The sequence below is a fragment of the Micromys minutus genome, assembly GCF_963924665.1.
Source record: "Micromys minutus genome assembly, chromosome: 13".
Taxonomy (NCBI): Eukaryota; Metazoa; Chordata; class Mammalia; order Rodentia; family Muridae; genus Micromys; species Micromys minutus.
In genome coordinates, this window is record NC_137982.1 from 31,134,659 (window position 1) to 31,206,747 (window position 72,089).

Below are 72,089 nucleotides of genomic sequence, written 5' to 3' on the forward strand. Positions count from 1 at the left end.
CCTGCCACCCACTGGAGCGTGGACAACATTCTAGGAGCCACACCCCAACAGTGACTCTTCCCCCGAAGCCCTCAACTATCAATTTTCATTTGGTGCTGGAGCCTTGAAATCCCTGTCCCATGAAGAAATATTGATGTCCCTGATCATGTATAGGTATCCACAGCTGTGCTGGCCCTATAAGGGCACCAACACCTTGAGGTCCACAGACATTGTGTAACAGCACTTTCCTTGGTTATGTAGCTCTTACAATTTTCCCATTCCATCTTTTTTCAATTTCATTATTATTATTATTATTATTATTATTATTATTATTATTATTATTATTATTATTATTATTATTATCTATTTGTCATGTATGTGTGGACATGCACATTCCATGGCACTTGTATGGAAATCAGAGTATCACTTGTGGAAATCTGCTTTTGTCTTCTACTGTGTAGGTTTCAGGGTTAAATTCAGGTCATCAAGCTGACGAGCAAGCACCCTTACCTTCTGAGTCATGCTGGTGGTCCCACCCTAGGTTTCTACAACACAAACACAGCAAGCTTATCATTCTTGAATGTTCTGCTCCTGTCAGTGAAGCCTGCAAACTCAAATCCTTCTGTTATTTGGGATTGTTGGTTCTGTGGCCAGGCATTACACTTCACATGACTCAAGAAAGGGGACAAATGCTCAACCAACAGAACTCTGTCTTTCCCTGTCTTGATGTAGTACCAGTATCCAGGGTGAATGGAACAAGAGAGGATTTGTGCTTGGGGAAAGTCTGAATTAATTCCAGCAGGGTTTTTCTACATCACCCTCCTTGAGCTGTCCAAGCACCTGGAAAGCAAACAGATACCAGGAGAGCTTGACTGGTTCTTATGGGTCCATTTGTGCACTAGCCATGTGATCTAGCAAGCCCACTGCTACAACGTATGTTATAGGAAAATCCATGAGACACAAAACACATGCACAACTATTTTGAAACCTTTCTTTTATTCATAATCACCATAAACAAAGCTCCTATGTGTGCAGGTGGGTTTGTTTATTTTGTTTTGTTTTGTCTGGGTTTTTTTTTTTTTCACCATGTAATGAGTTAAACAGTGATAAACCCAAACAGAATACTATTGGGCTACCATAAAAGGACTCTAGGGCTGTCTCTCCGACTCTGGCTTTCCAGGACCACTTCCAGTTCTAAAGCTGTGACTACTCAAGGCCTTACCGCTAACAGTATAGTATTCACATACTACAACTACACCTTTCCATATGCTTTCAATAATCTCTAGAGTTCTAAGAATACATAATATGTAAGTACTATATAAATTGTTGTCATGATGCTTTGTTTGGGGAGTGGTGAAAAGAAAGAAAAGTCCCTATGCGTTCAGCACAGATGCATTCATTGCAGACCTCGATGCCTAATACACAATAACAACCAAGTCGGTTTTCTTTAGTATATGGAGATTTAACTGCAGCCTTTTATGTGCTAAACAAATGCTCTGCCACTGAAATACATCCCACAAGTCTTTTTCTAATTAAGATTATTCTTTTTTTTCTTTCTTTCTTTCTTTTTTTTTTTTTTTTTTTTTTTTTTTTTTTTTTTGGACAGAGTCTCGATAACTTGTGTAGGTTGGCCTTGAATTTGTAACTGTCTCACTCCAGCTTCCTGAGTACCTGGGATTATAAGCAAGCACAATCATTAACCTGTGGCTGGTAGATGCAGAACCTGTGGATACTGAGAGCTTTGTTGAAAAATGCATAGCTTGGGCAGTGAGCCTGGTAAGAGAAACCAAAAACCAAAGGTAACAGATTGTTGAGGATTCTGTGTATATGACTTTCCAGAAAGCAGAAATCAAGTGTCACAAATACAAATGACTAGTAACTGGCAATTATAGAGAGGAACAAGAGAATGTGTTTCCAGCCAAAGGAATCTCTCTCATATCTGGAATATAATGGTTGTTACGGTTACCTAGGTAACATTATTGGGGTGAGGTTGGAGGGAAGTGTTTTGTTGGTTGTGTGTTCTTGAGTTCATATGCACACACATATCTGAGCATGGTCATGCACTACCCCATGTATATACGCGCACACATATCTGAGTATGGTCATGCACTACCCCATGTATAACTAGGGGACAATTTACGAGAAGTGCTCTGCATTTACTGCGTGGATCCCTGGAAACAAAGTCAGGTCATTCTGCTTGATGGCAAATGTCTTACCTGCTGAGTCAACTTGGAAGCTCCTTCTTTGTAACTTGATAGTGATTCAAGCTTTTTTCGGAGATAAAAAAAAAATAAAAATAAACAATATACCTTGTTCTGAGTTTCAAAACTCTTCCCAAAATGGAGTCCACAAAACCATCACTTTTCAATCTGTATAACTACAATTAGACCCTCTCCTTCTTATCCTTGCCTTTTGCCATTCTTCCTTTCCATAAACATGGGCACTTTGTGTTGAGTTCTGGGCTGTTTCTTTGATCCTTTATGTTTTTAGTTTTCTATGGGCTTCATTTTGTTTACACAGGGTCTCAGCTATGTAGCCTTGGTTGGCCTGTAACTCATTCTATAGACCAGACTAGCTTTAGATTCACAGAGACACACCTACCTCTACCTTGCCTCTACCCTGCCTCTGCCCTGCTTCTGCATTTGACTCCAAAGTGCTGGACTAAAATCTATCACCATGCCCCACCAAGACAAAGGACTTAGTAGAACTACTCCTAGCCAATGTAGACAAACTGTTAGGCTTTTGTTGTTGATGATGTTTTGGGGGTTTTGTTTGTTTTGTATTGTTGTTGTTTTTATATTGGACTCAAGTGTAATTTGATTGAACTTGATATATTTTAAGAATAGAAAGTAATTTCATGTCACAGGTCTTGCTCTATGGCCTAAAATCAGCTTATAATGGCAATGCTTCCAATGACCAGAGATCGAATATTAGGGTTGTCTCACTGACTATGCAGGCTTAGCTTCAGATGCACACATTCTAGTCACAGTACATATCCTCGGTGCTGAGCCATTCACAAGAGGATCCTGTCTCTTGCCCCAGAGATAGCACTGTCATCTTCAGACTTCAGTTTCTGAGTGACGTCACAAAGCCTGCAAAACTGCAAACTGATTCCTAAGTCCAGCATGGGGAAATATAAAGCCAATAAATCAGAAGAGACCCCATACAAAAGAAGCATTTTTATCAGCATGTATGCATGCAATTTCTCTGAGCAAAAGTTACAATTAGCAGAAAAGAAGAAAGCAGGGGCAACATGGATGTTTGTGCAAGCAACTATTCAGTCCAGGGAGGCTTTGCCAGCTGTCTGCCTCTGAGAAATCCAGAGCCATGGCTGTCTGATTGCAGAGCTGGGAAGCGAGTCAGAACCCAAGCTCATTGCCATAGGAACACAAACCTCTGCATTTTCCTTTTCCTCAGAAAACTGTACATGAGAACTGCTAATAACTTTCACATTTCTTGGCTTTATAAGAGAAAAAAAAATCTTATAGCTTGGCAATGTTCCCCAAGCTTAGAGCATGATGGAGTTTTTCAGAATGTTCTTGCAGGCTAGATCATTCTTATTCATTAAAAAGAAGAAAGAAAAAGGCTGATATAGATTTTCATCTTCAGTGGAAATAAAAAACCTCATTGAGTGATTTTTCAAATAAAGGAAGGAAGAAGAACATCCTGCAGCCACATCTACAACTTGCCCTTCGAAATGTCTAATCACACCATCACTGGTGGTCTGGCTTTCTTTATCACATCCAGGTAGTCTGTCTCTATGAAGTTGGTCAAGTACATTATTTTTTGTGCAGCAAATACATGTTACCATGTGCCTTGTATCACACCAGAATTTACAGTAGGCATTGAAGATGAAAGTAGAGTTCTCTTCAAAGAATTGTGTCCGGCAAGGGAGACGGTCTGTTCACGAAGACAGCCAACCTAACATACCATGAGAGGAACACAGTCAGAAAAGCACCAGCCACAGACACAAGAATCCATTAGCCCCATAGGAAAGGGTATAGGGGAGGAAGCAAAGCTTCCCTGGGTTCTGCACTGACCAAGCTAGAGAAGACCAGCTGGCAAGTCAGAGATAGGACAGTTTACCACAGGTAAGAATGCACTATATTCAGTTTAAACCAAGTGAATCACAGATTTAGCCAACAACCTGGTGGATAGTCATTCTGAGGAGAAGACAATGGGCTCTAGTGGGATATCTCTGCATGAGCTAGCACAATCATCAAGCTGTCTTGTCTATGTTAATGTAGGCAAAACAACACAGTAAAACCTATTTCTCACAGGCTCTCAGCAACTGCTATGAAACTCTTTTCTTGGTGGTATTTGAAATGAAAGTGATCATGATTATAAAAACAGATCATTTCTAAATTTGTAGAGGCATGTCATATGTAAAACAAAAATTATTAGCAATTATACTAATTATTACTTATCAAAAATTTAAGTATATTCACAGTTCTGTTGTTGTTGCTGCTGAGGCAGGGTCTCCCTGTGTAGACCTGGCTGTCCTGGAATTCACTATATTCACTAATCCTGGCTGACCTCAAGTTCACAGAGATCCCCCTGCCTCTACCTCCCAAATGCTAGGATTAAAGGTGTGTACCCTCATGTCTGGCCCTACTGACAGACTTTGACTTTTGTGAGTTTCTCTTTTCTCCCACTGAATGTGATGATCTTTTACAAAATAATAAATAAATTTTTGGTTAAAATGTTTTCTGGGCTTTTTTTTCCCTACATTTGGGATTTCTTTTCAGTTAGAGCTTTTGTTAACCTGTCACTTTAAACAAATTGGTATCAAATGTTTCTGTCCTCAGTAGCTAATAAATTAGGGAAGTACAAAAGACTTCTGATAAAGCCACCTACAAATCCTTAATGTGGCTGTGTCCAAACTACAGGGATGGATAGATAGCTGTCATTTGAAAACAATAGATACCTTGGAAATAATAAATGCTACATAAAAAAATAGTAAAGCCACTATCTGAATTACTCCTCTAAATTACAAGTTAATAAGTGAACATAGATTTGTCTCATACTACAAAGCAGCATCTAGGAAGTGAAAAAGCCAATATGACAATTCTCACCAGCTAATGGCAGCGGGTTCATAATAAAAGGCTTAAGTGTGGTCAGGCTCCTTTCTAAGAAATGCCTCCTCCTTGAGCTTCAGGGAAGCTTCAGACGATTTGATACCAAAGAAGTGGGGGAAAACTGTGAGTCGGTGATTCAATTACCTAATTATTATTAAACTTGCTAGAAAGAATTAGTCCCACTCTCCCTCATAATGATGGGGCTAAAATGGCAGAAGATAGAAGCAATTCCAGGATTTTCATTATGTTCCGTGCTGAACAATAGCTGGTATGTCTCTGCTTATGAATTAATATATTGCTTATAAATGCCCCTGTCCTGCAGGGATGAATACTACCTCAATTTAAGCAAATGCTCCATTGAAGTGAGAGAAATTTGCCAAGTTATGGTTTTTTTTTAAGAATGTTTATTAGATTACTCTTATTACGTACCCTTGAATAGTATGCCATTGTTTTTAATATTAACAGTATCTAGATAAAATTGCATGTACCTGTGCATTACGACGTCTGGAAGTTTGTTGCCTTTGTAAAAGGTTTTGCTTTTTGGTTCTCAAATGATTGCAGAGTGGTAGCTAATATATTCATGTCAGCGCTACTTTGATGATTTCGTCTAAGGCAATGTTGAAACTAAAGGATGCTTTCATTCTGCTTCTGTGCAGGTTTCACACGGAGAATGCAGCTGTTCACTCAGGGCCTCGGCCCACCAAAAAGAATCAGCAGAGCACATTGATCACCCTCCCCTCTCTATGCTCAGACTAGAAAGATGTGCCTACTTCAACTGGGCCACGGTGCTAGGAACACACAATGGCATACTTACAGACCGATAGATTTTTTTAAGAAGTGCCAATTTCTCCATTAGTAGCACAAACCCCTTTGGCAGAAAACAAATCAAGGTAACACTAATAAATAGGCTTTTTAAAGTACCTATCAGTTTGTTCAATTCGGTGAAAATAATAAGTAAAATATTAACTATTTGTTCCTAGTGAAACAACTGGCGGCTTGTCAAACAAGCCGAACAATGCTTCCGTTTTTAAATTGTCCACATGGCTGAGTTCCCGTGACACAGGATATACATCTTATATTAGTTGCAATCCATGAGTGGCAATGTAGCATCGATAGCAAAACTATGTTTTTGTATTTTTAAATTAGAAATTGATGTGCAGGCTGAAAAGGTATAACCAACTAATTCTGTTTCCCTCATTGAAATTCTTCAGTTTTATCTAGACCAATTGAACAAATAACGGTGTTCTGTTTGGTTTGGTCTGTTTTCCTTCTGGCTTTCTTGTAGAAAATTCAGCACAGGTGTTTCCTCTGACTTGGATGAATTCACTTTGCGTTCTCGTAATTCTTTGTGCATGACTCTCGATTCCCTCACTCGGTTGCTTCATGCACTCCTATCTCCCTCCACACTCTGTGCCTTCCTTGAGGACAAGAACAAGCAAATCTTTCTTGACTTTACGTCCCCAGAGCCTAGGACTGTGTCTGGAACATAGTATTTGTTCAATAAATATTTGGTAAGTGAATAAAATAACCAACTCCATGGGAGATAAAGTTCAACGTAATGTGAATTAATATTAACAACTTGTCCTTTGCTTTTGCCTTCATCCTTTCCAACACCTCTCCCATTGCCTTCTCTGGCTCTCTTCTGTCTTCTTCCCTCCCAAAATGTTGTGTGTGATTAACTGCTACCTAGAGTTGGTAAGGAACAGCATGATCGGGGTCTAGTACACAGCGCACAGTATAGTGTATCCTCAATCAACAATTTCTAACTATTTCAACTACATTCTCATTATCTATTTTGTTTACCTACACAAGCACATGCCATAGCATGTGTGAAAAGGTCAAAGGGCAACTTACAGTAGCTGATTTCTCCCTTACCGCCATGAGGATCCTGGAGATAAAACTTGGGTCATCGGGCTTGGCAGCCGGTACCTTTTACCTGGCAAAACACCTCAGTGACCCAATAACTAAGATTTATTAAGGTTTCAGAACTAAGAAAATGGAGGAAGTCACAGGGAGAGAAGGGTATTGTAATAGTTCTAAAAAGAAACACTTTGAAGATGCCACGTTGCCAGCTTTATCATTTGCCCTTCGCTCTTGGTTCTCTGTGTTCACCAGGCTACTCTGACTCCTCATTTGGGAGATGGATGGGACATAATGAATACGCAAGTATTGACATTGACAAAGACGTTTCTGAAAGCCAGGCATGACAAAGCAAAGCCAAGGCCAGCTTGGTCTGCAAACCCAGACTCTACCTCAAACAGAAAGAAGAGAGTGTGCCTGGATATTGTGTGCACCTCAGAATGTCCTCAGAGTTATCAGTTCTTGTAATTGTCTAAAGATAAAAAGTGGTTTAAATGACAGGGTCACATCAAGAAGACTCAAGCTTGGTCCTTCAGATTGCAACCCATTTCTCAGATGAGTTAAATAAGCATGGGTCTTCTCTGCTTGACCCTCAGTGTGTAGGTAATCGTCTCTAACCAACGATTCTCAAAGCCGCAGAGTATAGGAAGACTCGAACCTATACCTTCCCACTCACTTCAGAAGGAGACAAACTAAACAGCATGTGGAATCTGCATTCTGGGTACAGTTGAAATCAACTAGTGTCTGAATATTTGTTAAATTCAATAAATGTCTGCATATTTGTTTCCTACAAGTTTGCTAAATATTCACATGCAAGAATCAAGTTAATCAATGCACAAAACAAAGGTCCCACTTCAGAGAGACCTTCGGTGTAATTAGGAAAGCGGGAAGGTTAGAATGCTAGCTCCTTATAGATGTCAAGTCCTCTTCTTTGCAAACCGAACAATCAGAAAAAAGCGAACTGTCTGCTGCAGAACACCAAAGAAGCCTTCTGTGTCTTATGATTGTCTAGGCTAACCTGGATAGTACTAATACAGCTCTTTGGTTGCTTTACATACATGTTTTTGCTACAAGCTACCATTGTTTTTATTTAAAAGTTTACAATTAAAAATGCATGTAATTATAATGAAATTCATAAATTATAACTCACAAGACTGCCAACAATTCTGAAAATCATCTACCCCACCTCAGTTCTGTTGTCTGTGCCCGGCTGTTTCTGCGGTGGGGGTGGTGAAAGCTGAGCACTGAGGGCAGAGCGTGCGGTAGACAGTCAGTGGAGTTCTCCATCCTGTTAATGCTGCGACGTGTCAATGGGGCATCAAAAAAGACGGATTTTGAACATAATCAAAATTACTATCTTCTAGTTATATTGCTTGGTAGACAAGGTTTTTATTTTTCTCAGCCTCGGATCTTTATTCAAGGAAAAATAAGATTTGCCTGGAATGGTCGTTTTAAAGAGAAAAAAAAAATCAAGTTAATCTTTGTGATGTAGTAGTTAATTACTTTTTATTTTCTTTCCTATTTTTTTTAAATAAAAGAACTCTTAGCTGTGTAAAAATGTGAAAACCCGATGCTAGCCTTTATACAACATCAGCTGCTGTCTCTAAAGTCAAACCAAGTTCACAAACAACTGCATCCATGGTAACTCTTGATAGAACCTCAAGGGTCTTAAAATACAACTCAGAATTCTACCAGCTTCAGTTTCCAAAAGAAGTCACAACAAGCCTCAAGAATGCAGGCCCGATGGGAGAGCTGTGTCTTCCATTTTATTCATGATGGTCTAGCCAATGGCTAGAAGACTACCTACCCATCATCTCACAAGAGGGCATGAAAAATTAAAAAAGAAAAAAAAAACTTCTGATTGTCCCAAAGGATGGCGAGACTTTATTTAAAAAGAAAATTACAGAATATTGGCCAATGTATTTATATACAGTCATACAAAACCTGTAATAGTGGAGCAAAGGAAGAGGGTACCAGAGAGGGCTCAGAGGAGAATGGTATTTGCTGTCAAACCTTTGTTCAATAACCAAAAGCCATGTGGTGGAAAGAGAGAACCAGGATATATACACCACGCAAAAAAAAAAAAAAAAAAAAAAAAAAAAAAAAGATGAAAGTTCGGCAGCCAGTATTCACTGGATACCTGTTGCTGTCCAGAGCTCCACTGACCTTGGGTTTATTCCTCCCAGGCAGGGGGCTGTGCCGATTCTCACCAAAGTCAAGGCCATGAGGGAAGGACCGAGTTCCCCAACAGAATAAACCTGCTGCTGTGACCAAACTTCAAAGAGACTTAACTCACAATTCCGTGGCTATTTACTCTACTGTATCCTCTCAGACTTCCAAAATAGAAAAAGTCTGGCAGGCCCAAACGCAGAGGTAGAGTGTGAGAACGGAGGAGCCGATGACAGCCTCACCAACACGGAACAGGAAAGTCTTACAAATTAACGAGTCTAGGAAAGTCTTCCTGAAACGGAACGGTGAGCCAGGCCTGGGCTACGCAGCAGCTCCGGGCCTGCCTTGGCTCCACAGTGAGACTCCTCTAAAAAGGCAAGTATAAAAAGGGAAGGGATGTAAGAGTGAACAGGCACGCAACATGGAAACCCTATTGGTCTTTTTAGCATATTATTGTAACTACAATGTATCTAATAGCTCTACATGGAGCAGGGAAAAAGAAATTCCTGTTGGAATTTTCAGAAGACCTAGAATGTGCGTTTTCATGGTCCCCAGTTCATTTCAGTTGCTGCTACGTAACTCAATGTTCACAATTCCAGAGCGCCCCTGCTGGTTCAGTAAGTGAACGACTGTGCGGGATGAGAAACTCAGCTAGAGGCCACGCACTCTGGCAGCCTCCAGCGAGCCTCTCGTGGCTGTGGAAGAAATGCTGAGTAAGCTCGTGGCTGTGGCACCGGTTGGGAGATCAAAGTTTCACCTGAACAAGTTGGAGAAAGTCACATGGAGCCCCAGGGAGGAAAAGGGGCTAAATGGAACTAAATTAAAGTTTATTAGATTGATCAGAGCGCACGCTAATCAGTGATCTGCTGCTCAAGTCACACTGTCTACGCTGATTGAAAGAGTCAAGTCTGAGAGCTGCAAATGAGTTTTAGGCACTCGATGTATTATCCACAGAACATATTTGGGCAGGTCCAAATCAAATCAAACTATGTCAAGCTAATGTCTAAATCCTACTAATAGAAAGTAACAGAGATCCTAATGTGTGACCAAAAGTCGGTTCAGAACATCCACTCTGGTGGGGGAAAGAAATTTTGCATACAAAGAGGCCACACCAAAAGTTGGTTTGCTGATTGTCACCAGGTCAAGACTTAAGGGAGATCAGAAACGAGAAAAGTTAAGCTGAAACAAAGAACACGGAGAATCGGGAATTAAGATAGCACATCTAATTGGACATATCTAATCAAAGGCCAACATTCATTTTTAATTTAAGGACCGTTCTTAGGGCTGGGGAGATGGCTTAGTCAATAAGCCATAGAAGCCTGAGGACCTAAGTTCAGTCCCCTGAGCTCACTTAAAAGCAAGGCATGGCAGTGCATATTTTGTAATCCCAGCACCAAGGAGACAGAGACAGGGTGACCCTGGCTGCTTGCTGGCCACCCAGTCTAGCAGATCCATTGAGCTCCAATGGGAGAGACTCTGTCTCAAAAAAATAATGCAGGGAGGGGCCATGAGTGAACTATGCCAGAAACATAGATGAATAGACTCGGATCTTTCCTCGGTGTCAAAATTTATCAAGTAACAATAAACTCACCAATGTCCAGCAGTTTCTTTAACAGCAGTTTTCAATATAATCCCTTCTGCCGTAATTTGGCCAAGGTGAGTAAAGATTTTCTTATATCAATCTTAATTATTAATACAAACTATCATATCACACATAATACACTGTAAACGGATCTAATTATCTATATGCATGCATGTGGTTTACAGAAATAATATGAATGAAGACCTGTAACAGAGTTCAAAAGATTTTGGAAGTGGGGCGAGGCAGTGTGTATCAAACCAAGCTCATGCTGGGAGGGAGCGTCTGCTTGGTGGCTGGGGTCAGGACTTAAGAGCAAAGTTATTCCAGCTGTGAAGTGAAAAAAAAAAACTGAACAATCCACAGCAGGAAAGAGCAGGCCAAGTCCAGATGTGCAAGCAGCTGGATGGGCGTGCTGTCAAGTAGGCCACATCTACAGCAGGAGAGTTAGCACAGTTGAAGCTCCAAGGTAAGTAGGGAGTCCTCTGTTAGTCTCTGAGGAACACACCCAGCATCCCAGGACAGGTTGGCATGGGTCTCTGGCCATTTGTACTGCTAGAGTTGTTAGATGTCCATCACTTTATGGGATACAGTCTGGTAGGTCTAGGTTCTTAGACTTGTTTTCCCTGATAGGATGATGTGTTAATACACCCATATATCCCCACAGTCTCAGTTCCCTCTGATAAACTTAAAGGGTGGCTCTTTTTCTACATTGGAATAAATCACTGATCAGTGAGTGTATCCTGGATGGTAGTGTCTGAGAAATGGTGTGTCTAGCCTCTGTGTTTCTACCCTAAGGCGGTAGCCATCCCCTTTCTTCAAATCATGTTAAAAAGAAAAAACTGACTGTGAACTTGAGAGATGGCTGTGAATTAAGAATACTGATGGCTCTTCCAGAGGACTTGGTTTCAAATCCCAGCATCCATATGACAGCTAAAACCCATCAGTAACTCCTGTCCCCGCTGATTACAGCTTCAGAGGGCAATTCGTGAATGAATACACACATACAAACAGATAAAACACTCACACACATAAAATAAACACATAAATGAGTCTTGGTTTTTGTTGTAGTTCTTGTTGTTGTAGGTGGTAGTGGTTGGTTGGTTTCTTTAGCTTGTTTGGTTGTCTGGTTACTTGGCCTTTTGATTTTTCTCAAAACGTTTCTCTGTGTGTGTAGTTTTGTCTGTCCTGGAGCTTGATCTGTGTGGGTCATGCTGGTCTCACACTCAGAGATCAATCCACCTGCCTCTACCTTCCAAATGCTGGGATCAAAGATGTGTGCCACCACTTCCCAGTGTTCTGTTTTCTGTGTTGACAGTAAGATAGAATCTACTAAGTATTTCATAACCCAAAAGAAAAAAGAAAAACCACACATGGTCTTACACAATATGGAGTGACCACAGCTTGATGTCAACAAGAACAACTCAGGAAGATATTTGACACCAACTTGTGGCTTACAAACACATGTGCAGGTACACAGGGAGAAACAGTTCTGACAGTTCCGGGGTTTGAAGGGTGATTCTTTAGCCCATATCTCTCTTGAGTTGTGGGCTTTTTTTATTAGATAATCTCTGTATTTACATTTGAAATGTTATCCCTTCACCCACCCTGCTCCCATCCCCCTCCCCCTCCACTTCTCTTCATGAAGATTGGCTCACTCCTAACCACCCTCTCCACCCCAGTGCCTTGGCATTCCCCCACATTGGAAAAACACACCCTCCCTGGACCAAAGCCTTGTCCCACCATCTTTCCTGAAATATGCACCACTACCCAGCCAGCCAGGGTCTGTGAGAGCTTCTTTAGATGCTCTGTTGTCTCATTTCCAGCATCTTATGTCTCTCTGTGAAATACTTTCCTGTTGACTAGCTTGCTTCTGGCCCTACATCAGACCATATTCTTGGCCTTGTGGGTCTTTTCCATTCATTTTCTTGCAGACTTGCCATACATAGGGTTGGTTTCTTTTTCTTCCTTTAAAGCAAAACCGTAAAGCCGGGCATGGTGGTGCAAGTCTTTAATCCCAACACCTGAGAGTCAGAGACAGGATGATCTATGAGAGTTTAAGGCTAACCTTGTCTATATACTAAGCTTTAGAGTATTCAAGATCATGTAGAAAGACCCTGACTTGATAGAAGGAGGAGGAGAAAAAAAAGGAAGAGAAGAAAGAGGAAAACAAAGAGGAAGAGGAATGTGAAAAGGAGGAAAAAGGAGGGGAGAGAGAATAGAAAGTAAAAATAGAAGAAAAGAAGGGAAAAGAAAAGAAAACTGTGAAGCATGTATGCTGACTCCTTTTCAGAATAACTAGCCTAGGAGATCGGGATACAGTAGGTAGAGTTTTACCTATCACACATGAGGCCCAGGACTGGATTTCTATGACCACATAAGTTAGGCATGATGATCCGTGTCTGCATTCCCAGCACTCTGGAGGAAGAAGCAATTTGATCAGAAGTCCAAAGACAGCCTCAGCTAACAGAGAGTTTGGTGCCAACCAGTAGTGTATAACCCATTATCTCAAAACATGCGTGAAGTAACCACTTTATGAAAAACTAAAGATGGTAAACCCCAGGAGCAACCAGAGGGGCTTTGATGAAGTGTCCCCTAGCACAGTTTAAGATAGTGGCTCTAAACTGAAGATGAATAACTTTTTCTTTAAAGGATATTTGGCAATGGTATCACTGGAAAAGTGCTACTGAGATCTAGTGGAGGAGAAGGCCAGTACTAGAACAGGCCCCTATAACAAAGAATCATGCAACACCCCTCCCCGTGGACATTTTATTTTTTAAAAGATCGTCAGTTTCTCCAAACTACAGCTGGAATTTCATCTCATTTCCATGCTGAGTTATGAACAGTGGCTACACCCATCAAAGAGAGCCAAGCTTTTACAGCTTGCTTCCTTTCCCAGGCAGAATCTAAACAGATGCTCTCTACAATTCACAATCCCGATGCAGCAAATATGAACTGAGATGCCGTGCAACTGTTTAAAGATTCCTGGTGCTACAACTTGGCCACTAACACCAATTGGAGATTCGGGAAAACACTAGGTTGGCTTAGGGTCTGTGCACAGGAACCAAAGGCAGGAAAATACTAAGCATTGCTGAGAGCATTCACCACAGGAAGGAACCAGGAGATCTAGACTGGCACTGCCCCCTGTGACTGATTTCAACCTCTGTGTTCCATTTGGCACAGCAAGTAGCAGTGTCTCCACCACCTATGATAGTGATGTAACCCCTAGAAGTGGCTTTCACCTCATCCATGCGTGACTTGGTTCCCCTGGCGACAGTTTCCCATTCAAATACCCCAACAGGACCATTTCAAACAATCTGCTTACCTCGAGCCATAGCTTCAGTATTATTTCTTGCTGCTCTCAGTACCAAAGTCCAAGTCCAGCCAGCCAGCCGGTGTACCGGAGGCCAAAGTAGCTTGGCCAGGCTAGGCATTCTCATCAAATATGTCAGCAATGACAAAGTCAACAGCAAAGTAGTCTTCACCCCATTTTTCTCAGCTTTGGACATGAGACCTTTGACAATCTTGGCTCCTCCTTCATCATACAGAGATGTGCCAGTCTCCTTGTTGTTGAGCATCTTGAGGAAGGTAAAAACCATTCCACCACCGATGATCATCTCATTGACTTTGTCCAGCATATTATATTGATCAACTGGATCTTGTCTGCATCTTTAACTCCTCCCAAGATAGCCAGGAAGGGTCGCTCTGAATTCTCTAACGCCTTGGCAAAGTAGTTCAGCTTCTTCTTCATCAAATATCCACCAGCCTTCTGTGGCAGATTCACACCCACCATTGACCTGTGGGCTCAGTAGGCAGTCCCAAATCATCATTGACATAGACAGCTCCTAGTTTGGACAGTGAGGCCCAGAAAGCAACCATTTTGCTGGCTCAGCTGTAACCTTGTTTCCAAAAGCATCTTTTCCCTTCCCTTCTTCCTCTACATGAAAGCAGAGGTTCTCCAGGAGGATGACAGTCCCCGCCACTGGGTTAACACAGGCAATCTCTCCTTCTAGGCTCACGCAATTCTTCAAGAACAGAACATCCTTGCCCAGCAGAGATTTGAGTTCTTCAGCAACTGTCTCTAAGGAGTGCTAGTCAGGCACTGAAATGCCATCAGGCAGGCCCAGGTGGCCCATAAGGAAAACTTGATCCTTTGGTTATTTGCTATCTGGTTGTTCTTCATAGAAACATTGAAGTCCACCCTCATCACAACCTGCTTCCTCTTAATGTCCAGCTTGTCCAAAGTCAGCTTGTGAGGTCGAGAGACCCAGAGCTGAGGAGGAGCAAAAGCTCTTCTAAAGAAAGCCAGCAGATGCTGTGGGCGTAACTCAACATTAGAGAGCTGGCCTAGTGCGCGAGGCCACAGCTTCTATTTCTAGCACTGCAATCAATCAATCAATCAATCAATAGATGAATAAATAAATAGTTAAATAAATAAATAAATCAAAAAGGGGGGAAAAAAGACCACAAAGATCCCCCTAGGAATTGTCAAAGCAAGACGAAATTGCCTTTAGACCCAAATAAGAAAATTTGAAAAGTGTGTTGCCAGAACCTCTTCAGACCACAGAGTAAAGAACAATCACATGGCCAGGATTGGTACAAGTTTTAGAAGAACTAAATTGATATAGCTTGAGGACATTTTAGAAAAAGATAAATTTACAAATATGAACATAGGCACATATTAAATATTTTAAGATTTAAAAATCAATAATGTTCAAAATCTAATAAATATAGCTACCCTCACAACATCTAGACTTTTTTAAAAATTTGTGGCATTTTAGCAATTAACTAAGAGACAGCTTGGGAAGACATTTGATCTAATTTTTTATTTGTTTATTTGTCCATTCACATAATAAATCCACAATAGTTTCTATATAAAGTAAAAGGCTAAGTAGATATTTTCTCAAGTGTAATGGGCTTAAATTGGATTAAAACATCTACAGCTTTAGCAGTTCTGAAGGTGACTTGTGGCTTCCCAGCTTGAGTTGGCACCATTGTATTAGTTAACTTTCTCACTGCTGGGACTAATGCCTGAGGGAGGAAACTTAAGGGGAAAACTTTTGTTCTGGTTATAGTTTCAGGGGTTTCGATGCATGTAGTGGAGAGAATATGACTGGGCAGAACTGGCGGTCTCCTGACAGGCAGAGAGCAAAGCACAGAAAGTGTCTGGCAAGTATCTGTCCAAAAGGGCATTCCCCCAGTGACCTACTTACTCCAGTTGGCCACTGCCTTCCACAGTTCGACTGTCTCCCCAAATCCTATTCAGACTCTGAATCCATCAAATAATTTACTAAGTCAGAGCTCTCCCATTTAACTGTTTCTAGAAATGCCCTCACAAACACACAGAGCTGCAATATCCTAATTTCCCAGGAAGTTCCCAATCCAGCCACACTCGGAAATTATCACACTCGTGTAACATCTTAATTATTGTTGAACCAATTTGTGTGGGGAAATTTGCATCATTTTGAGCATAAGCAGTAAACTTACAGTTTATTTGAGTTTGTATAAGTAGTGACTGGCATTAAATACCGTGAAATGACAGCACTCTAGCCAGCTCTCCTAGTTCATGAGTTTGTTTTACATCATCATCTTTGTAAACCTTGTCAAAGCACCGGTAACACAATAAGATGTTTGCAGTGCACACGTATGATTCATTTGTTTGAAAAACTGAGAGCCTGTTTCTGTGTTCTGTTTGCAATTTATCTCTTCTTAATGAGTTATAGCTTTGGTATGACTAGAATATTTTGTCATGTTTTTATTAAGACTGGTATGTATTGACTTTACCACTCAAGTTATGACTCGTTCTTCACAATCTACTAGTTTTGTAACTTAGTCTATTCTGTTTTGTTTTTTACACTTGATTTGTTTTGTTCTTGTTTTTCAGGGGGTGGTTTTTTAAGACAGGATTCCTCTGTGTAGCATTGTCTGTCTAGAACTCACTCTGTATATGAGGCTTATAGAAATCTACCTGCCTCAGCCCCTCTGCCTCTCTGCCTCTCTGCCCCTGCCCCTGCCTCTGTCTCCTAATGCTGGGATTGAAGGCATGTGCCACCAACACCCAACTGTCTGTTCTTGTAATAAACAGAGAAATGGTATAATAAAGTGCCCTTTACTCATATACTAATTGTGAAGTACATAATCCCTCACTTACTTTATTGAGATGTCTAAAGTGTCATTTTCTTATGTACTTCTCAACTTCTGAACATATGTTTTTCCCTTAACGAAAATATGAACACTCTGTTGGAGGCTATCTCTGGGTCTTAGAGTAAATCTGAAGTTTAAGTAGTGTTCGTTTCATTGAGATGCCCCACTAAATGCAGTTATTGTCATAAATTGGGGAAGAAACCCGAGGAATGAATAGTCAGTTATCTTCATTTCCAGAGGCCCCACATTTCCAAATCTAACCTACAGTGAAAGGTAAGGGACATCGAATGGCACTGTTAATCAGTGGACCTCTTGGTTATAGAACAGGGCCAAGGATTAAAGATGAGAATAAGAAAGGTAAATACAAGCTAGACAGGGAAAGGCCCATGAGGCCTCAACCCTACACAAAGACTTACAGGCAACTAGAGAAAGCTAGAAATGGGAGAGGAGGCCTTCCAACCAACTAATTAGTTGTCCAATGATAAAAAATCAGCTTGTAAAACACACATGTTAGTGATGGCTTACAGACTGAGGAGGTTCTAAGGAATAGATACATATTCATATATATTCACATATAATATATATGAATCTAATAACAATCAGTAGAAGAAGAGGTCATGAAGTGTCTATGGGAGGTTTTGGAGGAACAAACAGAAGAAAAATATAATTAAATTATAATCTCAAGAAAATGTGAAGAGCAGATAAGAAATTCTGTTCACTGATCTGAGCAACTGTTATTCTTTTTTTTTCCTTACAACTTTATTTTAAAAACAGAGATAAATGTACAGATTTTTAAAGGCATTTTGGCATAAAACTATATGAATATATTTTGTCAGTATTTGATTTTTTAAAGTTTTGATAGTATGCATTGAAATCTTACTAGTTATAATAAACATAAAGTACATGTAAAACAAAACGTAACATGGACAGGCCCATAGTAAGGCAACTGTTATTTTTTAGAACTTCTATCCTACAGTTTATTTTAGGGATGCTATGCTTGTGCTCACAAAGGAGAAAATTATAGAAGAAGAAGAAGAAGAAGAAGAAGAAGAAGAAGAAGAAGAAGAAGAAGAAGAAGAAGAAGAAGAAGAAGAAGAAGAAGAAGAAGAAGAAGAAGAAGAAGAAGACTGAAACTTGGTCATGTTTTCTAAAAGCTCACTTCTTTAAGAAACATGGATAGTGCTACTGAGCCTTGCTTGTCTCACGGAGTGGGGTCCAGTCCAGTCTCAGCGGCCACTATTCATAATTACCTCTGTCTTCTCATGACCATCAGTCATCCTGTGCAGTGCATAAGGTCCGTCTGCTCCTGAAACTCACTGCATGTGTCTGGCTCTGTGCAGCTGAATTCACTGCCAGTATAAGCTCCACCTCCGTTGCACATTGTATTAGTGAAGCCTCTTTGAAAATCTGAGTACAATAAATGTTATCGGAGGCTCAGATGTTCACACTAGTGCTTTCCAGAATGTACAGAGGCTTCCTGTTTAGGAGGAAAGGATGGAGAGGATGGAGGAGGAGGCCATGGCAGCAGCATGTCTAGCTAATATATTACTTGTGACTACTGTGCAGTCTTGGCTCAGCAAAGCATATTTATCCTCTAATACATTCACATATCATAATCATTTTGAAAGCTTCAACACATGTCTTCTAATGGTGTCACTCTATATAATGAGATATGCAAATTAGAATGTTATAGAGTCTTAATTTCATTATATCATTCAGAATTGTAAATGTTCAGCTAGTTACAGCTCAGATAGGGCAATCAGTAAAAGAAAAAAAAAGAAGAAGAAATATCCTTTTGGCTGTTTGACCAAAAATGAAATAGACTCACATTGCTAATGGGAAAATTAACATGCTCCTCAGATGTGTATTGTAACAGTGGGTTAACATGGATGCCCTCCAGAGTTAAATCATCACATCTTAATAAACGCTTTATGAACCCTGGCTTCAGCATTTTTGGGGTCCCAAGGCACTATTTCACATATTGTGTCAAAGCTTACAATAAACTCCCAAAGAAATAAAAAAAATATAAAAGTTGAAACTAATGTGGCTTGTCTGGTAGTGAATATGACAGAGCATATTCTCTGCCGTGGAGAAATGTCTTTTCTCATATACTCCCCATGTCCATAAATAATTTTATAATGTTACCTCCCATACTCCAAATCCTGACATGGTTTGGCAAGATTTGAGACTGGAATCTAGGAACTATTGAAATAAATAGTACTCCTTCATCCTTTAAAAATCAAGACTTAACCTCCCAATAGTCACCCCAACACCCCTCTTCCACTTACACACCCATTCCTTTTTCTTTTATTCTTCTCTCATACATCACAGTACAGTCTGTACATTACATACAGTCAGTACAGTACTGACTGTTCCTCCTCCCCTCTTTTTTCCTCCATTTCTCTCCCCTCCCAAAAAGAGGAAGAGAAGGAGAGGAAAGAATAAGGGAGGGAGGGAAGGAAGGAGGGAGGAAGGGAAGGATGAAGAAGGAAAGGGGAGGAAAGAAAAGAAAAAGAAAGGGAAGGGAAAAGAAGGGAAGGGAAGGGACGAAAAGCAAAGGAAAGGGAAGGGAAGGGAGGGGAAGGAAGGGGAGGGGAAGAGAAGGGAAGGGAAGGGAAGGGAAGGGAAGGGAAGGGAAGGGAAGGGAAGGGAAGGGAAGGGAAGGGAAGGGAAGGGAAGAAAAGAGCAGGTCTCCCAGGGATATCAACTGAACAGGGCATAACAAGCTATAACAAGTCTAACCACAAACCTGTAATATGTATTGGAAAAAGAATAAGAGAAAGGTGAGGGGACTGCAGAGATATGGTAGACTCGGGCTCTAATCTTGCCTTCAGTGTGTGACAGATAATTTAAACTCTTGAAATGTCTTTTCTGCCTTGTAAATGAGGATTAAAACACTTAGCTTTGACACACTGATATGTACATATTGACAGTACAAGGGACTAACTGTAGAGAATCCTACATGCACAGCAAGTTCTCCACTCCTGAGCTACAGCTAGCCATCTATAGACTTTAAACTTTTCTTTAAGTGCTTTTCAGTCATTTAAGATTCCTCTGTTGAGAATTCTCTGTTTAGTTCTCTACCCCATTTTTAAATTGGGTTATTTGGGTTGCTGGTGTCTAACTTCTTGAGTTCTTTGTGTGTTTTGGATATTTGCCCTCTGTCAGATACAGGATTGGTAGATCTGTTCCCAGTCTCTAGGCTGCCAATTTGCCTATTGACAGTGCCTTTGCCATACAGAAGCTTTGCAGTTTTATGGCATCGCATTTATCCATTGTTGATCTTAAAGCCTGAGCCATTAGTGTTCTGTTCAGGAAATTGCCTCCTGTACCAGTGTGTTCAAGGTACTTCCCATTTTCTCTTCTATGATATTTAGTGTATCCAGTTTTATGTTGACATCCTTGATCCACTTGGACCTGAGTTTTGGATATCATCCCTCTGAGTTTGTGCAGGATGATAAATATGGACCTACATGTAGACATCCAGTTAGTCCACGGCCATTTGTTGAAGATGCTCTCATTTTTTCATTATAAGGTTTTGGCTTTTTTATCAAAAATCAAGTGTCCATAAGTGTGTGGGTTTATTTCTGAGTCTTTTATTTGATTCCATTGATCAATGTGTCTATTTCTGTACCAGTACCATGCATATTTTATCACTATTGCTCTGTAGTACAGCTTGGGGTCTTGAAATGGTGATTTCTCCCAGAGTTCTTTTATAGTTCAGGATCTCAGGATCGTTTGGGCTAGCCTGGGGTTTTTGTTATTCCAAATGAATTTGCAAATTGCTCTTTCTAGTTCTATGAAGAATTGAATTAGAATTTTGATGGGGATTGCATTGAATCTGTGGATTGCTTTTGGTAAGATGGCCATTTCACTATATTAATCCAACTTATCCATGAGCATGGGAGATCCTTCCATCTTCTGATACCTTCTTCAATTTCTTTCTTCAGAGACCCATCACATGGGCAAACACCAATCCCTGACACTATTAATAATACTCTGCTATGCTTGCAGACAGGATTCTAGCATGGCTGTCTTCTGAAAAGCTTTACCCAGCTCTCTCAGATACAGATACCCATAGACAAACAGCAGATGTAGCTTGGATATTTTGGGGAAAAAGTTGGAGGAAAGATTGTGGGACCTGAAGAGGACAGGAACTCCACAGGAAGACAGAGTCTAACCTGGACCCTTGGGACTCTCAAAGTCTGACTCACCAACCAAAAACATACACAGACTGGACCTAGACCTGTTTGTACATATGTACTAGATGTGCAGCTTGGGGTTCATGTGGGTCTTTAACAACTGAAAGTTATCCCAAAAGATGTTGCCTATACATCGAATTAGTTCTACTAGCATGAGATGGTCACAATGAGTGGGGAAGTGCCTAGCCTCATATAGACTTGAAGTGCCAGGATGGGAAAATACCCAGAGAGCCCTCATCAGCTCAGAAGCAAAGAAGGGGGTGATGAGGAAAAGCTTGTGAGAGGGGGTGACAAAGAGGGGACATTGAGCATGATGGAAAGTAAATAATTTAAAAAGTAAAATAAACTATCAAAGTAATACAGAAGAAAACCCAATGAGTATGTTATCAGAATATTTCTCAGGTATGACTGGAATTCTCAGAGAAGAAAACATACAGAAGAAGAAAATAAAATATATAAAACATGTCTACTTTTTTTCTTTTGTCTCTCTGTGACTTAACATTCCAGGTAAAATAGCGAGACACTCTTGCAAACCCAGAAATTAGAGGTTAAAAACAAGAAATTCAAAGCCAACCTGAGCTACCTGGTGAGTTTGAGAATACCCTGTTTTGGATGGTATCCCATCCCAAACATGGGAAAATTTAAATCATGTTTAGTTCAGAAATCATAGCACTTGTGGGCAACGGTATAGTTTTACTATCTGCACCACCATTTGTATTTATATCAAGTCCAGTATGTTATTTACCCAAGGACTCTTTGTTATTTGAATGCATACTATATATCAGGTCATTGACTACTTTTTCTCCCATTTTTTTCTTTTTTTTTTTTTTTTTTTTTTTCTTCTTTTTTTATTAGTTACCAAATTTAGGAGCTCTCTGATCTATGTAGTCCTTTTGATGTTTTGATCTCCAAATGAAAGTAGACAAGTCATCCTTTGGGGAAACTGTATATATTATCATCCATTGTTTGATTCTTGGGGGAAATTTTTAGAAGTTTCAACCATCAATATACAGAACAGCATCTTAATTTCATGGCTCCCCTTTCACCTGAATACAGAAGTCTTCTGAAACATACATGATTGTCAAAACACCATGGTTCTTCGCAGTCACAAGACATGCTCTTGGTCATTATGCACTAATTATATCTATAACAACTGGGTTGTCTGACATCAGCCCAGTAATAGAACAAAAAAAGGGAAACAAAGACCATGAGGGAGCTAGTAAGAAGAGGGGAGCCTGCCCAGAGCTGACCCTGTGCCCCAACTCTCTGTACACAGACCCCACAGGAAGATAGCTAGTCCCCCAGAAGTGCTGACACACCTGAGAGCATAGGTAAGACCACCACTTCTGCTCTGAGGGACCTGTGCGGAGCCTTCAGGACACAGGAATCCAGAAGCAGTTTGGGACATGATCCTGTGCCACAGCTCTCTGTATCCTGACCACGCTGAGAAAAAGCTGGTCACCCAGGAGTGCTGACACACAGCCATACAGGAGGGTAAAGCCAGTCTCAAAATCAGCAAGAGCAACTAACACCAGAGATAAGATGACAACAGACAGGCCCAAGAACCTAAGCAACAGCAACCAAAGCTACTTGGCATCATCAGAACCAAGTTCCCAGACCACAGCAAGTTCTGGATACCCAAATACACAGGAAAATCAAGATTCTGATTTAAAATCACAACTCATGATAATGTTAGAGGACTTTAAGAAGGTCATAAATAACACCCTTAAAGAAATACAGGACAACACAAGTAAACAGGTAGAAGCCCTTAAATAGAAAAGAAAAAAAAAAACCAAACAGGTAATGGAATTGAACAAAACCATCCAGGATCTAAAAATGGAAATAGAAACAATAAATAAATCACAAAGAGAGAAAACCCTGGAGATAGAATACCTAGAAAAGCACCAGGAGCCATAAACACAAGCAAGTGAAAGATCTGTATGACAAGAACTTCAACTCTCTGAAGAAAGAAATTGAAGAGGATCTCAGAAGATGCAAAGATCTCCCATGCTCATGGACTGCCAGGATTAATATAGTAAAAATGTCCATCTTACCAAAAGCAACCTACAGATTCAATACAATCTCCATCAAAATTCCAACTCAATTCTTCATAGAGTTAGAAAAAGCAATTTACAAATTCATTTGGAATAACAAAAACCCCAGGCTAGCCCAAACATATACTTTATGATCATTGTAAATAGTAAGATTTTAGGGCATACTATCAAACCTTTAAAAAAAAATCAAGTACTGACAAAAATATATTCATATGGTTTTATGTTAAAATGCTTTTAATAATCTGTACATGTATCTCTGATTTTTTAAATAAAGTTATATGGAAAAAAAAGAAAACAAAAAATGGGGTACAAAGCTAAACAAAAAGTTCTCAACTGAAGAACATCAAATGGCTGAGAAGCACAGACAGAAATGTTCAACACCCTTAGTCATCAGGGAAATGCAAATCAAAACAACCCTGAGATTCTACCTCACACCAGTCAGAATGGCTAAGATCAAAAACTCAGGTAACAGCAGATGCTGGTGAGGATGCAGAGAAAGAGGAACACTTCTTCACTGTTGGTGGGATTGCAAACTGGTACAACCATTCTGAAAACAAGTCTGGAGGTTTCTCAGAAATTTGTACATAGCACTACCTGAGGACCCATTTATACCACTCCTGGGCATAGACCCAAAAGATGCTCTAACATATAACAAGAACACATGCTCCAATACGTTCATAGAAGCCTTATTTATAATAGCCAAGAAGCTGGAAAGAACCCAGTCATCCTTCAACAGAGGAATGTATAAAGAAAATGTGGTACATTTACACAATGAAGTACTACTCAGCTACTAAAAACAATGAGTTCATGAAATTCTTAAGCAAATGGATGGAACTATAAAATATCATCCTGAGTGAGGTAACCCAATAACAAAAAAAAAGTACACATGGTGTGCACTCACTGCTAAGTGTTCATTAGTCCAAGATACAATTCACAGACCACATGAAGCTCAAGAAAGAGGAAAACCAAAGTGTGGATGCTTCAGTCTTTCTCTGATGTAGGAATAAAAATATCCACAGGAAGAAATACAGAGGCAAACTTTGAAGCAGAGACTGAAGTAAAGGCCATCCAGAGACTGCCCCACCTGGAGATCCAGCCCATATACAGCCTCCATACCCAGACAATATTGCTGATGCCAAGAAGTACATGCTGACAGGAGCCTGACATAGTTGTCTTCTGAGAGGCTTGGCCGGATCATAACAAATACATAGGCGGATGCTCATAGCGGACTGAACTGAGAACCGAGTCCTCAATGAAAAAAATAGAGAAAAGATTGAAGGAGCTGAAGGGGTTTTTACACCCCATAAGAACAATAATACCAAGCAACCAGAGCTCCCAGGAACTAAACCACTATCCAAAGAATAAACATGATGGACCCATGGCTCCAGCTGCATATGTAGCAGAGGATGGCCTTGTTGAGTATCAGTGGGAAGAGAAGCCCTTGGTCCTGCCAAGGCTTGATGCCCCAGTGTAGAGGAATGTCAGGGCAGGGAGGCAGGAAAGGGTTGGTGGGTGATTAGGTGTTTGGGGGCCGGGGGGAGTACCCTCATAGAAGCAGGAGGGGAGATAGGTGGTCTATGGGGGTGAAACCGGGAAAGGAGATAACATTTGAAATGTAAATAAAATATATCCAATAAAAATAAAAGAAAAAAGAAAAAAAGAGGGAAGGGACAGAGATGATGGGGGAAAGGGACAGGGCAGAAGGAGAGAGGGCAGAGAATGAGAGGAAGGCAAGAGAGAGAAATATCAATGCAATGCAACAACAGAAAGTTTTAAATTAAAGCCAGACTGGAGATACACCTGAAAAATGTGTTTCTCTTTTTCTGTCCTATAGGATCTTAGTCCAAAAATGCCAACAAATGTGTTGGTTATTGAAGCTTAAATAACCATGAATGGTTCACAATTTTTCAAAGGGAGCTCCTGAAGACAAACTATAAACAAACACTAAACCTTACTTGGCACAGAAGTTTATGTTTCTCTGGGTCAAATGGAGACTCATGATACACCTATGCCTTGGGGTTGGTCTGATTTGTAAAGAGAATGTGTTTGTGTGTTTGCAAGCTATTGCTCAATATGAAATGACTGAAGAGCCGCCTTACTCTTCTTATGAGTTTGTGTGTCTGGAAGGCTTGGCATAGTATTGCAGGGATGCTTGCTCTCTGGTCTGATGTATGTGGTTCCAAGTTCTCATCTTCCTCAGCAAACTTCACCCATTATCATCTAGACAAAGTGGTCCATGCCTAGAATCCTACACTTAGGAGACTAAAGCCTGGGTTACATGCAGAGAAGAAAAACAATCACTAGTCTTGTAGACCGTGACTTTAAACTTCCAAAACTTTATGTTGAAGAAAACATCTCACTGTATACCTTTGCCTGACCTGGAACTGGCCGTGTAGACAAGACTGGTCGCAAATTCAAAGGGATCCACCTGCCTCTGCCTCCTGAGTGTGGGAACAGAAGCTATGTGCCGCTTACACCTGGCAAACCTCCAAATCTCTTTAAAGAGACACCTATAGTGTCTCACAAGGTCAGGCATGCCAAGGTGCCTAGTACCTTCCACAAGTATATGGCTGCTACAGAAAGATAATCATATGACTCAGAGGGACCCCCAGAAAAACTTGCATCACCTCCACAGCATCCAAATGCCAGGCACCTCACTAGGTCTGTTGGGGTGATGGAAAAACGCACCATGCTAGAGTCAGTACAATAAACAATGTCTCTGGGGCCCAGCTCTCAGGGTTTAACTCAATATTAATTATTAATTAATTATTAATTCAATATTTCCTAGTTCCACAACTCTTGCATGTGCTTGTATCCTCGATTGTAGAACGTATAATAGAAAAGCATCCTCTGCACTAGTTGTTTCGATGGTTAAATGAGCTAATCCTTATAAAGAATACACAGCAAGCACTCCATCGATAATAGTTGTAAATAATTATTCATTTACAGCTGGCTTGTTCCCAAAAGGTTTAAACGAGCCAACTGAATGAATAAGGCATTAAGTATGTAAATCAAATCCATATTTATGATATCTTTAGAACTACTATAGAAAGCACAGAGCTCCTGAACAAAGATCATTGTTCAATGATGCTCATCTGTAGTTACTGTCAGTTCACATCAGAACTGGGGCACTCAGTACTGTGCAGTCACATTTACCAGTAAGGAAGGAATACAGGTAGAAGTCACCAACATCTAAAGCACAACAGTACTGAGCCCCCAATAGTCACCTGTGTTTACTGTGTTTTGCTCTTTTGCTTAAATGTTCAGCTCTAGCCTATGGTCCAACATATGAGGTTGCCCTATATAATTTTATATTTTGATTATTTTTGATGATGTGAGTGTTATGTGTGCATGTTTCCACTGAGGCTCAAAGCATCAGATCCCTCTGGTGTTTCAGGCATCTTGGAGTCAAGCTCATCCTCTGTAAGAGGAGTTAAGCACCTATAACCTCTGAGCCATCTCTCCAACCTTCCATACATTTTCAAAGGTTTGCATTTCAAAGTTAAGTTCATAAGACAATAATGTGCATATGCCTCTGTAATTTCAACTATAGGCTGCTTTTTACTATGATTGTTCTCTGTGCAGAATTATACTAAGTTCTAAAATAAGCTTTAGACCAACTCAAATCAACAGTGATAAGTCCAGGCCAACTCCATGCATGTAATGTTCTTTTAACAATGAAAAGTGATTTTGTGCCGTGTAATGATGTTATATATCTACCAGAAGTATTTTACCAACTCTGATAACATTTACATGCACAGATGAGGGGATTTTTCTCCCATGTTCTAACAGTAAAATAGAACACCTCTCCTGAGGTTCCCACAACATGGTGACCATATGGTTATCCTAGAGCTATATGTAATGCAACCTATCTAATGCTTTTGTTGAATGCTCCAATTAGCCCTAAGTGGCTGTGTAGGTGGAACTGTTTGTAGGATTATTTTGTTTGTGTTTGTGTGTGTGTGTGTGTGTGTGTGTGTGTGTGTGTGTGTGTGTGTGTTTATACACTGGACCTCTTCATATAGCCCTCAAACTTATGATCCTTCTGCACTTATTCTTCTAAAGGATAGGTCACAGGAGTACATTACCATGTCTTGTCTGTCTGTCTGTCTTTGTTAGGTTTGTTCTGTTTTGTTTTGTTTGAGACAAGGGGCTCTACAATTCCAATATCCCTTCCTCAAGATGTCCTCTTGCCTTAGACTCTTGAGTAGCAAAGACTACCAGGACACATCACTTCTTGTGGTCTGTAGCTTTTGGTTTTCTTTCCTCCTGGGATCTGGTACATAAAAGAAGCCTCATAAACATCATTTAATTATTTTATTATTATCATTTTCTGCATGAATTTCCTCTTTGGGCATATTTGAGCATGAAGAGAGCTATCTTTATCTAAATCCTTATTCTCCAATAAGAATTCAATGTCTTTGGGGAGTATGCATAGTTGACTTCCCATTGACCTTCAAGTAACAATAATAATCTCCAGGACCTATGAGATTCTTCCCCTGCTCTTTGCTTTCAGACAAATTCCCTTCTGTTCTCTGGCTCTCATCATCTCTTGAGTTAATAATGAACTTTATTTCATGAACTGGTGTGCTGGTTAATTTTTTTGTCAACTTGGATAAGCTTTGGTCACCCGGAAAGAGGAAAGCTTAACTCGGAAAATGACTCTATCATATTGGCCTGTAAGCACACCAGGGAAGCATTTTTTTCTTGACTAAAGATTAATATGGAAGTATCTAGCCTACTGTGAGTGGTACTACCCCCGGACAGGAGCCCTGGGTTGTGTAACAAAGCACTTTATGCAAGCCAAGGAGAGAGAACCAGTATGCAGTGTTTTTCCATAGCCTGCGCTTCAGTTCCAGCCTCCAGGTTTCCTTCATGATGAAATGTAAATTGTGAGATGAAATAAACATTTCCCCCCCCAAAATGCTAGTGGCCATAGTTTATCACAGAAATCAAAACTCAAACTAGCGCAACTGGTTGACCAGAAATCTTGGGGGAAGACCAGTGTCTTAGGGTTTCTATTGATGTGAAGAGACACCATAACCACAGAAACTCATCTAAATCAAAACATTTAATTTGGGTATGGCTTACAGTTTCATAGGTTTATTTCATTATCATGCAGGAAGAAATAGTTCTGGAGAAGTTGAGAGTCCTGAATCATGATCCAAAGGTAGCAGAATGATACTGTGTGCTACACTGGGCATAGCTTGAGCATAGAATACCTCAAAGTCCACTTCCACCAACAAGGGCACACCTTCATCAACAAGGTCACATCTAATAGTGCCACTCCCTATGGGCCAAGAATTCAAATACTTGAGTCTGTGGAGATCATACCTGTTTAAATACCCCACAATAAGAAATAGAAACTTCAAATATCTAGCTAAATTGTTATTCAAGAAAGCAACCCCAGGAGATAAATTACTGTCTTGTGGAAATTAGTAAAAGAGAAGGCAGGCTACTCTACTAGGGCTTTAGTGGTGGTGCCTTGCTCTGATTTTTGATTGTTCAGTTCTAAGCATGATATTATCTTGTCCTTGGATTGTTATTTGTTTTGATTAGTGGCTGATTCTTTCTTTAGTAAATATTTATAACCTTGAATTAGATACCTGGGCTGATACAAGCACATGAATTTTCTACAATGAACATTATGCTTATTTTGCCATAAGCTTTCAATAAAACATAAATTTAATAATTTTCATAGAAATATTTGCATATTACACACCTTAATGCAAGTGATATTTGAAACACTGTTGTCTTAAAGGATGGAACCTAGATTCTGTTAAATCTATTGTGTAGTTTAATTCACCAGAAAACTTACTTAATATAAACTACATTTTTGTATGTGTCAATATTTACATTCTCTTCCCCTAACATGAAACCATGGTTTTAATATATGGATATTTCTTAGAATATGTATGGTTTTGTTTTCATTAAAAATGACTTAGAAATTTTTTAAGATTTATTCATTATATGTGTGAGTTCATTATATGCCTGCATGTATGAATGTACACCACATGTGTGTCTGATACCCATGGAGATCAGAAGATGGAATTGAACCTCCTGGTACTACAGTTATATATATATTCTACACCATCCCACCATGAAGGTGCTGAGACTCAAGTTCAATGCTATTCAAGAGTAACAAGTGTTCTTAACCTCTGAGCCATCTCACAATCCCCAACTGGGAATATATATTACAGTACTTGGAAAATAATAGTAGTGTGGATATTTCTTAATATACAAATATATTGGCTAGAGAGTAGCAGTGATCTTTCTCCTCCAACAGCTACCAGGCTTGGCTTTTGTTTGTCTTTATAAACACTTCAAAAAAAACATCACAACATATTAAACTTCAAAAGAAATCACACTCCATAAACAGCTGTCCGTAGAACAATCTATAGCCTTCAACTGGATCATGCAATCTGCTTTGAAATGTCACATAATGTACAAAAGCTGCCTTAACAAATACAAGATGTCCTCATTTTATGGTTCTGAATTACCTTTTGCAGAAGATTTAACACATAATCTGTATGACAAACTTGATTCTCAACTTAGAAGCTGATGAATAGAGGTTATTCAGAAAACTATGAAAGAAGATATTGGGGGTGAGGAAAGGAAGGAAGGAGAGAGAAGTGGAAGGAGACTGGTAATATGAAGACATTTTCAAAAACAAATTGTAATCAACAAGCAACATGATGGAGATAAGTATAGATTTTTTTTTCAAAAAGTAAGAGCAAAGCTCCTATTTGATCTAGATATGTCACTCCTGGGAATAAGCCTGAAGGACACTAAGCTAGCAAAGTATGGGATCTCTTGTACATCCATGTTGCACTGGTCACAATCCAATAAATGAAATCAACCCAGATGTCTATGAACAAATGAATGGATAAGAAAAGGTTATATGCTATAGATAGAAAATGCAAACAACCTAAACATCCTTCAACATGTGAACAGGAAATGAAAACCTAGCATATATACATTACTGGATACTATTCAACTGTGAAAAAAAAATGAAATCATGAAATTTGCAGAGAAATAGATGAAACTAGAAAAAAATCAAATTGAATAAGGCTTTTCAGATCCAGAAAGACAAGCATCATATTTTTTTATATGAGGCTCCTAACCCCCAGTCTTCAGATATGAGTATATACCATCAAGAACCAAGATGTAAGGATAGGAGGTCTAATACATATGGAAATGTTTGTGATTTGTGGTTCAAAGGGGGAAATATAAGCAAAGATGATATAGGTAGCCCGTTGTGTTGCCACCCAAACTAATACTTACTATTACAACCAAAAAATTTGAACACACACACACACACACACACATACACACTTAGGTCTTTGTATGAGATGAGAGCAGCCATGTTGTTGGGTTAAAATTCATCTACAAAAGTTTAAGTACTTTCATTACTAAGTTATCTTAATCACTGCCCACTAGTCAGAACAAAACAAATGCCAATGTATGGAAATTCAATCAGATAATCAATGCAGCCTCATCTAACAATACCCTCCTTTGAGCTTTGTATATATTAATGTTTTTTAGAAACTCTAGGCTTTCTCATGTCTTCAAGCTTTCGGGTCTGTACTTCTTTCTTATTTTAGGAGCAAACTCCTTTCTCTACAAACAAAGACACTCATCTAAACAATCATAAATTCTATATCCCACAATAGGGGTTGTGGAGTCCCATTAGACCTCTTAACATATAATGCTGGAAGTGTTTTCTTTGCACATGTGGATTCCCCTTTTCACTGCAGGAGATTGAAGGAAGATACTTTCCACTTAGCACCTGGAGAATTGACATGCTTTGGTTTAGTAAAAGAGAGACCAAAGAAGCTCTTCACACTCAGTACCATTATGAACTGAGTAAAAGCATAAAATTAATAAGAGGAGAAAGTCTGATTAAAATAGAAAGTAATCTTCAGAACCCAGCAAGAGAGTAATGAGAGTAACGCAGACTGGGAATTAATCACTGAGTGGACACTGTCTTAGCACTTAGGCATTTAAACCTCATGACTAAAACTCACAGAAGGCACTACTGTATGTAAGTTCTGGAGAAGAAACTGATGTGTAGATGAGATATTTCAGTTGTCCATGGTGACTCAGAGAGCAAGTGGCACAGCTAAATAAATGTAGATTCCCAACCAGATACCCATGGCAAGTCCTTTATGGAAGTTTCATGATACTTTGAGTGTTTGAATCATAAAAATAGCTATTCCATAGCCTTTATTCAACTCCTCCATGAAAACCTTTGGAACTGTGTCCTAAAGTGTGCTTAAGATTTTCTAAATCTGCCATTCTAGTGGGGTCTGGTTCTTCCTCGTGTTTTTCTAAAACATGTAGCTTTTAGGTTTGAGAGTATCACTCACGTGCATAAAGCCTTGGATTCAATCAACAGTACCCTTGATAATGTTTGCCTAGTGTAAAGAAAGTCTTAGGATTGATACCCAGAACTACATAAAACTGGGCGTGGCAGTGTACAGCCAGTAATCTCAGTACTTGGGAGGTACAAACAAGGCCACCTTGGGCTACTTGGTAAGTCTGAGGCCACATGAGACTTGTCACAGAAAAAAATTAAAAAATATAAACCAAAATAATAATTGGCAATAATACCAATAGCTTTCAAAAAAAATGTGTTTAGTTTAATTCCTGACACTGCTACTGGTCTCAACAGAAATTAGGCTGACTTTTTTTCTTTAAAGTTTTTATATTGACTAAAACACCAACCAATGAGCACACACGGAGTGACCCATGGCTCCAGTTGCATATGTAGCAAAGGACAGCATTGTCTGGCACCAATGGGAGAAGGCACTAATGGAGCCTTTGTTCCAGTGAAGGCTCATTCTCCCAGTGTAAGGAACCACTAGGGAGCTGAGGTGGGAGAGGAAGAGATGGGAGAGGGAGCACCTTCATGAAAAGAAAATGGAAGGGGATGGGAGACAGGACTGGGGGGGGGGGGAAGAGGTGACATTTGAAATGTAAATACAGAGAATATCCAATAAAAAATCATCAAAAAGAAAAAGAAAAAAGAAGACAAGATATAGAACTGTAGTTAAAGAGATACCTACATAAAAAAATTCCATGGAAGTCTTCCTCAAGGGTTCCCAAAAGATCATTCCAGTGATTCCCCCCATATGCCTCCACCACAAGACTCCCAAAAAAATGCCCAAAGAAGTCTAATTGACTAAATAAAATAGGACTGCACCTTTTGTCAGACCTAGCAGATCATGAATTAGATAAACTTTGAACTCACAAAGAAATAAGTCACTCTTTAAGTACTAAACAAGTATTTTTCTTGGCTTTGCTTAAGTGCTAATATTTTACCTTACTTGACATAGGAATAACTTAATGTCTGTATAGATAGCCATGTACATAGGTTGCCTCCAGCATTTTTTATGTTCCACACATCTATTTTTAATTATTTATAAACTTGATTTATTTTTATAAGATTTATTTGTTCCTTACTTTTTAAGTATGTGAGCTTAGCGGTATAATGTTATATTCACCACACGAGTGCAGGAACCTGGGGAGGAGTCAGAAGAGGGCATCAGATGTTCTGAACTAGCTGGGAACAAAACCCTGGTCTGCAAAATCAGTGAGTACTTTTAACCACTGAAGCATTTTTCTAGACCCTATTTGAAATTTTCAGTTGACTACAATACACTGTACTTCCCACTTTTATGAAATCGACCTTTTAAACACATTTTAAACATGCCATTATTTGTAAGTCCCCCATAAGGTGTTAACAAGGTTCATCATTGTCAAGAATTTCCATGTTCATCGAAAAGTAAGAACTTATTCTTTGGGGGGGGAGGGGGTGGGAATCAATGGAAGTTATTCACATATGCTAAAGAATCGTATCTGAAAAATTATTTTTTCTATAAATAAATACATCTTGTATGATAAGCCAAATGTACATAATGTAATTTAGCTCTGCTTGGCATCTTAAAAACACTGGGAGAGTAGTCACTAAATCATTCCCTAAATGCTATAATATTCTGTCACTGTATCATAATATTTTATATGCAAAATATGCCCTTCCTAAAGTGGGCCTAAAAACAGTCATTTCTGAGACGTTTGTCTGGAATATAAATGTGTTAATGCACTACGGGGGTAAAGGCACTTGAGTGCCCAAGGATCTCACTCAGCCGTAGAAATTTATCAAAAGACAAATCTCTTATTCATTTTAGTGGGCTATTTAAAGTAGTTAGCATCTAAACATTAAAGAGCTCTGCCAAAATTTTGCCAATCTCCGTGTCATGATGCTTTGCTTTACATGAGATGTTGTCCTTGACAAGCAAGGCAAGCAAAACCCAGTTGGCCAAGAGAGACAGGGGTGGCTTTTGTCAACCTTCCAAGGCCACCTTAATCTTTGTCAATCCACCATTCAAAAAATGAGCAATGCTTATCTCTCTAAGAAGATCGAAAATATTAACTGATTCTAATTCACAAGGTCCACATTATAAACATAAGCAAGTTATAGCTACTGTTCGTGTTGTACAAGAGAAAATTCACTACTGAGCAATAACAGAGCACATTTGATAGGATCTGAACTCCTTCACATAGCCTCAAGGTGAGAGCTCAGAGTAATTCAGAGATTAAGCTGAATAAAGAAAGTATCCAATCCCCAGACCCCACATGAAGGTGGAACTGACTCCACAAAGTCGTCTTCCGACCTCCACATGTACATCCGGACACTTTCAATCCTGCACACTCACACACGTGCACATGCAATAATGAGTGACTGTTTAAGTTAGATGTCTGTAACCAGCTCATTAGAAAGGTGAACACAAACAGCAAAGCCTTCTCCATTCACACTGATCACTTTGAACTCACAAATGACTACCACGGGAGTGGTGGGTTTCTTGGGTTTTTTTTTGTGGGGGGGGGGGTTGTGAGAATAGTTTACATTTAGTCTTACAATAAGAAGTCAACGATAGCATCTTTGTCTGCTGTAACTAATTCAAATATAAATGAGGCCATTTTTCAGCAAATCATTAACACAACACAGTAAGAAAAACAGAACAGATTCACCCTCCCAAAGGCCGACTTACAGCGCTCTCTCCCTACAGCATCACTCCTCTACCACACGTTAAGGTGAGAGTGACTGAATTAAGGCCCCAGGCCGAGAGGCTTGCCAGAGTCCAAACAAACTGTAACCATTTACAGAATGAAATTCTAAAAGAGACCCTCAAAACCTCCGCCTGCTAAATAAAACTGTCTCGTAAGTTCAAATTGGGTTAGGAAAGTACATTTTTATTATTTTTAATAAATGATAGTAATAAGGACCCTTGGTGTCTGCAGTAGCAGGTGAAGCGGCAAGTGTGCAAACACCATGTCACGGTGGGGCTCAAATTATGTGGGAAGCTTTACAACGGAAGTTATCCGTCAGAATTTAAAGATTGAACAGATAGACCAATTGTTTATAATTGACACAAGCTATGATGTACTGTTAAAAAAAAAAAAAAAAGACAAAACTCTCAGGAAAGTAAAGGCAAATGGTTGGGGGTGTGTTTTTTTTTTCCTCTCTTACTCCTTCCAATGAGAGCAGTAAATCTACTGGATTCCAGACATCAGTGTGCACTGCACAGCTTCAGGGAAAATATCTGTGTGTGTCCCCAATATGATATCTCACTGCGAGAAGGCCAACTGACACACACACAGGAAATATCGGTGGGTGTTATCATGGAATCATACACGGGAACCTCTCCAGAAATAAATCCACACAGCTTTCTGCAGCACAGCCCTGGAAGCCTGCATGTGTTGGCTTCTCAGCGGCCTGACAGTGAGCGGCTTCCAACTGCATGGAGAAGGGGGAGCTCATGTTCATGGTTCTCCTTCTGCATTTCCCTACCTGCTGCAAGTTCCGGCACAGGAAAATTATCCTCCCTACATAGCAGAAGCAGCAGGGAAGCCTTGGGAGCCCTTTGGTCCCTTGCGCTTTTCTCTATCCTCCATTAATGTCTTAAAATCTGTTTCTATCTCATTGACACTTTGGCTCCCCGGCAGATGCTCTGTGGCACCCTCTCCCTCACTTCCATGCTTCTGCCCATCCCCCAGACTTTCTTACTATGGAGCCCAGGCTGGCCTACAACGCGTGACCTCCCCAGCTTTCTATCCCTAGAGTTTGAGACACCAGCTACTCCCAGGTTTACTTTAAATTGGCACGAGCACGTTTTATTCATTCTTTTCCCCTCCAAGCTAATCCTTGGAAGAAAACCAGCTAGAAAACAAACAGGAGCCATCTTATTTCTTTATTGGTTTGAGAATGAATTTGAACCATCACTGAGAACAGAACCTCTCTTATAAGGGAATGGCTTACTATAAGTGAATATTATTAAGCTGAGGTTACTCTACAGGCCAAGGGTGTTGTGATGCTCTGCCCTATGAGAGGGAAATGCCCCTTCATTTAAGATCCACTCTGACCTTCTAGTGTGTCCTATTTAATCTCAGCTACATATAAAACTCTTTACATTTTTTTAAAGATTTATTTATTTATGTGAGTACACTGTAGCTGTCTTCAGACACACCAGAAGAGGGCATTGGATCCCAGTACAGTTGGTTGTGAGTTACCATGTGGTAGCTGGGAATTGAACTCAGGACCCCTGGAAGAGCAGTCAGTGCTCTTAACCACTGAGCCCCCAACTCCTCACCTTCTAAACTGGGATACTGAGTCTTTTTCTCTTCTCCCTCCTTCTTCTCCTCCTCATTTAAAAGTCTCCTAATGGGGAATGTGTAGTTCCTTTCTGCACTTGCAAAAGTGAGATTAACTTTGACTAATTCTTAAAAGACACTTCCTTTCTATATAAATAATACAAAAATTAATTTTTTAGAATCCAGCAAACTTTACCCATTGTTCTAACTCTTACCTCAGAGCTATTGCCATGTTGGGTTAACTTAATACCCATTTCTTCATGTGTGGGTTCTTCAAGTACCCATACCTAGCTGTTTGTCTTCCCTGCTGCTAGTCTTTTTGGGTAGGCGACACCTCACCGCTTTTTAAAATCTTTCTTCATAAATCAGTTGCTGAGTCCTTAACCACCTTTCTTCCCTGAAATCCATCCAGTGCATCAGCATCCCTCGGGATGCTGCTCAGAACAGCTTGCAGGACCCTGCCACTGCCTCAGCAACACTTTCTTCAGAAAGCAAGTATCACCCTGCTTCTTCTGATAGGGGTTAATCCTTAGGCATGATGCTTCAAAAGCATGTACGTTTCTGATATGATTTTACAAAGACTATTTCTACCGAACTTTTCTTCCAACCTTCACTCCAAGCACGAGCACTTTACAAATATTTCCTTTGCCGTCATACTCTGTGTTTCAAATTTGTTATGCTAAGGCATGTATTAGATGGATTTACTTTCATCTTCTTCCACTTAGAAAAGCTTTCTCTTCTCTGTGTGTGTGTGCCTGACCTTTCTTTGTGCCGTTGTATTTCTCCAGTCTGGCCAATTTCTCCATCCGAGGCCATAGGTAGTGTAATTAATATGATCTTTACACATTAGAAGCGTTATTAATGATAAGGTTGAATAAAAACCCTTATAGCAGGACCCCCTCTGAATCACCCTATATAGTCAGCCTACTGTTAGATAACAGCACTTTTTATTTATGGTCTTTCAGTCCATTTGTATGACGTGTGACTCTGCTGTATTAAGCTAAATAAGGTTCAAATAGGATTTTGTGAAACTGTATCACAGGTTTCATGTTCCTTTTAGTCGTCGGTTTTGTGATTTGATCAAAAGGTTGTTAAGTTTGACTGCTGCGGTGCAGTCCCCAATTGTGGACGTTACTGTTATTAGCCAGAGGAAAAGAAATGATTAGGCTATTCATACCACCCCACGATTGATTCCTCAAAGTGAAAGCTATAGTATCCAGACTTTTAAAAATAATAAGCATTCATTGTAAAAAAAAAATCATATATATTCAGTAATGTGCCTAGTTTCCATATTTATGGTCTTCTTTCAGTAAGTTATCATCAAAATTTATGAATATGTCTACATAATGCCAGTATTTGTATTCCAGTTACACAACAGAAAAAAAGGGGCTCGTTTACTGCTTCCTGTTTTTAGTATCTTGCCTTTTCCGTCATCCTCTGTTACCTGTACTCACAACTACTTCCCTACAACCATGAAATTCCATAACGATTTCACATCGTGTTACACTAGAAGGTTTGTTTCAAATACATGTTAAGAGAAATTAACTAAGAAAAAAAAATGAGCCCTTGATTTTCTCTTTCTTGCTTTTTTTTTCCAGTGAAGTACAGATGAGAAACTTAATGAATCGACAGTGCAGATGTTGATGAAAGCAATGTGAAGCATTCGAAACACTACACAGTCGAGAAGGGCCTTGCATTTCTACCAACTCGTAACACTGAAAATGAGATTCACAAATCTTGTTAGTATCAAACTACATGTTGCTCTGCAAATGAAAATAGTATTTTTGAAAAAGCAACACTCCAACTTTGCTGTTCGGAGGTTTTTGGTTGTTTGTGCTTTGTGAGTGAAATTTTGTTCAAGAAGAGCCTGGGACAAGGGGGGAGGCTGGCATGTGTCTTGATCAGGAGAGAAGAGAACCCAGGAGAATGCTCTGTACAGAGTCTATGTAAGCTGGTCTCTTGTTATCATTTGAATTGCAAGAGACGACATTAAATACTTGTGTGTGTTGAAAGTAAACTTACATTATTCTGGCCTAATCTGAACTATAGCTGCTTTGCATGTCGTGGAGGTGATGAGTTCATCTCTGGGGACAGGGTGAAAGAAAAAAGCACATGAAACTTGCACTCCAGAGGAAAGGCTATGCTGACACCCCAGACAGAGAAAAGCTGCCCTCTCTGCCCTCCACCTGGGGGCCCCATGCTGTTCTGCCCTGGGCCAACAAGTGGAGATTAAAAACAGGAGAAATATCTGGGACAGAAAAATGTCAAAGCCTTAGAGTCAGTTACAGTCTTAAAGAGAACAATGTCTGGATGGAAGTCACATTATTAGCAATTTGGAATTTAAAGGGGAAAAGAGGGAAAATATCAATGAACTAGTTTCAAATTACACAGCTTCTAGAGGCTTCCAACATTAGATGGTCTAAAATAGACAAAAGAACAACCTGAAGGTGGCACAGAAATATTTGCATGCTGCACAGGGTTAAATTTGCTAACAATACCTTTAAACCTCCTGGTCTTTCTAATCATCAAAGAAAGAACGAAATGAAGGAAGGGAGGAGGGAGAAAGGAGGAAGGGAAGGAAGAAGAAAAGAAAGAAAGGAAGGAAGGAAAATGCTAGATTAGTAACAGGCTACTCATAAATTTTAAAAAAAACAATGCTTTACCAAAGATGAGTTTTGAATTTATGCACTGAGTTCAGCTTGAAGAAGAACTAGAAAATGAAGCAAAGGCAACCACAGCACCAAGCCTATCTTATTTGTTGAAGCTGTCGATTCTATACATACAGAAGTGTGTATTTTCTTACAGCATGCTTATCTGAAGGCCACCTGGATGTCTCAGCTCAAGAAGAAATTCCCTCCATTAAAGAGCTTTTTGCCCTTTCCAAAAAATAAATGAATAAAGGACAAATTTAAATACTGCTTATACTGATCTCAAAAACCTCTATTCATCGCACCAGATTTTGGTGCACAAATTCCTTGGCTTCCAAGAATATAATCATTTCATACAGTTTCTCTCTCTCTTCCTTATTTGTGGACCCAGAGCTGCGGCTAGCTTCAGACGCAGAAGTGTGCACAGACACATCTCTTTGCCCATCACTTCTATGAGAACTCGAAATCTAGCTTCTCTTTACAAAGCCCTTTTTTTCCTCACTCACATCATGAAGGGCAGTAATAACCTAATTCATTACAGCATTATTTGCATAAATAACAAACGCATCAGTCATCCAGTAAGCAGACTTGTAGACACCAAATGCAAACACGGAAAGCTGCATTTTAGTAAGGAAAATGTGCACCATTGGGGGGGGTGGAATGTAAGAAAGACAGAGCAGTACACCATATATAAAATGTCAAACATGTCAAAACACTCATGAATACCAACATCTCCCACCACACCACGGCCAATTTTAAAGGTTATTTGGGGCTAACACATCTGCAAGTGCAGATTTTACAGCAGCAGACTTTATTTTTCTCAGATATATTAAAAATAAGTCACTGATGTGTCAAATGTTTGCCATACTGTTTCCACACATGTAGCCCATGTTGAAACTTCTGCCCGGCACCGCTTAGAGCAGGCTCACTGCACTAACTCCCAGTATCTGCTCTGTTCACTACGGATCTCCGGAAGCATGCTTCCTTTTCCTGAATCAATTCCTCGCGCCGAGATGATAACCAAGCAGAAGAAAGCAAATGTAACCATCTTTATTTCTCGAAAATAAAAATGTCTCAGGGGTCTCCATAATTCAACCTTTCAGAATTCTTTCTGAACATGTCACAAGGCTTCCTTGTCCCTAAGCCTCTGATCATGAATTATTTCTGAATAACTACAGACAAGTGAGTTTTATAAAACCAGAAGCGTACCACATGCAGAACATGCTTATCCTATTCCCAGCCCTCAGATAGCTGAAGCTTAAATTAAATGTCAAAGCTGAACAAAATCTATTGTATAAGCAAACGGCTGACCTAAATCCACCATATTTTGTTTGCCAGTGTCTATATTCTAATAAATTTTGAAATATAATAAGGCTATTTTCACTACCCTTTGACCACAACAAGCTAGATGCAAGAGAATCTCCTGAAGAAATATTACTTTCTTGCTCGACTCTCTAAACAACATCTATTTATACCATTCGGTAGACTGTGGGAGCAACTTGTAAGAAAATGTAACATTTGAACATTGTAGACCGCAGACACAGAAGAAGTCGAGGAAAGAGTAGAGAATGCACACAGAGCCAGACTTTTGGTTCTACCAAATGTCCTGCTCTACATTTTTATACTAACTTTCTACTGTGCTCCGTGGTCTTCCTAAGAGAAAGCTCAGATGTTGGCTGAACGTCAAGATACAGAAACATTCAAACCTCTTAAGGAAGAAATACGCTTTTTGTTTTTTTATCTTCCCTGCCTTCTAAAGGACTTTCTCAGAGGCATAAAGGTGTGCAGCCATCAGTGTATTGTCTTGACTACCAAAGTATGTAACTATAAAGTTCTTTCTTGTGAAAAGGCAGTGAAAATCCTCTTTTTTTTTAAATGTCAGAGAGAAGGTGAGAGCAATGGCCCTTGCTGTGATCCCAATAGGCTGAGGCAGGGACATCATGAGTTCGAGATCAGCAGAAACAGGAGCATTGTGCTGCTGTGGCCACTCCACTCTGATTTCCAGTCAGTGTTCTAAACAGACCTGAAACAGTAGCCTTTCAAGTGCACAGATGAGAACTCCCTGCTCAGTGAATAAAAAAGGCAATGCCAAAGGCCCTTAAAATGCATGTTTTGACTCTAAATTCAAAATCTGATAATTCCAGATATTTGTGAGTTGTTTTGCTATAAGATTCTCCCTATCTGTAAAATTAAAACAATGTGACCCTTGCTGTTTACTGTACAGAGAACTATAGCAAATGGGATCTGACTTTAACATGTGGCAGACTTTACTGTAACGGATAAGCCTTAGAAACTGTAGGATCAAACCTCTGCCTGCTATTTTGTTCTGCTGCTCAAAGTGGCCCCCATCTTTGAAGGAGTTCATATCACCCCTGCTGGAAAACTCAGCCCCTCTGAGGAAACAACCTCAACCTGCACTGTAATGGCATGGGACAAAACTTTCTACACAAAGGGTGTGCACTGTAATGGTATGGTCTGCAACTTTCTACACAAAGGGTATCCTTCTTTTGTTTTCTTTTAGCACAAAACTTGAAGCTCCTGAGGGGTTCCCATTAATGCCAAGCCAAACAGTCTTCAAACATTGCTACGAAAGCCACCCCAGTCATCTCAAGACCTTTTTTGCATGGTCATGTAAGAGCCACATGCATTTCTCTCTTTCTTCGATTTCATCCACAATACTATTGGTATCCAACCATCCTGTGCATTGAAGACATTTAAGACACTTCTGCTTGCCTTGAGCTCTACACTCTAATTAATTACGGCTTATAAATGTCCTCTTCACGCTTCAATCCTCCTTCCAATACGGTTAGTCATAATCCACCCCATGCATTTCTCACCAGCATGCCAGGCTTTCTTTCTTCTACCTGACTTTAGCTCCACCGGGCCGAGTGACTAGACAATGAAGTGTCTTCTGTGGGTCCTTCCTTCTCTCTGGCTGTCTCGATGCCTTCTCTGCTGGTCATTCTTTCCTAGTGAAAAGCTACTGAAGAACACCTAGAGGGTAACTATCTGCATGTGTCCTCTGCCCTTCCTCCTGGTTGATAACCAATTAATGGGCTTCAAGCATATAGTGGGTGGAGGATAAAGAGATGCCGAGGTCTGTTGAGTGAGGAGTTGGTTGCTTCACACACAGCACCACCACTCAGCACCACTAACCACCCAGCCTTGTCCTTAAGCAGTAGCTGACACACTTTATAACTGGGACCCACTCATAAATTATTTCATATTGTGCCCCAAGAAAAGTTTCAGCATCAGGACAAAGTCTTCCTAGACTTCCAGTCATGTAAAAGAACTCTTAATTCCTACGCTTTCTCTTTTGTTTCTCTGGGGGGAAATCCTAATAGCAAGCTATAATAACTTTGCAAACCACCAGTCCTTCGAGGGTCTTGTTTCAAAAACTCTGCCTTACCCTGTACTGATGAAGAGTCCTCTCTCTCCTAATCACACACCCTAATCAAAATTCCAATTTAGTTTGAGGTTGTCAGTACAATCCTCTCCTTTAAGCTTCCAGAGCCAAGAAGTCTCAGCAGGCTCAATCCCTCTGGAAGCCCCGTCCTATGGCAGTGAAGTTCTCAGGCAGGGCCCAGCCACCCCGCTGCTGCCTCCGGAGGTCTCCGGCAGACTCCTGTGTTTGCACGTGTCTGCTGAAACAACTGGAACGCGGCTTGGAAATCTTACTCCCTTAAACACAAGCTTAGATGAAAATTAGAAGGAACGGTGAAGGACCAACGGAGGGAAGGAACAAGGTCCGCCCTAGGATGTCACCACTTGAAGAATGCAGTTCAGTTACAGATACTGCTGGTCCAAGCCCAGTTCAGGCAAGAGCTGGGCTGAATCGCAGCTGCCGACCTACCTCCCTCCCTGAAGATGGCCGGCACATAGAAGGCCTTCCCGTGGCCCCAAAAACCCTTCCAGGCGCTGCCCCCATCCTGCCACCAAGCTAGTCCCTCACACCCGCACAACGGCCTCAGGCTCCTTGGGCGTGTAGAAGACCCAAAAGGGGGATCGCGGCCAGGTGCACTCGTTGTTGCTTCGGGGTGTGGACACACACACACACACACACACACACACACACACGCTCGTGTACATCGCTCGCCCGGCGTGGGGATGCAGGCGACTTTCCCAGCCACGTCCCTATGTGAGTTTCTACCACTTGCAAAATGTCCTATCCAGGGAGTTTTGAGGGTACGCCCAAAAGCTCAGGTGCGGGGGCACAAGAAAAAGGCGCCTAGTCTGTTTGGGGCACCGGGCCTCAGTGCCCTAATGCACCGGACCTGGCCACAAAGTGATACCACCACACCTGAGGAGTCGGGAACAACTGGGAGGGAATGAGAAAGACCGAACGGAACAGAGATGTCCAGAATATCTCTCCGTGTAACCTGAGAAACAAACTCATCTCCAAAGCGCAGCACCGGGCGAAGCAGGTGTGCTTGCGAATCCATCTTCTCCTATGGGTCGCCCCAGACACACGTCCTCTCCAGTCGTGCTAGGGCCTGGACATCACTAGTCAAGAAGAGGACCTATTAGACATCACAACCTACTAAAGAGGAGTGTGTAGGCAGAGCCTGTCTTCTGGCACGCATCAGAGGCTTCGGATACAGGGCTAGGCTTTCAGACCCGCCCACCGCTTCCAGGGGGCCACGCCAAAAGAAGTCGAACTTTTCTTAAGGAAAGACTCGGGGCCTCGGAGGAAAGACCTTGAGGCTCCAGCTAGCTTGTGCTCAGACAACATACCAAAGAAAAATCACTTTACATCACCACCATTCAACTTTGGACTCATAATAAAAATTCAAACGAGGATTTCCGTGTGTTGCTTTAATATTAAAACGCGAATTAATTTTTCAAATGATGACCCATTTGGAACTCTTATAATGCCTTATCAATAAAATCCGCCTGTATCGACTCAATTCACCTCTGCGAAATGTAACTGCTCTGCCGCAGTTCTGACAAATAGTTTTTCTCAGTGTCTAGCAGACAGATGCTCTTATTTGAGACCTGGCTGAGACCTGAGAACAGCAGGGACCGATCCCTCCTCTGCTGAAAGTCCCCAATAAAGACTCTTGGAAGTGGGATTACTAGATAGGTCCCGTTTGGGTTACTGAAAAACTTCCAGGCGCGCGCATAGAAAGCAATAGTTCACATCCTCCCTTAATAGAGAGAGAGTTATGGGGCCGTCAGTCCTTGAAGCCCCTTTCAGAAGAGGCTATATTAAAAGACACTCTTTCCCAGACCTTTATTCAACCGCTAAAATAACAGCGGGAGAAAGTTTTGCATTTACAGACTAGATGCCTTCCTGTCCCCTTTCACCTTAAGGGAACCTGTCTCCATTCTTACAGTGGACTCAGAACCAAATGCCTATCCAGCCAAGAGAGGCGAGGCTAGCCCCAGAGACCCTCACATCTTGCTCTCCAAAGCCACACCGGCGCTGCACGCTGGATTAAAAAACAGCTAAAGGGGAGCTGGTGGCTGGAAGATGTGCGACTTGCTTGCTTCCTTGGGAGTGCTCTGGTGTTATTATAAGTATATATGAGCAGTCTGAGGTCTGGGGAGATGCAAATATATTCTTTACAGACAAACTTTGCGGTCAAAATATTACAAAGAAATTGGAGAGTGTTTGCCTGTGCATTCCTACTTGTATCTGAAGGTATTTCTTTCACGGTGGATGTTTTAGTTTAAAAGACAGATAGCTGAAGAATTCGGAGTGACACCCGCAAAGCCAATGAATTCTTAAGAGAGTGCAAAATTCAACCTTCAAGTGACTTTTTTAAATTGTCAGGAAAAAAAAACTTTCTTTTTTGTTGGACCCCTATAAAGAAGAACATTAGTGACTCATAGACTTATAAATGGTGTTTTTAGGAAATAGGAACCCCAGACACTCTAGAGATAAAGCCAGTCTCATCTTGCACTAGAAACAAATAATCAAGGCGAGGTCTGTGGGTGTGACTTGATGCTATATCTCTGGACCCTGCACATCTCTTGTGAATCAGAACCAGCGATTCAATTTGTACCGGCGCACACACACACACACACACACACACACACACACACACATTCCTCCTGGATCCGCCTCTGACCAGTTTCAGAAAGCCAAAAATCTAAGCGAAGGGGAGCAGGGAACCCAGAAAGTCTATGACCCGCAGTCCAGATCGCAGAAAGGTGGAAGCCACCGAACGCCAGGCAATAGAACCGCTCATCCGTTCTTGCTTTAAATTAAGGCCATCTCTCCAAAAAGTCAGAGCGTTTTAGGCAACCTCTCAATGCGGAACTGGACAGTGAAAACTTTAAAATACACTTTCTATCAGATCTGAGAAGTGGGTGGATGGGTGATCATGACATTGGAACAATGACCATGTATTATCCACTGCTGAAAAGACATTCTGCAAATGAAACGCAAGGGTCATTAGGAAGCGGAGATGACTAGGAATCCCTCATCATAAAGCAGACCTCTTCCTGAAGAAGTTCCATACACTTTGATTTGACAAGGTAAAAAGAGTGGGTCTTCCTTAGCTATATCCCTAGAAAGAAAGACTAAGACTGGAAAGTTCTAGGCAGAGAGAACCTTTGAAGATCCGGAGGAGATGTGGGGGAGCTGAGTTGGAATGTGATTCTGAAACAGAAATCTTACTAGGGGCAAGCTAGAAATCACAACCCAATCCAGCAGATACAGTCTGGAGAGCAGGAAAAGTGTAGATCTCCTAAAGTCTCCAGAGACTCACTTTCCCCAAGCCCTCATTGGCCTCAGATGACGCTCAAGGCTTCCTGTGGGGAAAATCAGCCTTGGGGTTCATTTCTGGGCTCAACTCTTAGGGATTCTGCTGTGAAATGTAATTGTCTCTGGGAGCAGACACCTGGGAAAAGAGCTTATTCTGTCTACTTAAGAGTTTGTGGCTTTGACTCAAAATAAGATGTGAGAATAAAATGCAGTCGCTGGCCTGATCTTAAAATCACACACATACACTAGAAAATTGGACTTTCCCCCTTTGATAGCCTATATTGCTGATTCCCTTTACCCCTCGTTGCTCTGAGAGAAACTCATCCAGGAAAAATAGCTTTGAACTACAACGGGTGGGGGGGGGGGGGCTTTCCTTGTCTCTTTGTGCCAACCACAAAACAATTGTTTTGAGAGGGCAGGGGGTGAGCCCTGGTAAACCTGGTTGCAAGATACTCTTCTGACAGCCATTTTTAAAACAATAACTTTTAAAAAATAAGTTTCAGTGACCCCCTCCCAAGCTACCTGTCGCTAGCCAGGGTGATGAAACAGGATCATTCTTTCTGGGATTTCTCCTTCAATTCAGCCTAAGGCAGCCCTGGCCCAAGGATAGGTGGTTAAAGGCCAGAACTTGGTCCCCTTCCTGCCATGGGAAGTCGATGCTGGACAGGATATTAGAGCCCCATCTTAGAACATGTTTAAACTAAATCCAAAATCAGACAAGGATTTTTTTTTTAATCTGAATTAGGTGGAAAGTTTCTAAAAGTTGAAAATGCATCTCGTCACTGCCCACCGAAGCAGAGAAGTAATGTGAGAAACCGTCGCTACAGAGACTGGGGACTGATTCAGAACTCAGGCAGGAGTGCTCTGCCCCACGCCCAAGAATTAAAAAAAGCAAAGGCAGGGTAGAAGAGCATTCAGATCTTCGTGGCCTTTCTGAGTCTCAAGCGCAAACTTCTGAATTCTGTCAAGAACTTCGCAAGATTCCCAACTTGGAAAAGTTCAGATTTTTGTTTTCCTATGCTTGCCTTTTGAAATGCTGTAAACTCAGAACTTACAAGAGTAAGACATTCTAAATTGGTTCTGATAAATGTAGGTCACTAGGCTGGAAAATTCAAGCTAAGAAAAAAATATTGCACTGAATTCTCTAGATAATTAGTTCAATTACACCCTTCCTTTTGCCACAAAGGATCCAGACTGTCGGTTTGAAATTCAGATGTCATGTAAGTGACCTACCCCAAATCAATCTCCACTTTTGCCTCTTTCTTGTATGTGTTGTTAAGTCATCATTTTTCCTAACCCAGAAATAAGACAAAGTTCTGTTCATTTACGTGGTTTATTGTTGTAAACATTAAAATTGTCTTTCTTAAAGAAAGAATTTATCAGAAAAAAAAAATCAGCATCTCTAACTGTAGTACACCATAGAAAAAAAGGCAGTGACTCATCTCATATGCCGTACTAGAAATATACAAAGAAAATACTACAGAATATGGCAATATTAAAATTCTTACTCAAACATAAAATAATATATTAACTGACAATTTTAGACATAAAAAAACAAAACAAAAAAAAAGTCAAAGTGCTCAGTAATTTCCAGGGAGTCACGTATGTTATAAGCACTCTGGAAACCATCAAAAGCTGCTGCATGCAAGTTTTGTTTAGCTTTAGACAACAAAATAATCAAGATATAAACTTTCTTTTATCAACATCAACGATACATACAACACTTACAAACAAGGAATGTTGGACGGTGTTACAAACACTATGTGTCCCTTTTGTCAGGATTTTCCAATGTATTGATACTTGTGCCCACCTATTATACAATTGAGAAAATGTTTAAGCTCAGATAACTACCCATCTTTATAAAATCTAACAGACTACATAGTGTCTGAAATACTATTTATACAATATAGACATTACTGAAGCAGCAAGTGCCTATAACATCTTCAACCTAGAATCACATGCTTGTCCCCTTTTTATGTAGTTATTTTCTTTTTTTTTTTTTTTTGCAAACACACTTACTTTTTAGAATTTGTAATATTTATTCATAAATAGGCACAAAATAATTTAAAAAGCCAAACTGCATTGGATAAATTTACAAGCCTCTGCCTTCAATTCATGCCACCCACGCAACATTTAGTTTTACTATATATTACAGCTTTCTTTACAGCAGAAAACTTTGAAGTCTTGTTAAAGGGCAAAATATGAGGGTCCCATTAAGGTGTGTGTGTGTGTGTGTGTGTGTGTGTGTGTGTGTGTGTGTGTGTGTGTTACATTTGCCTTACATTTGTCTTAACTGCAACAAGCAAGCATGACCAAACATTTCCCATCATACATTAGCAATCTTTCTTCTGAACAATAAACTGATTTTTGAACTGATAATAAAAAGTTTATACCACTGTACTGTGTGTTGTCCGTTTTCTAAATCCAGGATGCCCCGGAGCCAAAATGCCCTTTCAGGTTCTGCCTGCAGGTTAGGAAACAGCGACAGTTTTTATTTGTGTTTGTTTGTTTGCTTGTTTGTTTACTTTGGGGGTGAGGGCTAGGGGGTCTACAGAAGGGAGATGACATGAACTGGACACTTCAACCAGCTCTCTGCCCATGTGACCAGCCCCCTCTGGATGTTTTTTCCTTTCCAGTTCTTTGATGTGCATGGGAGAAGGTCTTAGAAAGGTAAGGTATCCAGGAAAAGTTTGTCAATTATTGCTGGTGGTGGTACCAAGTCTTCCAATTTCAGGTAGAAAATGCGCTGGAGCCCCTGTGTGCAAAGGGTTCGGAGTTCTGGGAGCTTCCCCAACAGTTTAGACAGGTAGTTGGGCCGGTTCAAGCCCCCGTTATTGAAAGTCACATGGTCTTTAAGACAATTTACAATTTTGTTTTGTAGCTCTTCCACTCTCTTGGGTTCCTTGAGCCCGTGTCTCTCTGCGGAAAATGCAATGAGAAACAGAAGAATACACAGGGAGTTAGTCAGCTGGCAGGATCAAAGAGTCTGTGATTAGGTAAAGCCATGGACCGGTCCCACCAGAGGAAGTTCCGAAGGGAAGTGCCCTGAGCCAGCAGTACTGACCTGTGACCATAGCCAGGGCAGCAATACAGGAGAAGGCAGAAATGTCGATGTTCATATTCTGCAAGTTGGAGGAGAATTCAACAATGGAATCAATCCATTCCCCAAAGCCACGCACGCATTGCAACCTGTGCAAGACCACCCCATTGCAAAAGATGAGTTTACCCTCCACTGGGTTGGACCTGCAATTAATACCAAAGAGAGGGGGGAGAAAAAGAGAGAGAGAGAAGCTAAACAACTAATTACTTGAAGAGCAATAAATGAGGGATTTAAGAGGCACCTAATTACTGAAGAGTTAATAAAATGTAGACCAGTGGACCTCGAAAGGGTTTAATTTCATAACAATCAAGAACTCCCCTATCCCACCTCCAGTCCGTTCACCCAAGGGTCTGGTCTGGGCTCACTTGTTCCCTTCTTCACATTTGTTTTGTTTTGTTTTGTTTTTATCTTGCCCCCCCAGCCCAGCCCCCCCTTTTTTTTCTTCCTTTACTTCTGATTCCTCTCCCCAGGCCCCCCTCATTACCTGTATGCTAAGCGTAGAACAAATAATTCTAAGAAAGCTGATTCAAAAAGCAGGTCCTGATCAGCTTTGGGCAGGTCAGCAAAGCCCGGGATCTTCTCTGCCCAGCCTCTGATGATCTCCATAGAACCAGTCAAGAGATCGTAGAACTGCTGGATGTGTTGGGTGTCATCTCCGCTCATCTGATAGTCAGGGTTTGCCTGGAACTGGAATTTCATTTTAAAAAGCACTTAATGAGGTTCTCTAAAATATATAACCCGTGAAATTGCTAACCCCGTTTCTAGTAGGGGAGCCAGGTTTTTATAACAATTAAACCTCTCTCTGACCAGTAAAGAAATTAGATGTTCCGGGGCAATTAATTCAATTAGGGACGGTGCTATGAGGTCGCCGCTTTAAATATGTAAATTACCATTTCCATACAGACTAAATACAGTGCCATCCAGCCCTGGGAAACGTTCAGTCTTATCTCCACAAAACAATTGACACGGTACTATTCATGCTAATCCCAGAGTGGGTCTTGAGCAGAGGCGCCCTTTGCAAAGCTTAATAATATTGCAGTCGCTACTAGGTTTGCCCACACTCCCTTCACCCAAAGCCTGCACATTTTCCACAGCTGGGGGAAAAGAAAAATTGTACCACTTGATCCCTGACCCTGACAGCCCGGTTACCATCCCTTCCACCCCTCTTTTCACTCCCTGGCCCCAGAGTTGCAGAGGGAGAATTCTAGTAACTTTGTAAAGTAGACGGTGAAGGAAAGTTAGGCACAGACCGCCTAGGTTTTGCCTTTCAGACCGCAGATGGAGGGACTGTCGGACAATAAGTTCACAAAGATTCAACCCCTTTGGCGTATTCTCCGTTCATACTTTGAGCCTCTCTGTCTCCTGAAAACCTGCCCAAAGTTGTGAAGTATATATTCTGGTGTGCCTCCTCCACCCCCCCGAGTCTGGGGGTGCTGGGTATTGGGATAGGGTCCTGCCCGTCTGTTGGCTTTTCCACATGAGATTCCCCACTAGCTTCTTACCCTGGAATAATCCAGGCTGGTCATTGCCGGATTGGAGTCGACGTGGGCTCTGACGAGGGCACTGATCAGACTCACCGGAGGTGAGGGGGGAGAGGGATCCTGTGGGCTCTTCGGTTTCGAGGGTAAACGACCTCTCCGGCCTTTTAGACTGTCCGTGCGAACCACTGTAAAGGAATTACTCAAGGGTTAACGCTGTTCCCCTGAGCCCAGACTCAGCTGCTTCATGGGCTCCTCCCCGGAGGAAGCAGTGGAAACCCCCAGACCTGGTGGTCCAGGGCTCCTCTGCTTGTTAAGCCTTTACGGACAAGAAGCATTAATACATGGCGGGTCATTTCATATCTTCCTCCAACTGGGTCCCACACTTAAAGACAAGGAGGACCGGGTGGCTTTCTTTAGAGGAGGGTATTTAGCAGCGGAATCCTGGAGTCAGAGAGGTGGGGAGTGAGGCAGAGACCAGAGTGCACAAGCAGCCGGTGGTCTTTCAAGGGCAAGGAATGGGAAGGTCAATAGCTTCCCCGGACCTACCTTCTTTAACCATCCCAACAGCCAAGCACTTCTGAAAGCGACAATACTGACAACGATTTCGGCGGCGCTTGTCCACTGGGCAGTTTTTATTTGCTAAACACACATATTTCGCGTTTTTTTGCACCGTGCGCTGTAGAGGGAGAGAATGTAGGCCCCAAATTATTATTTTTTAATTCAAAGTCCAGCAAACTGGACACGCTTTAAAAAAAATGACTTGGATCTGCATTCCTTCCCTACAAACACAAATACCACTCCCTTATTTTTTTTTTCTTTTTCTTTTCTTCCTATTTCCTTTCCTTTTCCTCCCCAGGGCATTTACCAGGAGAAAATTGATAGCGTTAACATTTGAGCTAACCCTGCCGCTCCTTGCTGTGTTTTATATGCCAAGAGAAGGAGCAGGAGACGCTCAGTAAATACAAATCCGTGGGCATTCATATTATTTACATTCCTTGGAGACCTTCTCTATTTAAAATGATAAGATTATTCAATCAGGATGGCGAAATAAAGAGATCACTTAATTTGACCATAGGGAATTCTGTTCCACTTGGTTAGCTCAGACACGGTTCTCTGTCCTAACCAATTTCAATCTGAACAAGGAAGACAGCGCCTAACACATGCAAATAGCCCTCTTCCAACTCTGGCTCCTGCAATTTCGGGCCGGAGCCCGCCGGGGGCCGCAGGTTGCTGTGGGGCGCGCCGGGGTGGGGTGGGGGTGGGGGGTGGGGTGGGGATGAAACCCTGATTCTCCAAGTCTTTCTTATTTCTTTCCTTAGACACTCCCCCGAAGCCCCTTCCACTGCCAGTGGGTAGCTTCAGGGAACTCTAGCTGGGCTGCTGAACAGAAGGTAGAGGCAGGCACACTGCTTGGTCTCAGGTACTAGGTCACCGCTACCTGCCACCTCCGCCCTGTCTTGCTCACCTTAAAGAAACCCTTGCAGCCCTCACAAGTGCGAACCCCGTAGTGCTGACAGGCCGCGTTGTCACCACAAACGGCGCACAGACCCTCATTGGAGGGAGAGCCCCGGGACGGCGGCGAGGGCACCTGCGTGTCAAGCAACTGCGACGCGTGGCCGATCTGCAGGCCCGGGAAGCCCATGGATGCGGGCTTGCGAATGGGGTTGGGCACGGCGAAGGTCTGCCCATCCACTACGTGGTGGCTGCCCGCGGGCTCCGGGTTCATGGGGACGTGCAGAGGCCCGTCAAAGCGCATCTGGCAGCTTGACACAGGAGTGCCCGGGGGCGACTGCTTGAAGGAAAAGAGTGAAAGGCGGGAGACAGGTGTCTTCCTCTGTTCGATCATGTGCGTAGTGGCCACGTAATTCTGGTGGAAGTTGTGAAGGGAACCCGGATCGTCCCACATCGGGCTATGCTGCACCTGGAAGCCCGGGGTGCTGGGTGTCGGGGGCGAAGAGGGCTTGTAGTAAACCGACCCGCTGTGTGGCATCATCTCCTCGGACTGAGGGGGCAGGTGGCTGTGTTGCTGGTAGTTGTGCATCTGAATGTCTTCTACTTTAATGGAGGACTGCTGTCCGGACAGGGGCATTTGGTACAAGCAAGGTGGCTTGACGTCGTAGCCTGTGCTGTAGTTGTCCATAAAGGTACTGAAGCTGGGGAGAGAAGTGGTGGCAGTAATTTCAGTGTTGGTGAGGTCCATGCTAAACTTGACAAACTCTGGAGTTAAGAAATCGGAGCTGTATTCTCCCGAAGAGTGGTAACTGTAGCTCTGAGAAGCGGGGCTGGCTCCTTGAGGCGAGGACCCATACTGCGCCTGAACACAAGGCATGGCTGGAAATGAAACAGGGTGATATACACTCAGCCTGGTCAACTGAACACTTTCTTGCGGGCTCGGGTACACCTGGAGCTACACCGGCAGCCCGCGGTGTCAGGGGGGACGGGGTAGGGGTAGGGTGCAAGGGGAAAGGCAAAAGAGGTCGAACAGCGATGAAGAGAAGAAAGGGCTGATCCCTGGACGACCCAGAGCTGGAAAGCTGTTGAGGGTCTACACTCCCGCATATTTCCAAACGCTCTCCCGCTCCGCCCCCTTCCCACACACAAGCCCACTCTGATGAGCCTCTTCCTTGAAGCTCAGGGTCGACAGGATCTCTAGAACCCGTGATCTAGAAATGAAGTTGAATTGCACAATGAGAAAGTTGTTCTCTGTGACCATAAGGCACAAGGTTGACCCGAAAAAGATCCTGTCGCCCTGTGGGTTTTTTTTTTTTTTTTGGTTTTTGTTTTTCTAAATCCTGGATATGTGGAAAACTCGGGAAAGGTAATGAAAGAGGAAGCTCACTAACCTTCAGCCGAGTTATTGGAGTTTTCGAGGAAATTAAAGGTGGACAGTGTCGTAATTCAGCGAAGGACAAAGTTTTCAAGATTTTTGTTGTTGTTGTTGTTGTTTTTAAAGCAAATTGGGAATCCAGCCCGTCAGAGCTCCCTGAAATACAGACACAGGAAGTTTCAGGATGTCTTCCCACCAAGACTTGGCTGGGCAGATGCGGACTCACTCAGCAGGCGGGCCCTTCGGTGCTTCCTTGGAAATGAGTATGAAGGCTTTACCAAACAGCAGCTTAAAATGAATGTGCAGAGAGGACTGGCTACGCAGCAGATAATGCCATACATCTCCCAGTGTAAAGCCCTGTGGGGGAACTTATCCCAGGAGTCTACTGGATACTGAACAATATCCTGAATTGTCCCCTTTTGCCATAGATGGAACTGCCCTTGTCATTCTACTTTATTTCAAACCTAAGACGTCTGGGCCAAAGAGAAAACACAGCACCAAAGCCTCTTCTTAATATTTTTCTTATAGTCAAGTGGACTTTTCTCTTAGAAGGAGAAAGAAAGTTAGTAGAACTCCAGAGTGCACCATAAAAAAAAAAAATACCCGATAGAGATCCCACCCTTAGAAAATGTTACCAAGGTCTGGACAACCAAGGAACCAACTTGGGTGCAAGTGTGTAGCTTTTGAAATTACTTTTGATCCAGCAAAATCAAATGGGGCTTGAAGTACAAGTCCCTCCAGAGAACTGGCTTTTCAACACTTTTAATGGCCCGGCGGTGATGAGAGAGACCTCTACTTTACCAGGAGCATTGGGTCAGCTGCAGAGGGAAGGAAATATTATGTATATGACATTGGTACCAGAGTTAGAAGCACTTCTCAGCACAGCAAGCTGAGCACACCTTCTCCACAATGCTTTCCACAGGCTGCCTACTTGCTGGGACAAGGCATTCTCTTGTCCTGGCTCTTTTCAGAAGCCCCCCCCCCCCCCCGCGCAAGGCATTCTAGAGCATAGACGATCTGGTTCATAAAATAAAGAAACCCCAACATCCTGTCCTTCTGATCCCTCTCCCCCTTCTTCCATAATCTTGCTTGCTTCAAGGAATGAAGAAGGTTAACAAGAAAAAAACAGAGGACTCTTGCTTTATCCCCACCACCACCACCCCCATCCGCCGCCGCCCTTGAAAATATGTCTGTGCTGGATATTAACCCCTTGGCTGTGTCACAGTTTCATAACTGTATTCTTTACCTCACGCGCACATTGACACACTACCCAAGGGCAGCAGATATCAAAACCAGAGATTTCAGGCAACTTCGCAACAGGACCCTCTACCGACACCACCTTTGCTCGACGATATCCGGGAAACCTCCGCAAGCGGGCGAGCTCAGCGACCCCGTTCCCAGGCAACACGTAAACTTTCTCTCCCGGACTGTTTCCCACTCGTTCACGAGATGGAGCGTCCTCAAACCACAATCAATTTCACACCAAGAGCAAACTTTGCGCACATCTCCGCAGGCAAGTCCTCTTCCCCTAAAACTGTGGGAGTCCCCCCCCCCCACCCTGCCACATCCACCAATGAGAAGCCTGGAAACCTCTGCCGGCAGCCAACTCCCCCCCTTTACGCTACCACCGGAGTTCCAGCAGAGGCTCGGCGGAGCAGCGCGCGCCCACTCGCCACCCCCCCAACACCCCCCAAGCCCCTTAGCGCTCTGCGGCTCCGGCGCCTACTAGCAGAAAACCGGTTCCCGGGACGCGGAGACCCGGAGGACGCGTGACCGCCGGCGGCCCCGCCGCATCTACTCACTTCTCCGCTCTCTTCATTCATTCAACTCCTCCGAAGTGCAGTTTCCCTCCGGGAGCGGAGGAACCGGGGTCCGCGGGAGCGCTGCGGGAGCGGGACGCGGAGAGCCACAGGCAGCCAGCCCGGGCCGCAGGAGAGGGAGGCAGCCGGCGGGGTAGGAGAGATGGACGCGGAGCCGTGCGGAGCCGCGGGGCGGACTGGCCCTGGCCGCCAATGTGCCTTTGTTTATGTGGCTCGCGCTGCTGCTGCCAACATGCACCTAAAGTCTGCGCGCGTCAGCCCGCGTCAGCGGCCCACGGTCCAATCGCCGAGCCGCCGCGCTCCCCGGACTCCTGGCCCGCGCTCGCTTTGGTATATTTCCGACCTGACGTCACGACTGGGGCTGATTTTAAGGTGGGAACGGTTCACCTTGGTAGCCCACTTGGGTGGGTTTTTTTTTTTTTTTTTCCGAAAGAAGTGTGACTTCTGCAACCCAGGTCCGTGGAGCCCGCAGCGATGCTACCGCTCCACCTGCACCCCCCTCCTCCACCCCAACCCTGAGCCCTCACACGTGGGGAGGGTGCAACAAAAGCTTGAACGGAAAAGAACGCTGGCGTGGGCCAGGTAGCTGGCACCTGGGCCGAGCGGGCAGAGGTGTGCCTTGCAGGTTCCCAACATACCATCCACACACTCCTTAGGAGAAGTGAACACAGTTGTCCTGTGACTTGCAACTCTCCAAAGGTTTTAGATGGGATTCCCCCAGTCCATGCATTCCCCCTTCCCTCTTTAAAACCCAGTCGTCCTTCCCCCTGCGAGGGATGAGGGGTTAGGGCTTATTTCTTCTTTCTCATTCTTTCCTGAAACTAAAGAGACGTAATACCCAAAGCAGCGTAGAAGGAATCAGGGAGGGTAGACACCGGGCCAGGCCTTAGAGGACCCCACAAGTAGCAGCGAACAGTTGCCCGTTTTTTCTCTCCCAGACAATACATTAAAGAATCGGGCAACAGGTGCGCCTCCAGCCAAAAGGTGATGTGAACCACCGCCCCCCACCCCTCGGTCAACTCTTAACAGCGTTGACGTTTCGTCGTGCCCACCAAGCCTCTTCGGCCCCTTTCACAGGCTTCTGAAACGCAAGGGCAAGTCGAACCCGCAACCAAGGAGAAAGCGGAGGGAGAAGCGGCAGGAGGAGGGGAGCTCGAGGCGGTAGTCTCGGCGTCTCTCCAAAACCGAGTGTGTGTGCCCATTGCCTCAGCCCAGGATCCTTGTGAGCTGGGGGAACGTGCCCTAACCCCGCGGTCCTCTCAGTCGCCTCCAGCTCTGATCTGCAAGACAACCCCCCGCCCCGCAACCCCGAAGCGCGTGGATCTTTCTAGCAAAGGAATCGCAGCTCCTCCAGAGAGCTATCCCTACTCCCAGTACCCCAGAGAAGCTGGCCAGACAGGCCTCTTCGGGTTTCTCTCGAGGCCAGGAAGGGGCTGAGGCCAAGGGAGGGAGACTTTGTAGGATCCCCTTCTTCGCCCAGGACAGCGCTCCTCCTCCCCTTCTCCCGAGCGTTGGCTCCCTCCCAAGCTGCCCCGGCGAGCGGTTGGGGGTGGGGTGGGTGTGCACTGTACAGCTTGGCCCCCTCTCGGTGATCCTAGCACCAGCGGAGAGCACCGCGGAACTCTCGGGGTTGCTCATTCCTAGCCTGCACCCCCGCCTTAGCCGGCTCCACGCCGAGCCAGCCTGCGGCTGCAGAGGCGTTGCCTTCGGGTGCCCTGCGGCTGCCCAGACAAGCCGCGGGCTCCACTGTGCATCAGCCTCCGGGAAACCTACGTGACCACCTTAAGTTTCCCCCAGATGTTGCGGCTGCCTCTCCAGCTGCTGCCGCTACGGCTCAGCGGTGCCCTAATGGGCGCGAGGGGAAAAAAAAAAAAAAAAAAAAAGAAAAGAAAGAAAGAAAGAAAGAAAAAACAACCAGGAAGTGGGGGTGGGGTGCAAGAAGGGGGGCAGGGTGAAGAACAACTTATTAGTGTGAGCTCGGCAGCGTCAGCGCCCCGTGGGCAGAAGCGATTCCACGCGAACGAAAGGGAAAAAGTGAGAGTTTGGAGATCAATGGAGAAGGAAGGGGGTGGGGGTGGCGGTGACGCAGGGGCGCAGGCATTGACGCACCGGCCAGGCTGGGCCCAAAATAGAAGCAACTCCAGCTCACAGGCGCCCTCCCGGGTTCCCTTCCCCTTCCGTGAGGGAGCAGGGTGCGGTCACCAGGAGCTTTCCTTGATCCTCGCGGTGGGCCAGGTTCCCGGCAGCTATTTTCAGACCGTCGGAAACCCAAGCTTAGTGACACTGGGGTGGAAGTTATTATTTTTTAATACAGTTCCAGGAGAGCGGGTATCAGGAGTTTAAGGTCGTAGCCACAGACCTCCCCACACAAAAGCGGCTAAGTAGATACGTTGCCCTCTGCAAGCTCCTCTCCCCGAGTCATTAAAAACACATTCAGTTTGGGTTGAGTCTGGGAACATTTTGAAAATGCTCTCCTAGAGAGAGGAAAGAAGAGTTCTTATACTGAACACCACGGAACACGCATAGTAACGAGGGTTATTCTTTAGCAACCCCCAGTGCTTGGTTTCCTGGTAAGAAAAGCCTTTGCTCAAGCCAAGATCAAAAGTCAGTGGTCATAGCAATTTACCACACTAATAAGTGAGAATCGGGTAATTATAACATGTAAATGAGAGGAAAGGAAGACTTTTTTTCATCCATGTGTGAATTTTTATTTTATTTTTTTTCAAATTTATGTTCAGCTTTCCTGGATGTTACTACTTCTGAGGAAAGACTCATAAACTCATTTAAAGTAATTCTTGGCTGAGACCATTCTACGGTTGGAGTTTGGGTTAGGGCTCTCCAGGTGAGAAGGATGTTCCAGGTGAGAAGGATCGAGTGTACACATCGGGAAGTTTAAAAGGGCCACGATCAAACCCTCAGTCCACTGTTTTTCCCACTTGATTGGAAGGGACGAAGCTTCAGGAGCAAAGACAAGGTCTGCAATTGACTGATCTTGTCAGTAGGGGGCCTGACTCCACAATGTTCAAGAGACAATCTCCCACACAAACACACACACACACACACACACACACACACACACACACACACAACTGTTTACTACTTAGGCTAAGTAAGCCCCAGGAGAAAAGTCTGAAGGCCCAAATGTTCATATTGTGTTGGAATTCATAAACAAGACAACTTTTTTCCCCCCTATTTTCTCCAAAAGGGAAACAGTTTAACACATGGAATTAGGTTCACAATGCATTTTCTTTATTTCCTCCTCCTCATATTTAACTCACTGTTAGGTCACATAGGGAAAATAAAAAAACCAAAATGGCAATAAAATCTCTCATTTTATCTCAAAGCAGTTCAAATTGGCATATAGTTTGGAAAAATGAAAGCATGTTTTAAAATCCTATGATTACATGTTTAAATAAATTATAGTAGAGAAGAGAATTCCTGTGGGTATATTTGCTAGTACATAAGAGAATGCTTTTGTGCATAGAGGTTTAATTACACATATAATGGAATCAAAATGTAGAATTGAACAACCTTTCAGAAAATGTTAAAACGATGCTTTAGGCTAAAAGAAACTGAAATTCCGCATTTATATGGCTGCAAGTCTTCTGCATTCTTACACATAAATATTTCAAATAAAGTATTTTATAACTCAATTAAAATGGCAATGTTTTTGTCAGGATCCAGAGTCTGATGGAACTTTAAAGTATTGCCATGTTTAAATGTGTAAAGTTTTCCCTTTAATAAGGGTTTGTTTTCTTAATAATTTAAAATAATGGAAGCAAAGAATAAGTGCTATGCATAGTAGGTCCCTTCTTATGTTCAAGTTATTGCTATTAATAGATATAATCGTGAGACCTTAAAAAGCACTGATGAAGCTAATGTTGCTGTATTACCTTGCATGATACTAGCACATCCTAAGTAGTATATATCTGCCGGTAAGTCAAAAAAAATATTTTCACTAAAAATCAGTATAAATGAAAATAAACTCATATCTAAACCTAAGTATTCTATTTTTTGCATGGCTAAGCAGATTATACTTAATAAAACTGAGCTTTTGGTATAATTAAGAGAGCAAACATAAATGTAATCCCATTGGATTTTCTACTTCAATGCATGAGGAAGAGGCCTCTGGGGGTTGGTTTCAGTACTCTCCCCAAATGTATTCAGAGGATACCTCCCAATGCAGATACAATGAAACAGATATATCTGTTATGCTGTAAGAGTTGAGGCAACCTCAACATTTTATTTTAATTGTGTAGGTATTGGAACTTACAGGCATGAACGTGAGATGTGTTTTAAATTATGTTTGAACTATCTCACATTCACAGCCTTTGTTGATACTTGGTCGGCAGTCTTCCAGAAGTGACAGAAGAAATAAATTTCACTTTAAAACATCTGGTTCTCTTAAGAAAAAAAATTAGTATTAAAGATGTTTTATTGTTTTGCTTTTGCCATTTCCTTTGCAACCGTGGGCTATTGATCAAGCCAACTGCCCTTTTCCTGTAGGACACTTGGAGAAGACAGCGATCCTTTGATATCCACATCCTAGATCTGTGCAGCTTTTATTCAGTTTCACCCAGCCTATTTTTCACCAAGGACCATGAGTTTTTAAAATGTCTTACTTTAATTCAGAGCTCAGTTCTAGAAAATGTGTAAAGATGTGCCGAAGTAAACAGCACTTTTTTTTTTCTAGAAGCTTCTACTTATAAATTAAAATCATAAAACTGAACATATGGTAAAGCCTCGTGCCACTCAAAAAGCTATTTTACATAATAAAAATCTTTGGGTTTTTTTCCCTTAATACTTGGCTTACAGTGGCCCTCTCCTAATACTTGCTTTTACAGAGACAACTTAATATTTTTATGAAAAAAATTTATTAAAAAGAAGAATAATTTTGGTTTTAGAATTCATTTGCTTAGTTCAGTAAGCATGGAAGATATTAGAATATACAATGTCCTAAAACACATCTAAAATTGTGAAAATAAAGTTGTATTCTATTATAAAAGACATCTGAAATTCTGCCAAGAGCCAATGATATTAGTTATTCTAACAGAATTAGACAAGATTTCTTTAAACAGATAAAATAAGTACACTTCCAATGGTTATATGTAAATCTCAGAAAACCAGTTTGCATTGTACTTTTAATAAGAAAATAACCACATTTTTTTCTCTCAAGCTAATTGGTGAAGAATCTCTTATTTTAGTAAAAAAAATACTGTATTGATGTATTCAGTGAAGATATATATGCCCTTTTCCTCATCGTAAGTCTCCATTATTAAGCTTACAATGTGAACACTACAAAAGTAACTTATAGCAAGGACCCTTATAGTGATAAGAAATAAATCTAATTACCATATCTTTGAATAGATGCAATATAAATTTCATTGCTCACTTAAAAGTTCTAAAGTTAACAGCATAAACTTGAAGTTGAGTAATTAAGTAATCCTTATATAGACACTTATTAAAGTATTTATACATATTATCTTAAATCTACATCTATCATTTTGCCAATTAAAATTAGGACTTTAATTGCAATTAAGTAATTTAATTGCCAATTGAACAGCAAAATTGCTAAGTGACTAATTTTAATGCCTATTTTAATTACCAATCATGACTGGGGAGGGAGCTAATCAAGTTACATCAAGCAGTACCAGAGTAATGATGTGAAAAAAAGGGAGAACAAACATTCAAGGCTACACGCTTTAAAAAAAGAAACATAAATTAAATAAATGCAAACACAATCTGATAAATGTATAAAAATACTGTATTTCAATATCTGAATACAGAACATGAAAAAGAACAAGGTTAATTAAAGAAAGAGCTCCTGTCAATCTTCAGTCAAAGTAAGGGCAACCCAAGTCAATGTTTTATATGGTATTTGTAGGGCTCTCCTACTACCCATACAAAGACAAAGCTGCGTACTGATGAGAAGGAGACCACTTCCTGCTTGACTGGGGTAATATTACAGACGGCCACTTTCTTTTTTAATGAAATGCTTGGAACAGAGAGGACTGAGCTTCTAATGCAACAACATGGGTTTTGAATTTAAAAAGCAGACTCAAGTGCAGTGGGGTCCACGATCTTTCCTGATGACTCACCACCCCACTTAGATGAATGAAGAGTTTTATTAGAATCCTAATTCATAACTGCTTACATGCTGCCATAAACTTAGTATGAGAAAACCATAAACTCAGTGTAACTTAAAAATCACAAATGTATCTGAGGGAAAAAATGTAAATAAAATTACTTAGTATGAAGAATATACCTAGTTTTTTTTTTTTTTTTTTTTTTTTTTTTTTTTTTTTAAGGCCTATATCTATGGCCATCAGAAAAACACTGAAATATTTTCTTGGCCAACCCATGCATATTTTTCAAAAGTTTTTCTGGCTAAGCAAATTCTCCAACTAACAACATGCCAGGGCAACAGTGAAAAGCTGAGTTTAGGTTTGATCACTCAAAAACAACAAAAAAATAAAGTTTCTTCCTAGTGGACAAGGGCAATGGCAGTCCTGGTGTTTCCCTGGGCAATCCGATACATTATTTAGAGTAATGGTGCTCATCTATCTGTCCTTTGAGTTGAAAGGATGCTGTAAGATACGTATCTTAGGTCCGTTGCCCTGCAAGTAGACAAAACCATGCATAGCTTCTATCGGTAAAGGTGCCTGGGATTGTCGATGAAATGCACACAAAGTAGTACAACTGCACAGAGAGCAAAAAAGTGCCGAAACGAAGCCCAGGAGACCTTGAGGCCTGGATTTGAAGGAGGAAGACTTTAATAATCACAGGGCTTGACAAAAGGTTGCAGTATCTGCCCATGACAATAACAGCTTTATAAAGCAGGTACTGTGTGTCTGATTGAGGGACTCGGTCACTGTCAATTCACACAGGTCATGAAGATGGAGTCGTTCGTTATTGACAAGTTCACCCCCTGGTCTGGGTTTAAATTCAGAGCGCTGGTACCACCGTGCCCAGAACAAACTAAAACCTCAGCCAGTAAAAGATTATGGAAAACGGCTCCAGCAGACTCCTGCCATAAGGTAGACATAGCCTAAGTTATTCTGTATAAGATTCTCTGCTGTATAAATAGGCAAAAGGCGTGAGATATAATGACAGAGTGTCTGAAGAAACCCAAACACTGCTTCACAAACCATCAGCCATTATAAGGTGTGTGTGTCCAGGGGACGAGGATGTCATCTTGGCCTTTCAAAATGATTCTGAAAGGACATGATATATAAACTTTTGAAATGTTATCACTTTCTGAAATGTAGAAAATTAAAAGTAAATACATTTTTAGACTGTTCGAGTCTATTTTATGTATTTTGGTAGTCTAGTCTGTCGGCTCATGTGAACTTTTTTACATATTGTTGAATGCAAAAAAAACCCTATATGTTATGTTTCTAGCTTTATGATATCATTTCACACATAAAAGTAAATGTGAAATTAAAGCGTAAGACTTTAATTTGTACTCTTAAGTCATTGCTTGTCCTTTACTGTGATCTGCACTTGTGAATCAAAAAAATACAAGGTATGGTTAAAAAAAAAAAAAAAAAGACAGTCATGCTTATAATCCAAGCTTAAAGACAGTTACAATATTTTATTAGTCACCAGGTTTTAAAATCTAATGTGAAGTATTACGTAGGATCTAAATGATGACTTCGGGTGGGCTGATACTGACTGTCTGGAAAGAAAAAAGTTATTATATTCACAATATATCCACAACCAAGGCTCAGATTAAGTCACAGAGAAGGAGTGCGGTACAGGAACTGGTTTGCAGAAAGTTATTTCTTAGAACTGTTTTCTTAAGAGTTGAAGTAGGATTTTGTTGGTTTTAGGTGAGAATTTCATGTATGTAACAAGATTTAGAAATAACACTGAAACAGCTCTTCCTAGGAGTCCTTGGGTACGGTGTTCTTAAAAGAACTAGTGCATGGAACTAACCCCGGAAGTTGTATTTTCTCCTCTCCATACCTCACCTGTTAGTGCGGTGGCAATTCCCAAGACCAGTTTTGTTAAATTTTATCAAATTTGCATGTCTACAGATGGAAGAGGGTGGAGGAAGAAGATGCAGAAACCGATTTTACTGCCAGAATGATGTGACGGGGTCCCTCACACTACCAACAGTTGATTATAGAATTTGAAATGTAGCTCTGAAACTCAATTTATACCACAGCAATCCGGCGATGCTTTTCTTCCTGTTGTTATAATGCATCAGGTCAAGGGATATAAATTGTACCAGGTAATTCATTTTGCTGTTCCGAGAGTCATTAGGTTCCTCCCAGAATATATATGATTGATATCCCTGGAGGTGAAAGGCTAAAGGAACCATATGGCAACATGTTGCATTCCGTATGCTATCTGCCCATCCGTGCTTAAGCTGCCATTAGCAACATCTGTACCTTACAGAAATCCAGCTGCGCCGACAACGGGCTGACGGAATTGTACTGGGTTGGGGGTGGGCGGGGATCTCTAGTTTAGCGCCATTAACTTGAGACTTGGAGTCTATCTAACCAGGACGAATGGAAGCCTTCACAATTAGACGAGACGACACAAATGCTTTATTAAAGTTTAATTCTGAACTCCCAATTAGCAAAAGTGCGTTACAAATCGATTGCAATTTCCTAGAAGGCGCAGCAAGTTCTCGGCAGCCTGCTTGCCTGCCACGTGAGCGAGGGGCTGCGGAGCAGCCGGAAGGACAGGGCTCAAGGCTGGCCTCCGCGGCCAACAAGTCCCTAAAAGTCCCTGCCAGGGCGACAGTGGGACTCGGGCGAGCCAGCGAGTAGTGGTCCCCGGCCTCCGGATGGGGGAGACAAGAGGAAAGGAGTGGCCGGGGAGGGTCTAGGGAGGAGGGCGACAGGGTGCCCGTGTCGCGCCGGCCTCTCGGGAGGAGCCTGTTGGGACTGGTCACACTGAAGTTTCTCTCACGCTCTGGCGCTCCACCCACCTCGGCTTCCTGCCCCGGCGCGGGCCACCGCGGGTAACAGAAGTCGGGGAAGGGCCGCCCCCGGGCCTCCCGGAGCCCCCAGCCCGGTCCAGTACACGTTACCTGCCCAGCGCTCCCGGCCCCAGGTCGCCGCGTCCCCGGGCGCGGAGTGGTCCAGCAGCCCGGCTCCAGCTCCTCCTGCAGTCCGGGCGCGTGGCAGGGAGCGCGGACCGCCGAGCGGAGCCCCCGGGTCGAGGCCGAGGCCGAGGCCAGCCACCCCGGTGGAGGCGCGGAGCCGAGGGCGCGGGCCGGAGAACGGCCCGCGGAGGCCCCGGGGAGGCGCGCGCTCCGGCCCATTGTCGCCTCCCGCGCGCACCCCGCGCCCTGGGCCCCGCGGCCAAGCGCGTCAGCGGCCCCGTCAGCCCGGCCGGGCTCCGTGACGCGCGCAGCCGGCGCTATAAATAACCCGCCGCCCTCCCGGGCGCCCGGCCAGTGACGCCGGCCTGGCGGGAGGAGCGGCCGAGGAAACAATGACCCGCCGCGCCCTGCCACCAGGCCGCAGGCCCGGCCCTCCGCGCTCCCCGCCCAGCGGAGGGGCTGCCCCACCTTCTGGCCACCAAGCGCCAACACGGACACACCCCTGGCTCAACTCAACAAGTTTCAACTAAGTTGCTTCCAAAGCTCTCAAGGCTTCTCCGACCCAACTTCCCTTCCACTACTGGTCCAGTGTGCTTTAGGGGGCGGAAATTGTCTAGGAAGACCCTAAATAAACAACTTGGCATCTTAACTGTCTGCCCGTGCTACTTTTAAGTACTGTACCCGAGGGACCAGAAGAAGCAGTGAGGCCTAGGTCCCAGGACTCACCATCTCACGACAGTGCCCTTTATTTACATCTTTGTGACCTTCCTGATGGTGCAGCCTGTTGCAATCTTCCAAGTCTGTGATCCCTTGGTAGTTGGAAGTCCAGTCAAGGCTGGCGTTTAAAGGGGCTTTCTCCGTGGGTAAATATTTCTGCAGAGACTTCCACTGCCATCTCCATCTTCAGGCGATTCTGTCACAACACTCCCTGACGCATGTCTTATTCATCGAGGTTCCAAGATACGAATGAGAATCAGCTACTCTGCTGGAATTATCAATGATCAGTCGATTGAGACTGTATTCATTATGGCGTTAATATTGATGGTGTGTGTGTGCAAATGCACTCACATGCCATGGTTCTGGTGTGAAAGTTATTAGATAAGGTTTGGGTGTCTTTCTTCTGCCACGTTGATCCCGAGTAGCCGACTCTTGTGGTCAGCCTTGCTGATGAGCGCCTTTCCTGGCTCTCTCTGGCCCCTACAACACTCTTACATCTAAGCAAAATGCCTCAGACATATGGACTCCATACTCAGAGGTGCTTATACATAGAAAACTTGCTGATCTAACCAAGAGAATGAAAGGATGAGGTGTGGCCAGTGAATTACAAGGGCTACAGAAATGGTTCTTATTCAAAAATCAAGGCAAAGCGGTGTAGTGACCCACTGGGTTGGAAGCCGGAAGATCAGGAAATTTGAGTATGTCTTCATTGTACTCTTACGTGGCATTTTCTATTTGTACATTTCCCCAAAAGTATATGTATGTATATATATATATATCGTTACAGTGATTTAAGAGAGCAGAATGGTGGCCATTGCTTGTTTCATTTGCCTGCTGGTAGCCATGTTCACGTCTGATGCTGTCCCAGGCCCATGCCAGCGCCACTTTCCCATGAGAGAAAAGGACTAATGATGCAATTCAAAGTACACTAGGACCATTTTCTCCTATTATGTCCCAGTCTCTCCCCTTTTCCCGCTGGATAGGTAGTAAATTCTCCAGCAGAGGCTGACACCCCAGCAGTATTCTCACTGACCTTCCTAGACAGTCAGAAAGAAGGTGCCTTCTCCTCCTGTCTTTAGGTTGGTGGAAAGAAAGAAAGAAAGAAAGAAAGAAAGAAAGAAAGAAAGAAAGAAAGAAAGAAAGAAAGAAAGAAAACATAAAAAAGAAACTAGTTTGGAGCCAAAACATTTGCTTCACATAGACACTGCCGAAGTGTGATCACAACTAAAAGTTAACCAATATTTTTTCCAATTTCAAAAGCATGTCTGCCTCGGCTCCTATCAAACGCCTCATCTCCTCCTTAAGGCCGCTTTAACGGCATTGTGCTGCCCAGAACAGGGGGATCTTCCCTTTGCCACCACCAGTCCCACGGTTTTAAAGTGACCCACTTCTGCTTCTTAATCATTTTTACTGTGATCTCTGCTAATCATTACCACTACCCTTACACCTCTTCCTTTTAAAAAAAAGTTTACATTTATTAATTTGTCTTGTACATTCATGGTGGGATGGGGCAAGGCGAAGTGAGGGTGGGTCCCTGAGTTTCCTCTGCCTCAGAATGGAGGCTAGAAAGACTCAGACCTTAAATCATTAATAATCCAAGAGCTAGGAATATAGCCTTGTGGCAATTTTTGGTATTCAAAGATCATTATGTGTAATCTAAACACACCAAGAAAACTGATTGTTTCCATGTTACATTCTGTTCTACATGTACTTTATGCTTATGGTAACTAGTGGGATTTCAATGCATGTTATCAAACCTCTAAAAGAATTGCCAAAATGATTTTAAAAAATATGTACATGTGTCTCTCTTCTTTAAATAAAGTTGTAAGGGAAAAAAAAAAAGGAATCAGAATCCCCCTGGTGAATTCTGGGGATTCAACTCCAGGCCTCAGGATTGACAGCAAGTAACTTTACCATCTGAGCCATCTCACTAGGCCTGTCCTTAAGTTTCTAGGAGAATGAAAATTACCACAGCCCAAGTAAATATTAAACATGCCCATTAAACATGAGTGCTTGGAGATGTGTTGTGGTTTGCACCTGAAATGTTCCCACAGAGGTTTGAGCGTTGAAGGCTTCATCTCTGGTACACATTGTGTTCCTAGGCTGTATCTTTGGGATGTTATCATAAGAGCTCTGGCACAACTGACCGGTTCATAGTTTGATGAGCTATGAAAGGTGATGCAAGCAGGAGGTAGGACCTAGTAGAAGAAAGTGGGTCCTTGGATGTCAGCCCTGAGGAACTATATCCTACGTGAAAATGTCATTACTATGCACTTTTGCCTTAACACTAGTTAATGCTGACCTGGCTTCTACTCTGCCTTTGCTCTTGGGTACCACAAGACAAACAACCTCTTCTGTCACACACATTCTGTTTCATCTCAAGCCAAAAAACAATGGCAGCATCTCCTATTGGACTGAATTCTTTGAAACCTGGGGCTCAGAAAAAACTTTCCTCTTACAAAGTGTTCATTCTAGAACCAGTAGAAACACCCAGATGATTTCCTGAATATAAAAACAATAATATTGAAATCTTTGAAACAAAGGGAAATAAAATGTCTTATAAATATTTGGGTTTCTTTGACAGCATAAAGCTTGTCACAATTTTCCTACCACTGTGGCTTCAAGTGTGGACATTTCCCAGTATTTCCAAAGTTTCTGCCTACCTAAGATTAAATCCTTCAGTGGGTTCTTCTACAATAGCAGTGTTGAAGAATTTATGAGGAGCTGCTGTGCACTCTTGCTTTCTTGCTCAGTCAATCCTGGTCTGTATTTAGAGAGAGGTGTCTGCCAGCTTGAGATTTCAAAGCAATGAGCACAAATATTTACCATACCCTGTGCAGTGCAGTTTTCGCGATTGACATGAAAAATCACTGACATTGTAGTATAAGCAAATCTTAGTAACCGTCAGATGGATAAATAGAAGGTTAGCCAGATAAGCCACAAAGACTTTGAGTATTCCAAATGAAAGAGAAGAGACAACCCGAATTGCAGAAATACAAACTTTCTTTATTTAGAAAGGCAGGTCAGCCAGATGTGGTAGCACACCCTGGAATCCCAGCCCTTGGGAGGTGGAGGCATCGGGGCTGGGCTCCTGTTCAAAGTCTGGCTACACCCAGATTCAAAAGGTAACATAAGCTACTATCTTAAACAACCAAATCAGTTGCTTGGTCAATCAACAAATGGATAAGCAATGTTTGTTAAAAAAAAAAATGGTGACTAAATTCAGAAAACCTGCAAAACCTGACATCAGTGCCAAATATTGGCAGAGATGTATATTTGACCTTTCTCATAAGATTGACTAGATTTTAATGGTTAATCCACGAAGTTTTTCATTGTTGGGAAGTACTGCAACCAACTGTGTTAATGGTATAAATAAATAAACTATCAACATGAAACCATGTTTGAAATCCTTTGTGAGGCTGAGCCAGACACATTGGCTTCGCCAGAATGATGCTTTGGGAAGTATATACAGACTGTTCTGGGGCTAGTAACTCCCTCATCTCCTAACCTCCTTTTCAGAACTAATCTCTAGTATACTAAATGAACACATAAAAAACAAGAGGGAGGATAATTGGAATCATGCCACTATGTGGAAATAACCATTGTTATTTTGATAGACACCATTTGTCTTTTCACTTTGCTAAATACATACATTTTTATCCAAACGGGCTTACAGTGTATACAACTTCTATCATGTAACCATTCCCCCCAAAACAAGCCTTCATGAGATTTCAGGATCCTAGGCCATGCACATCTCTGCAGTCTTCCTCTGGTTTGCCCAGCCAAAGATGCTTATCCATGGCTTCCCTATGTGCTGGCTTCTAGCTGCATTCGACCAATCAGAACCATGAACAGAAAATGGAGTCAGAGAAAAGCTTTAGCATTCCCCACCCCTCCCCCACTCTCCAGTTAAATGACTGGCTACCTTTGACTCTCAGCTCCAGGGCCACAGCCTACTCCGGAGTAGTTTTAGGAGTTCATCTTGTTTCTCACCACAAAAGTATCCTTTCTGGCTTTCCTCTTCGGACTACTGAAGTTTAGGAGTTCATTTCTCCCTGCTCTGACCATAACAACAGTTTGTATTTTTCCCACTTGGAGTCCAAATCCTCATTTGCCATGGGGCATTGTGGATGTCATACATGGCAAAGCCAACTGGTCCTTGAACTTCTTTTGCTAGAGGTTTGCTAGCATTTTAAATGTGCTGTTGGAATTAAGTGTCTTAGACTTGAGAGAAGCAGGAAGAAAACTCACACCCCTTTAAAACCATCAATTTCCCAGGAATGTAGTTAAAAATTTTAAACACAAAATATTGTGTAACTTTCTTGAACATTAGTCAGAACCTGGCAAATCCTTAACCGAGGCTCAGACATAAATTTTATGCTAATGAAAAGGGTGGCATATAATACCTGTCAAGGCTTAATTTACGCTACACATCTTCCATAAGACGCACTACTTACCAGATTATTTGTCAATGGTCTCTGCCTTCTCAGATCCTAAAACACACACAAGGAGAAGAATTCTGGGTTGCTAATTTGAAGTATCTCATACCTCTAGAGAAGCATTTTAAATCTCTAAGATATCTGTGGTTTACTTCTCACTGTATTTTCTGCTATTGCTCCTTTGCTCCTTTGCAACTCCTGGAAAAAAAAAAAAAGAGGGTGTTGTTACAGAAGTGGTAAGATCAAGGCAAACAAAAAGGATCTGTAAGGGTTTTTAACTTTGCTTTATGAAATCCTAAATTCGGCTTTTAGAGGGGGAGAGCTTGAAGAACAAAATTTAGCTATCGAGAAGCCCCCAGTTCAGATGGCTGATCTGCCAGAACTTCTCACTGGAGGAGTTATATTTAGAGTAGTTTACAAAATTAGGATGCTAGTTGCTGCGCCTAGCAATTGAGTTACCTGTTGATTCTAAACCAAGATTGTGTGGTGTTTTCCTTCATGGGGTGACTCAACTGAGCTCCAGAGGAAGGTATAATGGCTGGGCACCCTGGCCAGCCATGGGAATTTAGAAGTGAGGGGCTGGCATGGCAGAGACTCGATATGGAAATCTATCAAGCCAGGTGGAGAGATTTCAGAGCTCCAGGGTCAGAGACGGCCTGCTCATCGGTGCCTTACCAGCAGTAGTGTGGATTGCATTTTTTAATATTTCATGCAACAGATGATGTCCAACGTGGCAGGCAAACATCTACTAGAAATGCAAGATTCTTAGCTGTTAGTTAAAAATTTAGAGTTTGGCAAGCAGTGTAGAGCTGAGCCACGAGTTGACTTAAGCACAAGAACCTTGGTACAAAGAGGGCTCTGAGGTCCCTGCTGTGGAAATAGACAAGATGTCTACTCCGAGTCAGAGAGCTGGAGAATGGAAGCTGCCTACTTCTTGGGGCAGATATTGATTGAACCGTGAACTTATGGATTGGGGTTATTTGCTTTTAGGATAGAGTTACACCCAAATTTTGCCCAAATCATGTGGGGAATTTCGCCCGTGGTTCTGAACTATGATAGAAAAAATTACTGACTCCTAAGTAGAGAACAGTGATAATTGCCTGCTATGAACAGGTATTGATGGATCTCTGTGGCTCATGGCAGAGAGCACAACAGATAAAGGTATTAAAAAACAGAAGTCCGTGACTTCAGGTAGAAAAAATAACAGATAGATGGTGTACTAAAGTCTGCAGGATAACTCATATTTTTTAACGTGGGCTCCATAGGAATTTTGGGTTAATTATCCTGACATGACAGATTAGGTAAAAAGCCTGAGAATAGGTTTATACAATAAGCAAAAGGTTTTATGTTAGTTTGTTTTTGTTTGTTTGTTTGTTTTAGGATAGTAGGGAGATTGTATGAAAAGAAGTGTTTTAGGGAAGCCTTGAAATCCAACAGGGTACCTCATATTCTTTGAACGTGAGATCCACGGGAATTTCCGGTTGATTTCCTGGCATGACAAATTAGAACAAGCCTAAAATAGGCTAATACAGAATTTGCCTAGTAGTTCATTTATTTTGCATTGTTTTTATTATCAAAAGTAGTAGGATTATGAGGTTTGTTGGGTTTGTTATTCCTATGGAAGAGAAGACAGGATACCAACTTCCCTAGTTGCGTACTGAAGGATATGGTGACTTGGGAGAAAGGTTTTGTCTTTGTGTTTTTAGACAAGGTGATTAGTGTCTATATACCTTGCAGAGTTATATGGATCAGATATAATGAAGTGAGATCCCCCCCCAGAAGAACTAGGTTCCATATAATCAGACAAAATAGTTACCTTGATGATACTAATTTTTGTTTTGAGATTTATATATTACAGAATGTACAGCTTTGGTGAGTCTCATCATCAGACATGCTGAACTGGCCTGTTTGAACTCCTGATCTCACAGACTTTCACCCAGATCCAGTCACGACACAGATGGTCCGATACTACAACAATCGTTGGTGTGACCTTCTTAAGGCCAAACAGCTCCCCCAATTTCCCTACCCCCCACACTTCAAAGATATCTCAGTAGCCATGTTCAGTTGGAAATAGTTATGAAGAGTCGTCACCCTTGTTCCCAAGACTTGGGGGTCTGGAGATGGCTAATCTACATTGTCTTTCTGTGAAATTTAGAAATGGTGATAATTTGAACAGGGGAAAAATAGAATTGATTGTGTAGCCATAGTCTCATTTGGTAAAAATCTTTATAATAGTCTTAAAAAATAAAGTTCTAACTTCATAGAAGAAAAGGTTATTTATTTATGTATTTATTTATTTTACTTTCTATTTCTTTCATTAAGTTTCCTAGCTATTTGGGAACTAACATTGTAACTTAGCAGGTCTTGAACTTATAGTCCTCCTGCCTCAGGCATCCTCCTGAGTAAGCTGTGACATATCCTGAATCTCTGGACACCACTCTACACCTTTTTATGGCTAATGAAAATGAAAAACAAATGATACACATTTGTACCCATGCATACTCTCCTAACACACAGTCATACACACATATGCACATATCACCTGCCCACAATATCACACATGCATGCACGCACACAGAGATCTCTCTGACACCACACATCACACACACAGATCCCCTAACATCACATCATACATATACACATCCATATAACTTCATCCCCCAATACCACATCATACACACACACACACACACACACACACACACAGAGAGAGAGAGAGAGAGAGAGAGAGAGAGAGAGAGAGAGAGAGAGAGATCTATCTGACACACACATCACACACATCCCCTAATATCACATCACACACACACACACACACACACACACACATCCATATAACTGCATCCCTGATACATACACACATACACATACATCTCTGACACCACACATCACATACACATCCTCTGACATCACATCATACACACATCCATATAACTGCATCCCCGATACCACATCACACACACACACACACACACCACCACCACCACCACCACCACCACCACCACCACCACCAGCAGCAGCAGCAGCAGCATCCAGAGAAAGCTTTAAGCCTGGGTGGGAAAAATGGAAGAGGGGGAAGGATTTCTCTGCACCTAGAAAAAGGACCCTGGGCAAATAGAAGGAGAGAATGAAGCTGACAAGAATTACCCAAAGGACAAACAACTCACTCAGAACTGATACTCAAAGGAGTAATTATGAAAGAAGAGGCCAAGGGTAGACTTGGCAGACGAGTCTCATGATCTCATGATGCTAGCATCCAGGTGTGTCCTGAGAGGTATCATCATGCAAATACTACACATACTGCATTCATTTGTATCAAAGGCAATGCTTATCTATTTCCCAACTAGTCAGACTTGGTACCAAATCGACAAGTTAAAACACGCAGGACTCACCAGAAAGAGATCACTTTCTGTTCTGTACACTTCGACATGGGAAAGGGTAAGTTGAAATTATATTCCCAACACAAGAATAGTGGACAAGCAAGAAAGAGAGAGGACAGAATACTAAAATCATTTAAAGCTGGATCAAGCTGTTCCTGATGCTACAGGTAAATCACCAGACATGTTATGAG

The 72,089-nt window shown here is 42.1% G+C and overlaps 1 protein-coding gene and 1 pseudogene across 2 annotated transcripts; both read right to left on the reverse strand.

Moving 5' to 3' along the window:
- Positions 1-13,766: 13,766 nt before the first annotated feature.
- LOC308429176 (phosphoglycerate kinase 1-like) lies at positions 13,767-35,951 on the reverse strand (annotated as a pseudogene). Its single transcript has 2 exons — positions 35,935-35,951; positions 13,767-14,960 (listed from the first exon to the last, which is right to left on the reverse strand). The product of its transcript is annotated as a phosphoglycerate kinase 1-like (transcript).
- A 10,535-nt stretch (positions 35,952-46,486) lies between these two features.
- On the reverse strand, positions 46,487-52,612 carry NR4A2 (nuclear receptor subfamily 4 group A member 2). The gene is made up of 7 exons (XM_080927008.1): positions 52,504-52,612; positions 51,126-51,991; positions 50,207-50,336; positions 49,682-49,845; positions 48,664-48,866; positions 48,144-48,322; positions 46,487-47,998 (listed from the first exon to the last, which is right to left on the reverse strand). The coding sequence occupies exons 2-7, from the start codon at positions 51,987-51,989 to the stop codon at positions 47,742-47,744; spliced, it is 1,797 nt and encodes a 598-aa protein (XP_080783134.1). The 5' UTR covers positions 51,990-51,991; positions 52,504-52,612; the 3' UTR covers positions 46,487-47,741.
- Positions 52,613-72,089: the final 19,477 nt, after the last annotated feature.

Bases quoted from the DNA above. Each gene is read 5' to 3' on its own strand.
- NR4A2 (XM_080927008.1), bottom strand. From the start codon at position 51,989: ATGCCTTGTGTTCAGGCGCAGTATGGGTCCTCGCCTCAAGGAGCCAGC. The intron at 48,323-48,663 runs GTAATGAGGGGG...TATTAATTGCAG, and splicing joins GTTCTACGCTTAGCATACAG to GTCCAACCCAGTGGAGGGTA. The intron at 47,999-48,143 runs GTCAGTACTGCT...CATTTTCCGCAG, and splicing joins TGCCCTGGCTATGGTCACAG to AGAGACACGGGCTCAAGGAA.